Source organism: Lynx rufus, unplaced genomic scaffold (genome assembly GCF_022079265.1).
Source record: "Lynx rufus isolate CCGP_SWC_20201006 ecotype Redwood Valley unplaced genomic scaffold, mLynRuf1.p SCAF_8, whole genome shotgun sequence".
Lineage (NCBI taxonomy): Eukaryota > Metazoa > Chordata > Mammalia > Carnivora > Felidae > Lynx > Lynx rufus.
In genome coordinates this window covers 28,093,716-28,164,436 of record NW_025814896.1, presented here as the reverse complement: position 1 = coordinate 28,164,436, position 70,721 = coordinate 28,093,716, and the positions used below count along the sequence as shown (strand labels likewise).

Sequence of the window (70,721 nt, the reverse complement as noted above, 5' to 3'; positions counted from 1 at the left end):
GTTTGGTTTTTGCTCAGGGTGTGATAGGAGACCATCAGGAGACTTCAGGTGGGGAAATGAGGAGATCCCTTAGCTGTCAGGGGTGATGGGGCAAGAGGAGGCCCGAGGGCAGCTGCTGGAGACATCCAGACAAGAGACACCGAACGCTTGTCCCTTTTCCCCATGCCTGATTCTTTAACCTTCTGTTTGCACGCACCTTGTCACGAAGACTCAATACCTCGACATATAATCTCCTCCACTGTTGGGTAATTCCAACTGAAGGAACGTGGTCCCACTGAGGAGTGATTCTCAAGCATTTTGGTCTCAGGACCCCTCTACCCTTAAAAACTATTGAGGACCCTATACAGCTTCTATTCATGTAGATTACCTCCAGAGCCAGGGTAAGGGAGAACTAAATGAGCATAAAATTCGAGGGGTGCCCCAAAATCTCAGTAATCAAGATGACTATTTTAAAACAGTATTTCGAAAAATCTATATTGGAGCCTGAGGCAAAAGGAAAAAATAATAATATTGATCTTGTCTTTATTTAAAATTTTGACATTTTGTTCATCATGAATTTTCTTTTGCATTAATTTTTTTTCATTGTTTTCAGAGCGAAGGTGCTATCACAGGTCATAGCTTCAGAAAATTACATTGAGAGTGAAAAGGGTAAATGATGTCTTAGTATTATTAAGAAATATGATATATCACCTGTAGCCCCCCTGGGGTGGGCATGGGACCCCAGGGATTCCAGACGATACTTTGAGAACCACTGCTTTTGACGGAAACCAAATCTTCTCCAGCAGTTTCCGCCCTTCGGTCTTAAGCATGCCCATAAAGCTTCTTCTGGGCTTTCCTCTGCCTTCAAGGGGGTAGCATCCAGGAGGCTAAGTTTCCTGCTTCTTGCCCATCGGCTCCAGACTAAAGACCTCCAAGTGCATGGGCTTCCCACCGACCTCTCCCCAGCCCTTCTCTGCACAAATCCCCTTTGGCTGATGTCTCTGAGAGATCGAGGACCCCCAGTTAGGACGTACATTTCCAGGTGTGGCCTGAGAACCGTGGAGCCCCGGACCTGTCACCTCCTGCCTCGGGACACTCCATTTCTATCCCTGCTCCTGGGCCTATCCAAGCTCCCAGGCACCGGCCCCGGTGATTCCTGTCCCTCCACCCTCCTGGGCTGCTGATGTGAGTGTGCAAAACCTCTATGTGCTTCCTCTGCGCCCCTGGAGAGCAGGCATCTCACCAAGAAACAGCACGCAAGCAAAGGAAACCTCCAATGTGTTAAGCTGGCTTCTAGGAAGCCAACTTCTGAAAATTCAGTTTGTCAGAAGTATAAACAGGATGCAGAGCCTGGCGAGGGCAGGCTCCGAGGACAGCATCGGAGGGCAAGAGTGGAAGTAACAACCAGCAGGGCAGCAAAATGCGAGCAAATTCCTCCTCACAAACAGATCCCTGCCTGCCTCGGGTCTGTCTTTGTTCCTTCAAGTTTCTCTCTCCAAACATCGACGCCCACTCCGCCAGGCTCTGCCTCTCCTGGATACCTCCCTTCCTCTCTGCGGGCCTCAGTTTCCCTGGCTGCCATATGGGAGGATGGACCTTGGGTTGCCAACCTTTCTGTCCAGTCCAATATCCCAGAATCCACACTTCTCTGACTTGAAGCCCCCCCAGGCGTTTAAAATTCCACGATTCTAAGCTGCCCGGATTTTACGACTGCAGAATTTGACAAGTCAATGACGGTGGGTTCCGAAGTGCTCTGACGTTAAGATTCGGTGGCTCTAATATCCTGCCCACGTAACATTCTATGATTCTAAAACGCTGAGCCTCAATGCTATTCGGCATCTGAAGCAGCACAGCGTCCTCTAGGGCCAGATGGCCTGGGTTTATCTACGGGCAACTCTACCCCTCCTAAAACTGGGCCAATTACGTGAACTTCTGGTGCCTCAGTTTCCACATCTGCAAAGTAAGGAGCATGATGGTTACGGCCTCGTGGCGCAGTCGCGATAAATGTTTCACTCCTGCTATTGTTCCAGGTTGGAAAGTCTCTGTCCTCTCAAGAGTCGCAGGTGGGTGCTTCCGGGCCTCCAACGCTCCAGGGTTAAATGTTTCAAAGAATCTATCGTTCAATGGATTCAATGACGCGCTGGCTCTGGAGGCTGGACTTAGGTGTTGCGGTGTTCCTGCCCGATCATGAGATCATGAGGATGTGTAGGGCAAGCTGAGGAGCCTGGCTGACCGGCCCAATCCTGGCACTCTCAGCCACCAACCCCAAAAGCATGACAAGCTTGGGATCCGCAAACCCTAAGAAGTCCCCATCTCTGCCCTCAGTACACACATACCCCTGGAGATAACCTGACTTCCTGTACAAAGTTTCATTGACCCTGAAACCCAGCTGCCTGACATGTTGGGCACACTCAGCCAGGGCTCAGCCTATAGGAAGGCCATCTTCTCACTTCCCTCCAACGTTCTCAGAGCTCAGGCCAACCAATCCTGCTGCCTGTATCAGCTCCCACAAGCGCACAACCTGGCCACACCCTCTCCCCTCTGGGTCCCAGAGTCCTGACGTAAGACCCGAGGAAACTCAGCTCTAAGACCTCGGCTGAATCAGTTGGGCATGATACGAAAGGCAATGGGGAGCCCAGCCTAGCTCTGGAGAGAGAGGGTCTCCAGATGAAGGGCGTTCACTGTCTTCCAGTGGCTCCTATACCCTTTGCGTCTTGTCCTCACAGCTGCCAGGGGCTCCCGCCAACCACTGGCCCTGAGTCCCTGCTGTGTTTCGGGGTTAGGTTATTTTTTCATTAAGTTTGCAATTATTAAAAAAATGCAAGTCAAATTGTGACATGCTGAGCTGGGCAGGCTGGAGGTTAAAGCTTTTTCCCTGCCTGCGGCCCACTGGGCCCCCACCCTGTTCTGGGGAAAGGGGAACATTTTCGGGAAAATAAACAAGGAGGCCTTGATGCTTTGGGGACTTTATGAACTTGACCCTACCCCCACTCCATACCCGACTCCATTAGCAGGGCTTGGTCGCTCTCCCTGTTAATTAAAGGGAAGACTGGTTTCCAGGGCAATTTCAGCTCTGGCCAGGCCTATGCCCACATCCTTGAGAGGGAGGCCATGGTGATAGGCTGGCTGGGTGGCTGGTGGCCTCAGAGGTAACAATTTGTCTCAGGATGGAATCCATTCCCCCGAATAAAGGGACTTTGTGTTCTCTCCCTTTCTCATAGCCCCCTGACCTCCAAGGAGAGAATTCTTAGAGGAGAAGCAGCTGTGATTCCCCAAGAGAGGGGGGCCGCCATGGTAGGCAACTCAAGACCACTGCCTGGGCCAGCCAAGACCCTCTCATCCCCCCTCAGCCTCCACCCGGCCTCGGAACTCCTGCTTTCTTGTAGAAACCTGTGCACTCACACAGTCCTTCCTTCATCCATTCGTTCATGTACCGGCTCTTTATTGAGCCTCTACTAATCCACCAGGCACGGTGCTAGGCACTGGCCATATGGAAGTGAAAAAGAAAAACTCCCTCCCGCCATGGAGCTCACATTCCAGAAACACACGAAAGATGAGTAAGTCGATGTAAAATCATCACCAGGCAGTCAGACGAGGACAACTAAAACAGAGATCGTAGGTAACAAGTAACAGGTGGGCACGAGTCTCTCTGAGGAGGTGATGTCTGAGCAGACACCTGCAGGCAGGGAGGGGCGAGCTGTGGGGACAGTGGGCACTTCTGCCATAGCAGAGACAGCCTGGCCTTGTGCCTCCACCCCTGTTTTCCATCTCTGGTCTTTTGCCAGGACTTCCTGGACTGCCTTTCTCTCTGCCTGTGTTTTCTTTAATATGTGATTTGCTATTTTATTAAGTGAGTCAAATACATTTGTAAAAGCAGAACACAGAGCTGTCTGGGTTATAGCACAAGCTGTCCAGTGAGAATCGGGAAACCCACATTCTTGACACGCTTCTGCTCAATATAATGGTGCCCTTACCATTTAAAACTCTCGAGAAATGGTATTTTTTTTTAAGATGGCAGACAAGGGGCGCCTGGGTGGCGCAGTCGGTTAAGCGTCCGACTTCAGCCAGGTCACGATCTCGCGGTCCGTGAGTTCGAGCCCCGCGTCGGGCTCTGGGCTGATGGCTCAGAGCCTGGAGCCTGTTTCCCATTCTGTGTCTCCCTCTCTCTCTGCCCCTCCCCCGTTCATGCTCTGTCTCTCTCTGTCCCAAAAATAAATAAAAAAAAAAAACGTTGGAAAAAAAAATAAGATGGCAGACAAAAGGCATTTCTACTCCCCTTCTCTTGTTAAAAAAATTTTCCCTAAAACAGGAAACAGAAACAAAAACTCGGTCTTTGAGAAACCTGGGAGATAGTATAACCCTGAACCACAGTTTACAGAGAAGGGAAGTGGATAAGGAAATGGCCAGTGGCTTAGCAGAGAGGAAGAGAGTCAGATCTAAGTGCCTGGGTAGATGGTTGCTATGGGGATGGATAGCTGCAAAAAGGAACGAGTCGATTTGCCTGAAAGCCTCAAAAATTGCAGATACCAGCTATCACAGAAGGTGCTAGTGAGTGGGGATTGAAGTGGGGGCGGGAGGGGCTTGGGCTGGAAGTCCATACTGGGAGCAATGAACCCTCAGGTCCCTGACTCCTATTCAGCCCGGTCTGCAAATAGCCCCTGTCATATCCAGGGTGGGCCACTTCCGAGACAAAGACCTACAGATGATTTGAGAGAAGGGAGAATGCTCCGCAGAGTGAGCCCAATAGCCTCTTGCTCACCCACTCCAGATGGACGCCCACCAGTCCACCACCCCCACCCACAGCTTTCCAATCAGAGTGTTAATATGAGTGAGCAGCCAGGGATCACTCCACATGTAAAGAAATTTCCAACATGAAAGAGACCAAAGCAAACCATGGGGGCAGTGGGGGGGGGAGGGACTTAGAGACAACGAAGGGAACAGAAGAAAACTGAAAAATAAGTCCTACGATTAATGTCCTTTGGGAGATGAAGATACTGCATCCATAAAACATGAACAGGACGTTACTAAAAAGGAACAGAGTAAGGAAAATTAAAAGTATATGTAGTAGATTGCACAAATAGCCATAAGTTCCTCCCATCCCCCAATGCCCACCCTTTTGCCCTTCCGGAGATAGAGGCTCTTCTAGTTATCCACTGCTACATGAACAAACTACCCCCAAAATTAGTGGGTGTCCTCATATGACAATACCCAAAAAGAGAAAGAAAGTGGTGGGGGGGAGGGGGATAAGTGTAGGTAGAGGGAAGAAACCCTTTCCCAGAAGCGTCTAGCATACTTCCCCTCTTGTTTCATTGGCCAGAACTGGGTCGCATGACCACTCCTTGCCACAAGGGAGTCCAGGAAAGTATCTGGAGTAGAGAATTCATTCCAGGCATGAGCACTGTCCAGTCTCTGGTCTTCCTTTAAAGATTTTGGGCAGCTCAGGGCAGCTGGGTGGCTGAGTCGGTTGAGCATTCAACTCCTGGTTTCAGCTCAGGTCATGATCTCACAGTTTGTGAGTTCGAGCCCCGCATCGGGCTCCACACTGACGGCACGGAGCTTGCTTGGGATTCTCTCTCTCTCTCTCTCTCGCTCTGCCCCTCCCCTGCTCACTCTCTCTGTCTCTCTCTCAAAATAAATAAATAAAAGTAAAAAAAAAATTTTTAAAGATTCTGGGCAGCTCAATCTTATATAGTTTATTTTTCCTTTAGTAAGATTTTATATCCCCCTTCATAAGAATGGCCACCCTGCGTGTGCAGGGCTCCCTGCCAAGGCCTTCTGCACCCACTTCTCTTCAAATCGTATTATGTGGGTGCAGGGCTTTAAGGATGATTATCCTCATTTTATTGAAGAGGAAACAGAGGCCCAGCCAGAGAGGAGTCCCGCTTGCCCAAAGTCAGATGACTAGTAGGTACCAGAGGGGGCATTTCAGCTCAGTTCCATTCCCCTCCAGCCTCCTGTGTTTGGCCAGGGCCAAGGTTGCTCTCGTGCTCTAGCAGAGAGGTCAGGTTTCCTTGTGGCAGATCCCTCCCAGACCTCTGCAGTGTCCCCAGACAGTACTACTGTTAGAAGTGACGAAGGTAGTCGTCCAGATATGGACCCCGGATCTTCCCAGTAAATACTACCCGGCCACAGGGAAGGCCTGCCTCTGTCCCCACCCCTGGAGCCCAGTATAGCCTCCTTGGAAACAGGGAGGGTGTCTCCTCCCCCTTTCAGATATGGCCAAGTTTGGGGGTCCAGGAGAGAGGCCAGTGGAATCCCATGGGGTCGGGGAGAGTCACCTTCATGAAGCGACCCGTCACTTCGTCAGACTGCATGAAGATAGACGCCCCCCACCCCCACTCTCGCTGTGGTGTCTCCATGCTGTCCACCGTCTCGTGGGAGTGGCTCCTAGCACCAGCATGGTCTGCCACATGGAGACAGAGGCCAGCCCCCCAACCCAGAATTCAAACACTGGAAGCCCTCTGCAATCACCTTGCACATGGGGCACCATCACCCCGAGTCTCCTTGTATGGATTCATCACCTTGTATGGATTCACTCATCCATTCCTTCCTTCATTCATCTCTCCAACAACTATTTTTTGAGTGCCTCACCTCAAAGAGCCTCTTAATTTTAGTGTAGCCCAATGTACCATTTTTGTTCTTCTAAAACAGTCCTTCTCTCCCAGGCTATGCCCTGTTCCTGGCCCCAGGACGACCATGGTGGTCTAGACCGCCTCGCAGAGCTGATGGTCAAGGGGAAGGAAGACTTTAAACAATTAGTCCCATCAATAATACGCAGTTTGAGTGTGGTGACACTAAAGGGAACAGGGCGTAGGGACAAAACCAGGTGATCCTGGTTAATTTGGGGAGGTGTGGGAGGGTGACTCCCTATGAGCCCCTGGCATTCTTATTTTTGAAATCAAATTGTATCAGATATTTTTAAATGTACCCACACTAAAGATATTTTTAGCCGTAAAATTACTTGAAAGGGTTTTTCTAATTTTACCTTTTGTAAGTATTAGCTGTGAACAATGTATTTAATTAACAATTGTTCAGACTTAACGACAATTGGTCCACACCTCTAGGAGTTCTAGCACAGTGGAAAAAATAGGGTCCACAAGGGTTTTCAACTCCACCTTGAGCAGGATTTTATTCAAGCAGAGATCTGTGACTAAAACACTTTGGAAACTCTCCTCCTCCGGGGCCCCACGCACCGGGATTGGAGGGTTGGGGCCGGATGGGAAAGGTGTTATAGGACAGTCTGGAGTGGTGGGGGTGGCACAGGGAGCCTGAAGACAGCATGACTTGGGGGGGGTGGGAGGCAGGTTCAACATCTGGGGGATGTAAGGGGGCCTCTACTGGGTTGGGGATGGGGGATGGTTAGGGGCAGTAACTGTACAACTAGGGCTCGCTCTCAGGACAGGCTGCGATCTTGGCCTGGGCCACCTCTACCTATAGCCACTGACGGCTAGAGCCTCCAGGGAGTAGAAGGAGGCATTCCTCTACCCTCCCCCGAAGCAAAGAATATGGTGGGGGGAAGACTCTGGCTGCTATCAGGGAAGGCAGGCCAAGCCCATCCCTGGGCCTGAGACCCAGATGAACTTGAGAAAGGAACCTTCCTTGGAGATGCACGAGAAAGGGAGATTTATTAAAAAAAAAAAAAAAAGGTCATTATTATCATCATGGATCAAGAGCTATAGGGCTAAGCTTCAACCATTCAGTTAAAAAAAATTAATTCCCAAATGTAAGAAAAGAAAATCGTTAAAATTCAATAAGAAGAAAAGCCAGTGGCTCTCAAACACAGGAGCAAATGCTTCCCGTCACTCCCAATTCAGAAACTCAGATTTTAAATGTATGAGACGGGTTTGACAAGGACAGGTGTTTAATGAGGACGGTAAAGTATATCCCTAAAAGTCAAAAATTAATTACAAAAGGAAAAGTAATAACTTCACAGTGGACACCACCTTAACCAAGTGGTCAACGTGAACACGAAGGGACAAGTTGACATCCTGTGCCTCTGCTGCCATGCACTAAGAAGGACACGGCACCACTTCTGGGGTATTCCCGACAAAAAAGGCATAACCAGAGTCTAATTAGGAAGAAACATTTCACAAACCCAAATCAAGGGATATGACATTCTGTAAAACAATGTATCTATGTTCTTCAAAAATGTCAATGTCACGAATGACAAAGAAAGGTCCGGAACTGTTCGGGATTAAAGGAGAATAAAGAGACACAACAACTAATGCAATATGTGATCCTGGGCTCCATCCTGCAGTGGGGAAAAAAAAATCTATAAAGGATATTATTGGGACAGCTGACAAAATTGGAATATAGACTGCGGCTCAGATGAAAAGTATGAGCTGGTGGGCCAGTGGGGAGCAGGCATTTCGCTACACCGGCTGGAATGTCAGGCCATTTGGCAATATCTACCCAGTTACAAACACACATCCCCTCTGCGCAATTCCTCTCCTAGGAATTTATTCTGCACATACACGTATTTGCAAATGACATCGGCATAAGGACAGGCTTCGCAGCCTTCTGATAATAGCGAACGGCAGGAAACAACCTGAAAGGGAGCTGTATAATCTGTCTCCCACTGACCCCAGGTGGAGACTTTGACCCCCTCACCCCAGAGGAGGACTCAGGGGCCCAGGAGGTCTAGGACGAACCCCCAGGCCTCCTAACCCCCAGGTGCCCCGCCTCCTTCACGCAGACCTTTTGTATTTTGCCCCAGCCTCCCTGACCTGCCACTACCCCATTCTCTCCCCACTCACGCCTCCTTGGTGTGGATTTCTGGGCAGCCACACGCGTCTTGGTTTGCACGCTTTCATCTTTTTTTTTGGCTGCCCCTTTCACCGCCAAATCGTAACGTACTGGCTCAGAATCTGAAACTAACACAGACCTGAGTTCAGCCCCCACTGCCCAAGTCACGACTCCTAAGCCGGTGCCTGCAAACACTTGGCAAGGTGGGGCTCACCACGTGGAAGCTGCTGGTATCGTGGAAAATGAGCACCATCTGCCAAACCTCCAGCTCCCGTGAAAGCCTCGGCCAAAGCCCAAAGAAACCCCACAAAACAGGCCCCAGGCCTCCAGCCGCCTGCTCTGGGGTGAAGGGTCTGGAAAAGCAGCCTGCAACGTGGTCATCAATCCTGTGCTCCGGTCTTACCTGCGAAACTGCCTCTTGTACTTGGTGAGCACACACTCTCTGTGTTTACTCATTTTAATTAATAAATTGTAATTATCCAACTCACCTATGTAGAATGTAAGTGATACATTCTCTTTGCAAATAGTTGAAATGTACGGAAATCTATCAATGAAACACCTGAACAGCACGTTGCGTGAAGCCAGCCAAACACAAAATTGTATCCACCTTATGATCCCGTTTACATAAAGTTCGAAACCAGGCAAAACTCACTTAAGATGATAAAGGGGAGGGAACAGCGATAACTACCTTTGAGGGGATAGCCATCAGGGCTCCTGGGACGCTGGCCATATTCTCGTCCTTCATCTGAGTGTTGATGACAGGGATGGGTACAGTTTGTGGAAACTTTTACCGACTGCCACGCTTATCCATGTGCATTTTAAATGTATCTTAAACCAGATCCAGGCACATAGACACCCCACGCACAAATAAAATCTCTAAGTAAGAATAACTCTTTGCACGCCATGCCATTTTATTCTCTCCTTCAGATCACCACTGTTAAGTTTGTTGCTTCCTTCTGAAATATTTTTCTGTTTGTTTATATTGATAGATTGATAGATGATAAATGGATGGGGGGTTAGATGGATGGATGGATGGATGGAAGGAAGGAAGGATAGATACATAGATGATAGCAAGTTAATGTTTTTCCCATGGACACTATACACTGTTTTTCTGTGACTGGCTGTTTCCTTTCTGTCCTATGTCTTAGAGATTGGACCATATGATTATCAGAGATCTGATCTTCTTCTTTTTAAGAAGTACAGAGTATTCCATAGCTAGGACAGACCACAGCTTACTTAATCAGCGCTGTTGGGCATTTAGGGTTTTTTTTTTTTTTTCAACGTTTGCGGTTTAAACAATGCTGTAAGGAACACTCTTCTACCCAGTCCTTTGGGAATTTGTATATTTCTATTGCGCGGACTCTAAAGGAGGAATTTCTGAGTCAGCGAATGCGCACTTAAAATTCTAATGAATGTTGCCAAATCACCTACCAAAAACTGCTACACCAATTTACATGCTGTCCATTCATTTGTTTCACTCACTCTTATGCCTGATAAATATTTATGAGACACCTTCTCTGTGCTGGGCATGCGGTTCTAGGTTCTGGGGCTTCAGCAGGAAACAGGAGATAGTTCTTACCCTCATGGAACCAGCAGTCTGGTCAGGCAACAGCCCCAAACAAATAAACACATAAATATATAATACGTCAGGTGATGAGATTCCCCTTTGCCCATTTTATGATGGAGTGCTTTGCCTTTTTCTTGTTGGTTTATAGGAGCTCTCAATATTATGTATTTTAATCTTCTGACCTATATACGTGCAACTATTTTCTCCAGCTGGTCGCTAGTCTTTTATCTTTGCTCCTGATGTTTCAAAAAGTCCTAATTAATGATGGAGAGCCACAGAAATTTTATTTCAGGGTTCTGTTCTAGGAAAAGTGGTTTGGGTCCTCCCCCCACCCCACCCCATGAATCTATGTATCTTTGTATCTTTTTTTTCTTGCTTTGACTACAAGGAAGCTCAGAACAAACTTTTCTATTGGCTTCTAGCAACTGCCCAGAACCTCACAGCAGGATCCTGTAATCTGATCTCGACCCTGGGTTCCTGTTCTTTCCTTTCACACAGGTTTGTTATCTATTTCTTTTTCTATCTTCTAGTTTGTAACACCTGTAAGCTGCCTAAAACCATTTTTTGCTTCTGGGTAGGGCTTAAATAAATGACTTCATTGCCTGCTCATAGCAGCCCATTTCACAGATGACAAAACTGAGGCCCAGAGGAGGGCAGCGACTTGAGCCAAAGCTGCATTGAGACGGCAGAGAAAGCCACTCGGCTTCTCCATGTCTGCGCTCCTTCCCTGCTGTTTGTTTCTAAAGAAGAGCCTTGTTTGATTTGCCGCCTGTGTTAATCAGAAGTCTCTCAGTTGCCTGTGACAGAAATCCTGTGAAACGAGCAAAGGGGATGCGTTGATTCACGTGGAGGATGAATCCAGTGGGCTGCAGGTACGGCTGGATTCAGGCACGTAGACAGTATAGGAAAGCCTCCCTCTACACTCAGCTTCACTTCTCTCTCTCTACTCGGTAGCATCATCCTTTCCTGCTCCACTCCATGTGGCATAAATGCAACACCAGCAGCTCCAAGATCACATTCAGAGCCCAAAGAGGGAGACCCTCCCTGGAGCCTCAACAGAGAGAAAAGATTCCAACTGGCCTCACCTGGAAAGCCCTTCTCCGGTAGCCAGGGTGACAGGCATCTTGACTGACAGCTCTATGAGGCTCCTGGAAGTGGAGAGGAGTGCCCCAGAGACAGAGGAAAGGGGGAAAGAAAATGTGGTGGGCAAACAGAGTCTGCACCGACCAATGCCTATTGTCCCGGGGAAACCGATCTCCCGATGGGGGAGGAAAGCGATGCTCGCCCCGAGAACAAATTAGCCCTTTAACAGAAACTCATTTTTTTTTCCCTCCCGCTCTTGAGCGCTCAGTGGCTTTGGGGGCTAACTTACCATCGTCGTTGCCAACTACAGCCTCTTTCATGCCAGTCCTGACTGCATCCACTGGCTTTTGCCGTTTCCACCTCCTGAATGCCCGCTTCTTAGCTCCTAACCAAATCCTAGCACCTCTTCCTTGGAGCCCCCAAGCCCAGGAGGTGCCTCCCTCTTCCGAACTTTCCACACCAACTTAAGACATTTTTACAGTAATGATTGTGGGCTTAGCTCCACGGGGAGAGACAAAGATCCACCCGGGGACGAAGGTGCACCAGATTTGCCCCAAAATGCCATTTCAGACAGGCGGCTGGATGGTTTTTCTCGAAGGCTATAGTTCATGCTGGAGAAAGCAAACAGCACTCCTACTGTGCCCCCCAAGGTCGTTTGGGAGATGAAGTGAGAAGAGACATAGGAAGGGAAAGCAGTGAATATGTGAGGCTCTTTTTGTGTGTTCAGATCTCCCCAGATCTCTTCCAGGTGCATATTAATTTACAGACAAGGAAACTGGTGCTCAGAGAGGTAAGGTGGCTTCCCAAGGTCACACAGCCAGTGAGAGATCTGCGGAACCCAGAGTTGAATTGTCCCACTGTCCTGTCTTCTTTCTGCCCGTTCCTTAACAGGCACCCCCCATTATTAAGTGACGACTCACACTACAGAAACGTCTCCTAATTAAATCTGAAAATAGGAAAAGCATTTGGAATCTACTCTGAGGAGGCTAGCCTTAGCAGAATTACTTCCATACCAAAAATTTGTTCTCCAGCTATGTAGCAGCTGGATTTTTTTTCTTTCATTTCTTGATGCTCTCCATGGGTGGAAAATGTAAGATACAGAAGATGACCAGTTTCTACCCTTCCCTTCCTTCCGCAGATGTCTCAAATCCTTTGTATAATAGGGACGTAGAAATGATTGATCAATCAATTAAGAAGCCTGTTGACGAATTTAATAAATCCCCCCCCCTTTTTTTTTTTTTTACCAGATATGCTTGTTTGGGGGCAGTTATTGACCCAGAGTGGACACAGCAAAGTCCTGGACTCCATCCCACAAAACGCAATGACAACCAGTGGGGTAGTTTGCTTTGTTTTACAGCCAACAGTCTGAGAACACATCTGTTGTCAGGCTCCAAGTCAGGCCACTAAAAAGTGTGGAGAAAAATATGGGCTCTTTCCCTTTCCTGCCACGTAGAGTTGTGATAAACTAAGCCGAGTCTGAATATTCCAGCTTTGTCTCCTTTAAGCTGTGGGCTCTAAAGGACGAGCCTTCCTAGAGCCTCTGTGGCCCCCATCCCTGGCACCCCCATCCATCCCTGGCCACCCTGTGGCCCCTTCCCCCGGAAGAGGAGAAATCACCCTATTATCGGGGAGATTCTGTTGGTCGACTCGCTTGAAATAAAACCGGTTAAGGGGTAAGGTGACCACAGGGCCTTATGCCATCTCGCTCTAACTGGCCTCTTCAACTTCCCTCACCCTAATTCAGCTCCACCAGCATCCTTGCTGCTCCTCAGGGCTTTTGCACCACTGTTCCCTCTGCCTGGAATGCTCTTCTCCCAAGTTGTCCCAGGGCCTCCTCCTTCACTTCCCTTCAGGGTTCTGCTTCAATGCCACCTTGTCAAAGAGGACTTCCTTGATGACCATCTTGCCTGGGTTACTCCCAACATTGCTTCTTTGCCTGATTTTTCTTTGTAGCACTTACATCTCAGGTACGGTATGTATTTATTTGTTTGTTATCTGCCTCCCGCAGCCAGAACGTGAGCTCCATGAGGGTAGGGCTTGATCTGGCTCAAAGTTGTATCTCAGTCCCTGGAATAGTGATTGATGGATGGCAGGGTCTTAGTAACAATTGAATAAATGGGTAGGTGGCAGGTGGATGGTGGATGGGAGGATATATGGATGGGAAGATGGTGGGTGGGTAGATGGGAAAATGGGTGGATGGGATAATAAACCGATGGGTTAACGGATGGATGGGAGAATCGGTCTATGGGTCAAAGGGTCAATGGGCCAATGGGTTGATGGGTTGATGGGTTGATGGGTCGATGGGTAGATGGTAGGTGAGAGGAAGGATAGACGGGAAAATGATGGGCTGGAGGATGGGAAGATGGGAAGATGAGAGGATGGAAGGATGGGTTGATGAGTCAGTGGACGGATGGAAGAATAGGTCCATGATTTGATGGGTCAGTGGGTTGCAGGGTCAATGGATAGAGTGAAGAGAGCACTGGATTTGGAATCAGACAGACCTGGGTTTTTGTTCCGATCCTCTCCCCACTCCCCATGTGACCTCAGTTGACTTACTCATGCTCTCTGATCCTCTATTCCTGCATCTGCAAAATACACAAACTATTTCTCTGCATCAAGCGTCTAGCAATGACTATGTACCAAGTGCCATGCCGAATGCCTTACAACACAATGTCCTTTAACCCTCTCAGCAATCCTGCAACGAGGAGGCTGAGGCCAAAGGAAAAGACATGACCTGACCATGGACACGTGCCAGCAACATCCAAGCAGAAACTCAAGCAGTTCACCTGATACCAAGATCCAGGTATTTGTGAATATGGAGGGCTGAACAAAGGAGATTATTATTATTGTTGTTGTTAATCTTATTGATTGTTAGGGCTAGGACTTGACCAGGAAGTATCACCGTGGTACTTTGGAATACACTTGGGGGCCTTCCTACGGCTCTGGGGTCATCCTTTACACCTTGATCTTCCAAGAGGATCGCTGAGGGTGCACCGACCGGGTAAAATCAAGGGACATCAGCAGAAAGCATTGCTTCCTCTGACTTTGTCTTCAAGAGGGAGACCAGATAGTCAAGATAAGACTGAAACAGTGGACCTAGAAAAGAGGAGAGGTGGATGGCGAAAACATTGGGAAGGGAGGCTGGATCGGACCAGTGACTCACTTGACAGAGAATCTCGGAGACGGTGGAATCTACACGTGGATCTGGTAACTGGAGGGAGGATGGGGCCACATCCCCAGCAAGGGAAGGTCTAAATCAAGCCAAAATGATCCTGGATCTCCAGCCACAGATCATTCCCTGGAACTGTGTGACGATTCGGAGAGACACCCCAATAGTTGGGAACAGGGCTTTGGAACCAGAGGGACCCGTGGTCCAGTCCTGGCTCTGTCTCTGACTCGGGCAAGTTGCGTCCTCTCCCTGAACTCTGATTTCCTCAGCTGAGAAATGTAGATAGTAGTCATTTCTGTCCCTCGAGGATGTTGTGAGAATCCAATGGGGCTCTGTGTAAAGAAGATAGATAGCACGGGGAACCAGCTGCCATGTTGTGAGGGGACTCAGGCAACCCTGTGGAGAGGAACTGAGATCCCAGCCAACAGCCAGCTCCAACTCTTGGCCATGTCGGTGAGCCACCTTGGAGGCAGGTCCTCCGGTTCCAGACAGACCCTAGGGTTAGTGTGCGGTCCCAGCCAACATTTGCACTGCAACGTCCTGAGACATCCTGAGCCACTAAGGATTATTGGTGTCGTAAACCAAGGGTCAGTGAACTTTTTCTGTAAAAGTTCAGATAGTGAGTAGTTTCATCTTTGAGGGCCATGTGGTCTCTGTTGAAACTGGCTTGTCATTATAGTGCAAAGTCAGCCACGGGGAGTACGTAAATAAATGTGACCGTGTTCCAATAAAACTTTATTTATAAGAACAAATGACGGCCCTCATTTGGTCCATAGTTTGCCAATCCCTGTTTTAAGCCACTAAAATAAATGAGTCATGTATTTCTCATGGTGCATAAAAATAGTTGCTTTCTTTGTGGGGTTGATGGTCTTGCCTGGAATGCCGACCCCATCTCCTGTACGTCTTCTCCATTGGATTGTTCAGACCTCGGGGCAAGGTGTATATTGACTGACTTCCACATCTCCACCTCTCCCAGCTCTTAGAGCCATGCACAAAGAAAATGCAAACCTGTTTTCTGGAGGAACAAACCAAGTAAAACTCAGGACAGTATTTATGCCACAAGCAGGGAGCAGACTCTTGAGGCTGCGGAAACATTCCGAGGATTAATGTAATCTGGAAGGCTTCCTGAAGGAGGTGGACTTGAGCGTAACCTTGAAAGGGAGGTATACCTCAGATGAACATTAAGCAAAAGGACAATCATTTCAGAGCAGAGGGAACAGTGTGAGCAAAGAATGGAAGGGCAGGCACATGGTGAAGTGGTCGGTGCGGGCCTTGAATGCCGAGCGAGGGGCTCGGCCGTCATCTGGGAGACCAGGGCCTCTCAAACGGAGCCAGATGGGCTTTAACGATGGGCTCTGGGGAGAGAAGCTGTGACTTTCATAAAATTCTGTGACCCAGAGACAATGAAGACATTGGAGTAAGCTGAAGATTTATGTTTTATTTTAAACAGAAGGGGACATCTTGGTTTGCGTTCCCCCAAAAGTAGACACTGAGATGAGGAATCAAGCAAGTGCTTGATTTGGGAGGTAATTCAGGGAAACACAGTACAACACAGGGAAAGATGGGGAAGTGAGGCCTGGAAGGAGAGGAGGCCAAAATAATGTGTAATCAAGCAGGCTGCTGATGGGGGCTATGGGATCCAGTCCCAACGGGATCTCAACTGGCCACCTCTGGGAGACAGTGAAAAGCACCTGAGAGCAGGAAGCTGGCACTTATCCACCAGCTCTCACGGGTCACTGGCTGAGGGGTGCTTGGCCCCTTTGATTCCCCAGCACCTCTAGCCTCGGTGGAGAGCTCAGGTGTCTGCGGGAGGCTCCTTGGGCATGGAAAGGTGAGTACTGAGGGAACAATGACAGCGAGTGACATAGGTGGGGTGTCACCTACAAAGTAACGGGTTAGAAAGAGTAATTGAGCGCCCCGGGCAGGGCGGGCACAGACTCTGACCTGAGACCCAAGGAAGTGGCTGCAGCAGACCCTGAGGCCCTAGTGTTGAGGCCGGGCTGGAGAAGGGGGACTGAGGGCCAGCTTGGCTCCACAGACCCAGGGAGCGGGTGGATGGGCCCCTCCCAGAGCGGGAAGCCAGGAGAGGAAGGGGCTGAGTCGGGCTGCAGACACCCTGGGCTTGAGAGGCCCACAGGACCTCCAGTGGGGCCGTCAGAGCTGGTAAAGGACTTGCCAGACAGCGGAGATGGAGGGAGGAGAACAGAGCCCAAAGGGACACAGACATGCAGCAAGGAGTGCAACAAGGAGTGGGAAGGGCGAGAGGAGTTTGCAAAGGAAGGGGGCGGGAGGGGGGGACGGGGGGGGAAGAGCGCAAACGGATTTGGGAGGGCAGCATTCGGAACTGATGCCTGTCGAGGGTTTAGCACCGGACCCTCAAGCTCTTGGGGGTGGACTTATTGCCTCTCAGGTGCCTTTATATGGATTTATGTAAATGCCTGGGACGGTGTGGCAGAGAGGTAAAAATTTGCCTAAGTAGCCAGCGTTTTACAGATGGAATAGTGGTGGCCCGGAGAGGTGAAGTCACCTTGCTCCTCCTGTTCTGCCTGAACGCAGAGCCCACGTTCTGGGCTTCCAGGGGGTGTGAAGTGAAGAGACCATCCAGTTGGAGAGAAGAAGGGGCTGGCCCCACTGGGTGAGCCTGACGATGCCTGAGGCAACGACCGCCAGGCATCCCCCACAGCCAGTCTCCCTTTCTCTTGGATGCTCACATTTCCCCTGCGTTTCAGCTGAGCGTGTGACATTTCCCAGCCTCCCTTGGGACTGGGTGTGGCCGTGTCCCAGTGCTACCGGCTGGACTATGGATGTGCTGGGCGCTATCTCAGGCAGCCCCCCAGCAGCCGTGGAGCTACCAGGTGAAATGAGTCCGTACAGTGGAGACTTTGTACCAGCAACACTGCTCACGTCTGGGCTGCCGAGGAAGAGAGCTATACGTCTCCCGGCTCTCTGTTCTTCTACGGAATCCAGCCACCCAAGTGAGCATGGCTTCCCACCCCTTGCTGCGTGGGGGTCACTCTCTTCCAGTTCTTTCCACCCCGCCCCCCACCCGCCGCTAGCATGTCCCCTAACTGGCCCTCATCACCAAACTCACAGCTAAACGCTGAGGCCAGCACAGGGCCCCGGGGCAGGAGGCCCAGCCGGTGCATACCAGGTCCCTGCTTTCAGGGGCACAGTCAGCAAGACCACAAATCACTCAGGCCAGTCCAGATCCTGGGAAACGGCATAAAGGGAATGAAGCGAGGGAAGGGGATGGATGAAGGCGGGGGCGGGGGGGGGGGGGAGGGTTGACGGAGGGGTCAGGGGAGGCCTCTCTGAGGAGGTGACCTTGGAGAAGACAAGGATGAGCTCACCGCGGGAGATCTGGGGAGCGCTCCAGGCCGAGGGAACAGCAAATGCAAAGGCCCTGAGGTAGTAATGAGTGGGGAGTTGTGTTTGAAGAACAGGAAGGTGACCGGTGTGGAGTGTGGAGAAGAGACAGAGACAAGGGGCGGGGCCAAATCCTATGGGCCTTGAAGGCCGTGATAAGGGGAAAACAGGGGTGGGGGGTGGGCAGTCATGGCAGGTTTCAAGGTGGGGAAGGAGACGGCCTGATGCTCTTTATGTCAAGATCCCTTTGGCTTCTTGGGGTTGCGGGCAGACTGCAGGACAAAACCGGAGGACAATTTGGGAGGAGGCCTTTATATGCACGCAGGCACGAGATCCGGGGGCTTGGATGAACAGGCAGTCACGGGGGTGTTAGAGACGAGGGGCTGGCTTTGAGAGCTATTTTGCGGGTGAAACGGACTGGGTGTGGTGATCGCCTTAGCAGACCTAGAAATACGAAGTCAAGGGCAAATTGGTTACTTGGGAGCTGATCCCAGAAAGCAGCAGCAAGGAAGTGAAGGAAGACAGGGAAGAAAAAGAAGCAAATATAAGGGGTGGTGAGAATCAGGTTGGACAACAGGGTTTCCATGCCACTGGGAACCTGGAGAGTCCCACCCAAGGGCCCCGAGCTGGGGGCTTATCCACCAACTCCCAACATCCCTGGTTGAGAGTTGTTCCGGGGAGCATTAACTACCCTGAGGACAGCTGGCCCCTGGGTCTGGGCCAGAAAGTGCCTGAAGGGTGAATGCCAAGTCGGTGTGGGCAGGGCACCCACTGAAGGAGCTAGGGAAGTGGGAAGGAGGAGACTTGGAAGTGAATACCTTGGCCAAGACCTCTCGGGAGCTGACCTGACAAGTCGAGAGGGATTGGAGTGGGCAATGGGGGCCATTGGAGTGGGCAATGGGGGCCATACGGTAATGGGGGCCTGGTCCTAGGATTAAGGGACTGAGGGAGACCAGAGACTTAGTGCTTCTCACTTCCTCCTTGGTCCAGTTTTGGCTGAGCAGCTGGGAATAAGGTGGGTGAGGACTTGGTGGGCGGGGGGAGGTCATGGGTCCTGAGGGTCCTTGGGCTGGGAGGCAGAGGCCAGAGAAGACAGGCGAACTGGAGGCAGTCAGATCTGTGTCCCCTCAGAGTGCCTTCCTGGGACCTCCTTTACCCCATCTGTGAAATGGGGCTGTTGGTAGGATTAAGGGAGAGAGTGTGGAAGGACCCAGAACTCTAGGCTTTCTAATGCCAGGGTCCCATCTTGTCTCTCCCCTGTCCAATGCCCCTCAGTGGCTGCTGATGGCTTTCAGAGAGGGTGGAAACTCCCCCACCTTTCCCTGAACGCACAGGACTCCTCCCCATGTGTCCCGGCCCAGCTCTCTGGCATCTGTCCTTTCCTACCCACCGCCTCCCATCCCCATGGGAAGACACATCCCTCACCCCCTCTGCTCCAGCCACTCTGCCTCCCTTCACTGCCTTGGCCCCACGTTCATTCCTGCCTCTGGGCCTTTGCATCTGCTGTTCCCGCAGCCGCCTGGAATGCTTTACCCAGATCTCCATACAACCCACTCCCTCACCTCCTTCAGGTCTTTGTTCAGTGTCTCCTCTCAGAGCAGCCCGTCCCCGCCCACCCTGGTCCAACCCCAGCTTTCTTCACTGCACTCACCGTCACCGACATCACGTTCCACTCACTCCTTGTCTCTCCCCTGGACCGTAAGCTCCAGGGGGGTCGGATCTGGACCTGGCGTACCATTGGTTGAGCCCAGGACATGGGGACCAGCGCTCAGTAAATATGTGTTGAACGAGTGAATATTTAACCGCCACAAGCAGTTAAACAGGACTCAGCTCAGACGTCAGCTCTTACAGGCATCTTTCCAGCCCCTCGCCTGAGCTGCACAACCCCTCCTACTTGCCTGGATTTGAGAATTTCTCCGACTTTGTTATGGTTTCTGCTTTTTCTCTGTCTCCCCACCAGGCCATGAGGGCCTTGTGCCTTTAACGCTCAACTCAATTCATCAATTATCAACTGCTAATGGTCAGAACCAAGATGGGGGACACAGGGCAGCGGGCCACCAAACTCTACCGCCTTTCAGGGGACAAACAATTGCATATAAATAATAACAACATCTATTCCGCGCACCTGCTCAGTGTCAGATTTGTGCCGGAGGCTCTGCGATCGCCTGGTCTTTTGATCTCCGCCGTCCTCCTTGGGCAAGTGGTATTGCCTCCATTTCATAGGTGAGAAAAGAGAGGCTCGGGGTTAAGGACGCACAGCAAGGAAGAGGCTCCAGGTCTTGGCGACTTCCAAAGTGGGAACGTGTGGAGGCCTGAACCTTGGCTCTTCTCCCCCACCCTTCTGCACTCAGTTCCCTTTCGCCCCGCCCTCATTGCTCCCTTTGTGTTGACCCAGAGCCAAGGCTGGCCCCAGGCCCCACGCCCCTGCCCCGGGGCCCACCAGCGACCTGCCTGCTGGCCCTTCCTTATGAAAAACTTCTCTTTGTCCTTCCCTTCTCTCCCCCAGCCAATTACTGTGCGATCAACTTGGTTGTGGATGTATTTTGGAAATATTTTCACTGTTTTAAAAGTTTTTTCCTTTGAAAGAGGGCTCCAACTCCAACCGTGCAGGGGGAAGAAAAAAACCCTACCCCAGAGGACCAGGGATGCAAATGTAAAAACCAGAATCGACTGTATTAAAGAATCAGAACTGAAAACCTCCCAAATAATAGAACTCCTCAGAATTCTGGCCTCAGGAGGACATGGGTCTTTGAGGCTGCCCCAGGGTGGGGTTGGGGGCTTTGCAAACATAGAAAATGGGTATCTTCCTTCTGTGATGGGATATAAACCCTGCTCTAAGGGTGCCGAGAGAGTTCTCTTCTCCGTCATTTCCTGGGCAACGGACTGAAGTCTGGGTACGACGGGCAGTTGGGTTCACACAGCAGATCCAGGATGGGCTACAAGTAGAATTCCAGGTTCGAAGCCCCACTGTGGGCTCCACGTGGGGCCAGAGCTAGCGCTCAGTATGACGCCAGGATCATGAGTCAGTATGGAGGCAGGAGTATGACTCAGTCTACAACAAGGATCAGAGCTCAGTCTATCACAAGGTCCAGGGTTCAATCTAAGATCGGGATCAGGGCTTAGTCTGAAGCTAGAGTCTAGGCCTAGTATGAAACAACACTCATGGCCTGACTGAAACCCAGGTGTGGTTAGTGTGGGGCTCAGTCCACCAACAAGACGGGGATCAGAACCCTACTCAGGTCCAGGATTATATCTGGTCTAGGATCAGGGTCAAGTTTCAGTGTGTGACGAAGGACCAGGACTTAGCCTACAGTGAGAGTCAGGGTTCAATGTGCTACTGGGACCAGGATTCATCTCGGGTCTCGAAACCACCAAAAAAAAGAAAGTCTACCGCCTCCTGAGACCACGGGTGAGCCACTGCACCTTCTAGGCCTCAGTTTCCTCTTCTGTGAGCTGGGGATAATCATAACCCCCATCCTGAAAACTTCCATAGTTAAATGTCAGGCCAAATGAAATAGAGGATGTTAGCAAGCTTTGCAAGCGGTAGGGTGTTGGGCAGATGTTTATATAAACACCGCAGGGGAAACCCCAAAGAAGGCTGATCGTGGAAAAGCCCAAATGTCACTAAGCCTCCCACTCCACCTTCTACCCAAGTTTCTCTTCTGCCTGTAAAACTAATAATAGCTAACAGTTACACAGCAGGGCCTTGTGCTAGGCACTGTTGCAAGAACTTCACATATATTTAATTTAATCTTCAAACAACTCTACGAGGTAGGTACTGTATTATCCCTATTTTCAGAGGGGGAAACTGAGGCAGAGATAGGTTAAATACTTTGCTTTGTCACCCTTCATATGTAGAAAGTCTCTGATTCGAACCTAGGCACTTTGGCTCCCAAGTCTATGCTGAGTATAGGCACTGGGGGTGGGTGGGGGGGAACGGGAGACGGGTCTGGAAGATTCCTCATGGAGCAGACAGGGGTGAGAGATGCAAGTCAGCACCAGGCTGAGGGATGACCCATGGCCTTTCCCCAGGAGGTTGTCTCTCAGCAGACCCCACTCCCACAAGAGGACATAACAGGCTGGGGTTGGGGGGGAGGAGTTGGCGGGTGGCATTAAAGGCATTTCTTTAAACTTGTTTGTTTATGGAAAGAAATTTCAGGCCAGCTGCTGAAAACCTGTATTTTATGGGTAATTTTTCAATTTATTTCACACTGGTATTAAAAACAACAACCCAACCCACCACGGAGGCTGTGATTCCCCTGGGGTTGGCGAAGGAGGGGCGGCTGGCTTAAAGCAGCTCCTTTGTTTGCCTGAACAACCCAGGGACAAGGCTGCCTGCCTTCCCTTGGGAAAAACCAGACGACGTGAAGAATGAAGACAGGGCATGATGCAGAGAGTGTGGTTTAACAGGAGAACAAGGTGAAGTTCAGTGGAGGAAGGTGGGGGGGGTGGTGTTCAATGCCTGTCTTTTATAGATGATGAGCTTGAGACCCAGATAATGAAAATTGTTAGTAAGAACTTATTCTGGAGGAGACATTGCTTTCGCCGCCACTGCCTCATGGGTGGTCATGACAGTTAAGATACTGCCTTGGTTTGGGATTGCTGTGATGCAGACACTGAGACAAAGATCGGAGCTCAAGAAGTTTATTTGGGAATTGATCCTAGGAAGTGTGGGGCGGAGAATAAGCTGTGAAACAGGATGGGAGGACGGCCCAGGAAGGGCGGGTCATCAAGACAGGTACCGATGGGGACCACTGGAGCTCACCCCTGCTGGGCAGTTCTGGGAAACAGCATAGAACACGCCTCGGGCTATCCCATCTGTTAAAAGAGGGCTTTGGAGTAACTGTCCATCATCGGATATCTCCACTCTACTAATGAGTCTACCAGCAAGACTTTTTTTTTTTTTTTTCCAGTCATTGTACTGTTCAGTTTTATACTTTCTCTTTGGCTCTTTTTAAAATAACTTCTATTTCTTTGTTGAGATTTTCTATGTTTTCCTTCATTTCCAAAGAATTTATAATTTCTTGGCAAGGCGCTTCTTGGATGGTGGCTTTAAAGTCCTTGACTGATGAGCCCAATATCTGAATCATCCCAGTTTTGGTATTAGTTGATTGTCTTTTCTCATTCAAACTGTGGTTTTCTGGTTCTCAGTATGACAGGCAATTTTGTATATATCCTGGACCTTTGGGCTATTATATTAGGAAACTTTGGGTCCTGTTTAAGTCTTTTATTTTAGCAGGCAGTTTCACTTTTTAGGTGTAGCACGTAGATTCTCACCTACTTTTGGAGGCTGTAGTGGCAATGACCATTTTGTTTCCAGAGCTCTTGCATTTCTATTCTGGTCTGCTTTGTTCTTCTGGTGCTATTGGGGCTAGTATTAGCCTGATACCAAAATCAGACAAAAGACAGCGCAAGAATTATATATAGGTCAATGTCTTTCATTGATGGATGCAAAAATGCTTAAGAAAATATTATCAAGTAGAATTCAGCAACATACAAGAAGAATTATGCGCCATGGCCAAATGGGGTTTATTCCAGGGACAGAAGGTTAGTTCAGTATTCAAAAATCAAGGTACTACATCAACAAGCTAAAGAAGAAAAATCACATGATTGTATCAATAGATGCCCCCCCCCAAAAAAAAAGAAAAGAAAAAAGCATTTGACAAAATCCAACACCCATTCCTGATTGAAAACTCTCAGGAAAATAGCAATAGAGAGGAACTTCCTCAACTTGATAAAGAGTATCTACAAAAAACCTACAGCCAACATCACACCTAATGATGGAACACTGAATGAATGCTTTCGCATTAAGACTGGGAACAAGGCAAGCATGTCTGCTCCCATCACTCTTATTCAGCATAGTGCTAGAAGTTCTAGCCGATGCAATAAAGCAGGAAAAAGAAATAAAAGGAACATAAATCAGAAAGAAAGAAAGAATACTGTCCGTACTTACCGGAGACATGTTATCTTTGTTGGAAAACCCTAGAAATCTACAAAAATACTCCTAAAACTAATGATCAAGCTAGGAGGATACAAGATCAATCCATAAAAATCAGTTGTATTTTTATGCACTAGGAATGAACACACGGGGTAACAAAATTGAAAACACAATACAATGTACAATTCTTTTTAAAAAAGAAAGAAAAATTCTTAGGTGTAAATCAAATAGAACATATGTAGGACTTGAAAATGGCAAAACACTAATTCCATAAAGAATCAAAGAATATCTGAATAAATGGAGACGTATACCATGTTCATGGATTGGAAGACTCAACAAGGTCAAGATGCTAATTCTCCCCAAATTGATATACATGTTTAGTGCAATTCTGATCAAATTCCCAGCAAGATTTTTTGGTAGGTATAGACAAAATTATTATAAAATTCATATTGAAAGGCAAAGGAACTAGAATAGCTAAAACAATTTTGAGAAAGAATAAGATGGATGAGATCAGTCTTCCCAGCCTCAAAATTTCAGTAATCAGAACAGTAAGGTATTGGCAGACAGAACAACACATAGTCTGCAGAACAGATAAGTCAGAAATAGATTCCCACAAATATGCCCAATTAATTTTTGACAAACAAGCAAAAGCAATTCAGTACAGGTAGGACAGCCTTTTCAACAAATCACACTGGAGCATTTGAACATCCATAGGCAAAAAAATGAACCTTGATGTAAATCTTATTCTTTATGCAAAAATTAATTTAAAATGGATCATGAACTTAAATGTAAAATGATATAACTTCTAGAAAAAAATAGGAGAAAATCTTTGAGACTTGGGACTAGGCAGAACAAGAGGGCACAAGACTAGGCAAATGTCCTTAGACTTGGAAAGACTCTGGAAAGAAGATGAAGGGACAAATCATAAGCTGGGAGAAAATACTAGCAAACCACATATCCACCAAAGGACTTCCGCATGGAATTAAAAAACCCTTAAAATGCAACAGTAAAACAAACAAACAAAAATCCCAATCAAAAATGTGCAAAAGACATGCACAGACATTTTGCCAAAGAGGATATACAGAAACTTGTACACAAACATCCATAGTAGCTTTGGACTTAATAACCAAAATCTGGAAGTTATCCAAATGTTTTTCAAAGAGTGAACGGCTAAAGAAACTATAGTACATTCATCCCATGGAGTATTACTCGGCAGTAAAAAGCAACTGTTAACCATGTAACAAGTTGGGCAAATCTCAAGAAATTATGCTGAATAAAGAAAGCCAATCTCAAAAGGACACATACTACATGACTCCATTATATAATATCCGTGTTACAATGTAATTATAGGAATGAGGAACAGATTGGTGGTGGTTAGGGGTTAAGGTGGAGGGGAGGAAGTGGTCCAGTGTGGCAGAAGGGCCAGACGTTCACCAAACTCTTATGTTTTTCCTCCTGAGCACACAGCTAGACTACATTTCCTAGCCACCCTTGCAAGCAGGTGTGGCTACATGACCGAATTCTGGCCAGTGGGAGGTGGGGGGACATACTCTGTACCTCTTCTAGGTGACCTTCCATGCCTTGCCCCTTCTACAGGGAACTTTAAGCTGCATACCGAAAGCGCAGAGCAGAAGCTGGAATTAACCTGAGCCCTGGCTGTGCAAGGAGGAGAAGGATTTGCTCATCTGGAACACCCGATTATGCCTGTAATGTGTTGCAGCCATTATACTCGTCTTCATTTATTTGTGACGGTGTCCTGTCGTTCCTGAACCGATGCCCCTGCTGTTCCTTAACTGATATACACCTCCTGGAATGTCATCAGCACCACCAGCCTCGATGTCCTCCCTGGGTGCTTGTGTTGGGGGAGAGCGACCAGATGGCAGGCCAGGATTCCCAGACAGCCCCCTACAGCTACAGAGACCCCAAGACCCTCTGAGCATCTCAGAGCAGGGTAGAGACCTGAATTCTGGCTCACAGAATCCTAGAAACATGGGATTGTCAAAGGATTGTAAAACTCTCAGGGAACACAAAATCCTGTCCTTACCACTGAACAGATGGGGAAACTGAGCCCGTGAGAGCAGGAATGAATGAATCAGGGCACGAGTGAGCACTCGTTCGTCCATTCTTTTATCCACTGCACAAATACTTAGTAAGCACTTTATGCGTTAGGCACACAGGTAAAATAGAAGATTCCTGCCCTCATGGAACTTACAAACAAGCCAACGGCAAACATGAACAGGACTATGTACTCGGTACGGTGGAAGATAAGGCGAGATAAGGGGATAAAGGAAATGGGTGTTCTGCTTTATCTGGAGTGGTCGGAGAGGGCCTCTCTGAGGAGGTAGCCTTGGGCCGAGACAGGCCTGGAAGATATCTCAGGAAGGATTTTCCAGACTGAAGGAACAGCAAAAAGTTCTGCTGAGGACACATGGCAGAGTCTGAGAAACACGGGGAGGCTGAGTAGCTGGAGCAGAGGGGATGGGAGGAGAAGGGGGGGAGGCTACAGCCTGCAGAGCGGTGCGGCTGTCTTGTAGCTGGTGCCTCCGCATGACCAATGCGCACCGCTCTTCCCCAGCGCGGCTCACGTGGGGGCTGTCCTGCTCTGGACTTTGGAGACTTCAGGACCAGGGGTGGTTGGGTAGGGGCTGACTTTCCAACTTCCTGACGTTTGATCTTCTAGGGTCACCTCATTTCTCCAAATACCTAATTCCACGTATAAACCGGGAGACTCCTGCATTGGGAGAACTCATTCATTCATTCGTTCTTCACGAACATGCTGACTCCTGCTCTGTGTCTACTGTGTGCTAGCATTCCAGGGCTCTGGGTATGACCTCATCTCTGGCCTCAAAGACTTGATGATTTAGAGAGAGAGACAGAGACATCAATAGTCACCACCTGGTGTGATCCAGGCTGTGATAAAGAGACGGTGGGAGCCTGGAGGAGGCACTGAACCTGGCCTGAGAGGCAGGGATGAGGGGCATATCCAGGGCGGGGTCCTGAATGAGTCAGTGAGGAAGGGGGATGGGAAGCTGGCCGACATTCCATGGAGAGGCCACCTATGAAAGGCTCAGAGGTGTGGGAGGCCTAGAGGTGTTGGTCAAATACCGCAAGGAGTTGAGATCTCTGGGATCAAAGACGTGAGGGGTGGGGGGATGGGGGACACTGAGATCAGAGAGATCAGAACAAGAGGGATTTGTAGGGTGAGGCCGAGGGGATCCATGCTGGAACGCCTGGACGCGCATCCCACCTCTGTCCTAGACTTGCCGGGCTGCCGGAGCTAAGCACCCCCAATCCCGAGGCCTCAGTGACCCCATCTGCGAAATAGAGCCATTTAGGTGGAACCACTCCAACATTCGGCCAAGATCCCAGGATGCCGTCTGCCCGTGTCTGTGGAGCCCCACAGAAGCATGGCCAGTGCTGCCTCCCTCTGTAGATTTCCTTCCCCTTGACATGCCTTCAAACGTCCTCATTGCACTGGAGACTCACTAGGATGGAGAGAAGGGGCTGGAGGCCACAAGCCACACACATAGGAAAAAGGAGGGACAGCTGTTCAGCAAGAGGCTGTCCAAGGGTGAGTTCCTCTGTGTCCTGAGCAGTGGCTAAGAGGGCAGGCGAGGGACCCAGACAAGGCACTGACCTGCCTCCTGCGGCCTTAGGCAAATCGGTCAGCCTCTCTGACTTCTTTCCTCCCCTGTAAAGTGGGGCTAATCAGAACAGAACCTCACTGAGTTGCTTTGAAGATTATATTACGTGTCAGGGGCTAAGCACAACCCCAAGCACACAGGCCCCGAAACTGATAGCTACCATTAATAGCACGGGGGTTGTTTTCAGTGGGCGGGGCCACGGGAGGCAGGAGTGAGTGCGCTGTCTGTTGGGTAGGCGGAGGGGTCTGGCTCTGCAAGGGTTAAAACAGATCCCGCTGCTCCCAGTCCCGCAGATAAAGTTGGAGGAAACACAGTCCAGGTCCCCCAGACCCTTCACAAGTGAATTTATGAGGTGCTGGTCACTTCCAGGCAAAGATTAGGGGCTCCCCGCAGGCCGCGCAGGAAACATTCAGGGTCAGTGGCCAGAAGGGACGCAGGACTCTTGAAAGAGCAGAAAGGGCGCAGACCAGATGGCCCAGGGACGAGGCCACAGAGTTTGGGGGGCGGGGGGGGGGACGTGAGACAAAGACAGAAGAAGAGAGGAAGTGCAGGAGTGGCCCTGAAGGGCCAGGCGCAGGAGACAGGAGCCACCGAGAAGGAGAAGAGAGAAAATCGGCGGCAGGCGGGGAGTGGGAGGATCGCGACGTGCCGAGAGCACAAGGATGGGGGTCACTTGGCGGCCGCGCGTCTGTACCTGTGTCTGCCCGGCCGGCGGCGGCGGCGGGGCTGGGGAGAGGGGCAGTGCAGGGGGCGGAACGACGCCAGACCGCGGGCTGCGGGACCCGCCGACCTCCGGACCCCCGCCGGGCGACCCCCGCCCCCCGCCGCGCGCTCCTCCCGAGCGGGTTAACGCGCCGCCCCGCGCGCCGGCTCCTCCCCGCCGGGGCAGTGTCCGCGCTCCGCCGACGCCCTCACTCGACCTGGCGGCCGGCCCCTGGGCGGACGGCGCGTCCCTGGCGGCGGCACCGAACCCGCGCCCCGTGGATGCGCCCGCGCGCCCGGAGCAGCCGTCGGGCCTCCCGGGGAGCCCCCCGCGCGCCCGCCCCGACCAGGCTGCCCAGATGCGGGCGCCACTCTGCCTGTTGCTGCTCGTCGCCCACGCCGCGAACATGATCCCCCCGAACCGAAGGAAGAAGCAAGGTACCAGGGGCAGCGGGCAGGGTGGCAGGTCGCCCACAGCGGGGCCCACAGGGAGACGGCCCTTGGGACAGCTGCATGGTGCCCGGCGCCCTGGGCCACTAACTCCTCCGCGTAGCCGTCAGGCCCGCTTTACAGATGGGGAGACTGAGGCTCCAGGGTACCTGTTGAGCCAGCTGGCCCAAGGAGGCTGTCCAAGGAAGGAAGGGGCTGGTAGGGCTCTCTCACTGACCCGCTCCCCATAGTTGCAACATTGCTGAAAAGAAGGAGGGTGGCTCTGTGCAGAGATAGGAAGCCCAGGATACCGGGACTATGGGACAGAATTTTGGGCTTAGAAGCCATGCCTGGTATCCGTGCTGAGCCAGGAGAAGACATACAGCCCTGGGCCAGGAGTCCAGATGCCCCGGACTCAGCCCCAGCGTTGACCCTGACTCTCGCATCACCTCCCGGAAGGCAGTGATTCTCAGTGGGCTCTCTCCTTTCTGGTAAGGACATGAGCTTTGTGAATTCCAGATCTGAGACCTGAGTTCAAGTCCATTGGTTCTGGGATGACCTGGAAGAAGTCCCAGAGCCTCCCCCCCCCCCAGGTTTTTCCATCTTGACCTCCTAGGAGCACTAGGAAGATAACCCAAGGTTCAGACTCTAAGTGTACCTGGGGCACAGAGGGGACCCTTGCATCCTCACTGCGAGAGTCAGAATGTCCTCAGGAGGTGGGTTTGAGGCCGTCCCTGCAGAGTGGGGGTCAGCAGAGCCGGTGGGGCTGAGGAAGGCAAGCAGGCGAGCCTCCTCCTGAGCTGGTGCCGGTCCGAACCAACCTTGGAATGCCCGCCATGGCACCAAGGCTGTCCTTCATTAAGGGAATCCCCACTGCCTCCTCATGAGAACACCCATGCCATTTTATAAAGCCGAGGCCAAGGCTCAGACAGGTTAGGTAACCTTGCTAAGTTGTCCAGCAGGTGAGTGGAAGATCCAGTGTCTTTCTTCCCAGCTGTGGTGTTAGGTCTCAGGAAGGCTACATGGGAGTAAGAAAGAGAGTCTGCCCTCTAGGGGTTTCTCATCTACTTGGGGAAAAAGCCCTGCCTGGACCCAGTGACTGCTGGAGCGGAGCAGGAAGCAGACGGGCTACGGGAGAACTGGGAGCTGGGATTGGGGGGAGCAGGGAGACTGGCCCAAAGGGCTCCAATCTCGGGTGTGACTGAATGGAGGGACCCAGGGGGAGGAGAAGTGGGTGGGCTTCAGGGTAAGCCGGGGGAAGTTTGGGACCTCGTGGTCCTGTGTAGATGGCCCTTGTATAGTGGTTGATCCCATGGGTTCTGGAGTCAGCCTGCCCAGGTCCAAATCCCAGCTTCCCCAGTGACCAGCTGAAGACCTCGGGAGAGTCACTTTGCCTCTCTGAGCCTGGGTTTACCCACCTGAGGTTCTTTTAGAAAATCTCTAAGATTTTTCTCAGTGTTAAAGCAGACCAAAGACATGAAAAAGAAAAACTTTCTCCTCATTGACTCCTCTTTAAAATAGGCATAGTAGGGGCGCCTGGGTGGCTCGGTCGGTTGAGTGTCCGGCTACAGCTCAGGTCACGATCTCACGGTCCGTGAGTTCGAGCCCCGCGTCGGGCTCTGGGCTGATGATGGCCCAGAGCCTGGAGCCTGCTTCCGATTCTGTGTCTCCCTCTCTCTCTGCCCCTCCCCCGTTCATGCTCTGCCTCTCTCTGTCTCAAAAATAAATAAACGTTAAAAAAAAATGAAATAGGCATAGTAATCTGAAGTATCTAACTCACCAGGCAGCTATGGGTAAGACTGAGTGAATTGGGGAGTATTCACTAGGAGTACACAGGCTCCTAGTGGGCATTTGCAACACATCTTCATTTCCTGCCCATGATGTCCCTGGCTATGGGAGGTGCTTTTTATCTGGATGAAGATTCAGAGAGGGAAACTGACTCATCCAAGGTTGCACAGCAGGTAAGCAGCAAAGCAGGCTCGAATCCCGATCCATCTGACAGGGTGTCGCCTGAGCTGTGTTGGTCTTCCCTCTCAGAGCCTCAGTTTCCCCATCTGAAGAAGAGCTGGTTTAGATCTTTGAGATGTTTCACAGTCCGAAAAAGACAGAGACAGACAGACAGGCACAACACACACACACACACACACACACACAGAATAAAGAAAAAGAAAACTTCCAATCCCTTTCCCCGTCACCAGTCGCTTGGTGAGAACGTTGGGCATGGCAGCCCCTGACGTTGCCCCAGTTTGTCAAGGGGGCTCTCGGCGCCCCTCCCGGAAGCGGTTGATGTCTTGCGTAGGGGCCACAAACATGCCCCATCCAGCATCAGCAGAGAGAGGCTTGTGGCTCCACTTGTCAGTCGGGTGCCACGGATTTCAGTCCCACTCTGGACCCCTTTGTACTGTGTGACCTTGGGCGCGTGGACTCCCCCACTCCTGCCTACAGCCTCAGTTTCCCCACTGGCCCTGGGGTGGGGGGTGGGGGGTAGGAAAACCTTTCCCGTAGCATATTACGCAAGGGGGTCATAGGAATCCTGGCCAAATAGGTTTGGGAAACGCTTAGTTTTGCAGATTTCTTGACTGCAGGACTTACCAGAGCATTCATGGTGAAGCAGTGGGACGAGGCCTCAGGATCCCAAACTAATTATGCAGCAGAGGCCATTTTTCGTCAGATAGCTGCTCGGAAGATTCCACGGGACACCCCTGAGAGTCTTACCCGCTTTGACATTTTCCTCTAACTTTAGCAGGAGAGTGCGTCCCGAAGGCACCTGGGTGTTGGTTGTGCTTCTTTCATCGGTTCCTTCACTTGTTCATTCAACAAGTGCCACAGGCTCTGTGTTGGGAACCTTGGAGATGCCAAGGTGTAGAGACCCTGGGCTGCCCTTGAGCAGCTGCCGGGGTGGAGGGATGTCCCTCCCCTGACTTCCCCAGCCTCCCCTCCGTGCCAGAGTCCTTAGCCTCTGCCTCCGGCCTGCTCTGCAAGGCCCAGCAGCAGCCCCCCTCGGGGCCTGACACCCCACACCCCTGCTTCCTCCAGCTCTGGCGTCACTGGTTTTTTTTTTTTTTTTTTTTTTTTGATGAAACCCAATTTTTCTGTTTCTAAGACAAGCAAGAATGAAAGGCAAGGCTTGAGAAAGGTTCTTGGATCTCGAGTGTCTCTTACAAAACAACATGTTGATGAATTAAGTGTAAATGAATCAGAACCAGATGGAAACATTTCTCTGGAAACATGCTGGGGTGTCCTGGCAATGGGACAGTCAGGGAGTGTGAGGGGGCTCTGGTCTGCACCCCCCCAACCGCGATATGGAGCTTCATTTAGGCAATGAGGAGAAGACAGGCTGTGACTGACTTCCCTGATGTCCAAGGCTTGCTGGGGAGGGGGCCTGGTGGAGGTGAGAGTTTCCCCCACGTTTGCAGGGTGATTTTAAGATCTTTCTAGACCCGGGGCAGCCAGGGGCAGAGGGAATTCAGGGAATTCAGCTCTGGAATTCAGATAGCCCTGGGTTCAAATCCTGAGCCCTCTCCTACCCTACCATGCCTTCTCCAATCTATGATTCCACATCTGTGAAATGGGAACAGTTATACCTACCTCTTCGGCAGTTGGAAAGATTCACCGCAGTCCCAGAGGGAAGGTGTCCTGAAGCATACTGTAGGCGCCTCATAAAGATTCTCCTCCTTCCCCCCTCCCATTCTACAGCAGGGTGGGATGCTCTCTGGACTTGGGGTAAGGGCATCTCACGTGGGTTGAACCTCACGTCTGCCCTTGTCCTTGCTGTGAGCCTTTTTCTTCATCTGTCAAAATACTGTGACAGCGCTGACATCGGGGGGTGGGGGGTGATCGTACTCGTTCTCTGTAAATTGCAGAGCCCTGCGTGGACAGCCAGGCAGACACACTATCCCCTGTGCATAGCAGAGATGCTGAGACCCGGCAAGCAGGTGCCTGGGGCAGTGGCAGAGACGGGGAAGGACCCAGGTTTCTTGTCTCCAGGGCTGGGCCAGGGCTGGACCCAGAACAAGGTGCATCCCCCCCCCAAATGCTGGCATCCGGGTGATGCCAGGTAAAGATGCATGTCAGGGGCGACCCTGGAAGGGGAACGAGTTGCTAAAGGACGGGGAGAGGGCTGCTAACCGCACCTGGAGGGGTCGGGAAGGCGCTGCGTATTGGCAGAGTCCTGCTTAAGACAAGTCATTTTGGGCCCTTTGGGTCTGGGTGTCTTCATAAAAATATGGCTGGTTGGTTGAGGCCAGGAAATCAGGATGCTTGGCACATAGTAAGTACTCAATAAGTTTGGCTCCGCTCACATGCCGTCTCCCTCCGCAGCCAGTTCTGGAGCCCACACTGGGCTCATAGGAGATGCTGCTTTCACCTCGCGGTCTCCCCCACGCTTGGGGGGGATCCACCTCCCTCTCCAGGGATGGAAACCGCCTAGCTACCACCCAGTCACCAAAGGAGAGCCCTGAGGCCACTTAGCGAGGGCTGGCCATGCGCCAGGAGCTCCACACACGGGGAATCCTCACCATGGCACTGCCTGGTGTTCTACCCATTTCCCAGACAAAGGAACTGAGGCTCACAAAGGGGCAGTGACCTGCCCAGGAACTCCCAACATGTGGGATGCGGACCCAGGGTTTGGGGGCTCCAAAGCTTGTGCCCAGAAGTACAAATGGGGTCTGTTGATGGCTCGCAAGGTGGAGGTCTCCGAGAGGAGCCTTGTCACGGGTGGGACTTAACCGTTTATCCATCCATTTTTCCATCTAGTGGAAAACGGATGCTTGCTTTAATCCAAAGTTTTCAAACTGAGATTTACAAGCCGGCAGCGGATCAGGGAGATCCATTTATTAAGTACAGCCGTCATTTTTGAACGGTACACCGAGGGACCAGAACAGAACGGTATAGAATGTAGAGGGCCGGAGAGTAAATATTTTAGGCTTTGCTGGCCACATTTGACCTGTCACCTACTGTCCTTTGTTGTTGTTGTTGTAGTAAACCATTCTTAGCTCACAGGCCGTGCAAAAACAGGCTGAGGGCCAGCTTTGGCCCACAGGCTATAGTTCGCTAACCTTAGAAAATACCAGAATGTGTTGCGAGGGTTAAAATTAAATATTATTTTGGGAAGTGCGTTTCAGGCTACATGTACACGCGAACGTGTGTCTGAGTAGGTGAGTGCACTTGCTCGTGTGCCCATAGGTGTGGGTTACGTGCGAGAGTGTGTGTGTTTGTACTAGCGTGTGTATTCTGCGTGCTGTGCATGAACGGATATACAGCTGTCATGTTTACCATTGTCGAGGAAGTGTGGAGGCTGCTGGGTCAGCTGAGCCCAGTGTGGTCCCCATCAGTCTCTCCGAGATGGGTTCTAGGAGGATCCCTACGGCACAGATGGGGACACTAAGGCCCGGGGGGGGGGGGTCACATAGCAGGTGCACCCAGGGAGTCTGGCCGCGGAGCTACAAATGCGACACCAAATCGCCTCAATGAGCAGCAACCGCTCCTGACACATTTTGCAGGTCGTGTGGCCCTGAATCCGGTGGCTGCGTCCTTCCCAAGGCCTGTGGCTTTTAGTCTCAGAAGGTGGAATGATCGGTCAGAGCCCTGAATTTCCTCCTGCGTCAGACACCCCTGAGCAGCCATTGGGTGCCAGATACTGCGTGGGCCTTTCTCGCTGACCCTGCCGGGTGGATGTGGTTGCACCCTCTGCCCTTACAGAAGAGGAAGGCTGCTTCAGGGAGGGAGCCTGGTTTGTCCAAGGTCACAGAGGATATGGATGCGTGGCCTGGGTCTTCCAGACTCCAGACCCACCGGAGCAAATCCGGGCTACGACGGACTTCTCTGGAAAACCCATCCAATGCCAGTAACCATCCTCTTGTTCACACGGCACTTTACAGTTTGCAGAGAATTCCGCTTGCCTTCTCTCTCGGGAGTTCTGGAGAAGGGTGATAGAATGATGGCGTGCTGGGGCCGAAAAGGCCGACTGAGACCTCTGAGACCGATACCTGGGCAAATACGGAGGCTCAATCAGGGCAGCACGTCACCCATGGTCACCCAGCTGGGGGTGGAAGTGAGGGTACAGTCGAGACTGGGGAGGAGGGGAGGGCGGCTGTGGAGAGGCAGAGGAAGGCAGCCTGTTCTGGAGCCTGAAGGTCCTGGTGTAGGGCTTCTGAGAGCCTCGGTTTCCCTGGATGGCTTGGCTGGGCTGGGTCTTCTGTGCCTTTCTCCCAGGTCTCGGATAAACGTCAGATGAGGAGTGGAGTCAAGCGCGCCAAGGCTGTTGGCGGAGGCTTCTTAATAACGAGGGGCCAGCCCAGGACCGGGGGAGCCTCATATGGGCCCCTGGAGTTACCTGTGTGCCACATAGGTCCGTGGCTTGGCTGTGTCGTTCCATCCGAGGGAGCCGGCCGAGACCTGGGCGGGACTGAGAGCCATCCCTGCTTCAAGGCCAGACCTTCCCTTAGAACCTCAGGCCATGGACGCTGTCAGTACACAGAGCGGCCCCAGGCTCAGTAAACAGCCAGGATCACGCTTCTCACCTATATTTCCACACACATACAGGTTCCTAAAAACATATATATGTATTTTTTTCTTTAAAAATACTTAACTCTCAGGGCGCCTGGGTGGCTAAGTCGGTGAAGTGTCTGATGCTTGGTTTCTGCTCAGGTGCATGAGTTCGAGCCCCGCGTCGGGCTCTGTGTTGATTGACCGCATGGAGCCTGCTTTGGATTCTCTCTCTCTCTCTCTCTCTCTCTCTCTCTCTCTCTTTCTCTGTCTCTGCCCCACCCCCCACCTCTCAAAATAAATAAATAAGGGGCGCCTGGGTGGCTCAGTCGGTTGAGCGTCTGACTTCGGCTCAGGTCACGATCTCGCAGTTCGTGAGTTCAAACTCCGCGTCCGGCTCTGTGCTGACAGCTCAGAGCCTGGAACCTGCTTCGGATTCTGTGTCCCCCTCCTTCTGCCCCTTGCCTGCTCATGCTCTGTTTCTCTCTGTCTCTCAAAACTGAATAAACGTTTAAAAAAAAAAATTAAAATAAATAAATAAATATAAAATTTAAGAATAAATAAATAAATAAATAAATAAATAAATAAACTAAAAAGAAAAATACTTAACTTCTGCTGACATCAAAGGTTTCAAAAAGTCTGTTTTTGATCTGGTTTTACATTCAAGCCTTAACTCAACGCAAGGTGCCGTTACCTGTATTATTTTATTTGATTGAACAAGACCAGGCCCTGTTCTAAGTACTTTATATGTATGAACTGATTAAGTTTTCTTAATAAACCTATATGAGGTGGGCCCCGTTATGATCCCTGTTCTACAGATGAGAAAACTGAGGCACAGAGAGGTCAAGTAACTTACCCAAGGCCACACAGCCGAGGCTCAAATCCTGCCCGGTCCCAGAGCCCGAGCTCAGTCATTTCTCAGCCTCCCAGGTTTGCTCTGAGGACTCTTGTCCATATTTGGCAAAGGAGGAAACTGAAGAGAGAGGGGCATTACATAGAGTGTATGCAATTGCCATTTTTATAGGTCAAAACCGGCCCCACGTTAGCAATTTCATATGCTTCAGTCCAGTAGCTTGGCAAAGTAAGTTTGGCAAAACCAGGATTGAAACCCAGACAATTAATTCCAAAGCTTGGGTGCATAACCAGCCCGCCAGGCCTTCTCCCAGTTCAGCCACACAATAGCCCGTGAGGCGGTTTGATCCTATTATTCTACAGAGGAGGCCCTCCAAGCTCAGAGAGGGCAGTTGACTTGCCAAGGGCACAGAGCCAGGACGGGGAGAAGCTGGGATGTGTCTCCAGGTCCCCAGGGGCCAGAACCTCCTATGCAGCAGGCGGTGCTATTCAGACACACGCCCTCGGCCCCAACCTCGGGGATCCCCCCCGCCGGGTCCCACAGGGAATGGTCCGGTTCCCACCGCTGACAAACTCGTCTTGGGCACAGCGGCTTCGGGCCAGGCCACCCCCTCCTGCCCCGGGATGATTTCTTGGAGTCATGCCGTGTGATTCATAGAGCCCCCGCTCTGCCATCCATGGTGGAGGCTCCAGTGCGCCACCGTGGTGGGGGTTCTGTCTCACCAGCTCAAAAGAAAGGCATTCCCAAGCCGGGGGGACCCAGACCGCATGGGGAAAACCACTCCCTTTCGCCAGAAGCCTCCACTTTCCCTGAAGTCCAACAGCGGTGCCCACATCCGCCGGGGCTGAGACACGCAGAGAAGGAAGGTCACGACTGCCCTACAGGAGCGTGCTCTGGTGTTGGCAGGCAGGCACAGCTGTCCCTAGCAAGTCCCAGATGAGCAGCGGGTGGCCAACAGGCTGTCACGAAGGCCATGGGCTCTGCCACTCACTGGCTAAGTGACCTTGGGCAGTTCACCTCTCCCTTCTGCGCGTCTGTTGGCTAACTTGCAAAGTAGGGCATTCCTAGAAAATAGGGGGTGCTCTTAAGAGTTCCAGCACCAGGCAGGGAGGATGGGATTGGGGCTGGACGTTCATGGGCTCAGGTCCCACCTCTGCTACTGCCTTGCTTGGGTGAAAATATTCCACTCCTGGGTCTCAGTGTCGTGTATCAGTACAATGGGGACACTGATAGCATCTACATCATATGGTTGTCTTAAGGATTAACATTATGCATGCAACCCACCTGGGAGATAGTAGGTGCTCAATAAATGGTGACACCCGTCATGCACCATGAGGGGTTGGCTCTTTCCAGATCAAGTAACTCTGGACTTTCCAGAGTCCAGAGCTGTCCAGCCTGGTGTCAGACACGCCCCGGCTTGCATTTGAAAGTCCTTAGGAGACCTGACTTGTCAAAAGAAGGTCACTTGGAGGAGCCCAGATTCAAAGGAGATGGTGGTCCTAAGTGCTGTGTGACTGTCGCACAGTGACTACCGTCTCTGAGCCTCTGTTTACTCCTCAATGAAATCCGACTCCAGAGGATGGCAGTGAGGCTGGAAGGATGTGGGCGTGTGTGTGCGTGGTGCTGGCACATTATAAATGTATAAATGATGTGATGGCTATTTGTGGATGAGGCCGTCGCGGGGCCCGACGTCCTACCCTGTACCCAACGCAGGCTGGAAAAACCCAGTCAGATGCTGTCTTTTGGACATGCTTTTCCTTCCTCCTGCCCCCGTCCCTCCCTCCTGGCAGCTCCCTAATTCATAGCACATTATCCGCACCAGCCGTGCAAAATCCTGCCCTTGTTTTCCATTTTATTTTTCTTGCTTTTCTTTTTTAAATTGTTACAAATTGCTGGTTTTTTATTTCACTCTTACATTTGTTTCACTTCTTTAAGCTTTGTTCTCTTTTATCCCACGTAGACAGTTTAATTTTATTTTTAAATTTTTCACTAATTACTCCAGGGAAGAGAAAAAATAAATAAAGTTTTCACCATTATGAATTGCAGTGTTTCCTTTTAATTAACAGAATTTTGATGTATTTACGCTTACGTTAAAAGTGCATTTTAAATTTTGCTTTTACATTTTGTTTTTCTTAGTTATTTTTATCTTACTGTTTTAGTTTAAAAATGTGACTTATTTTATATTTCTGTCAATTTTAAGTATTTGTATTTGATTTTCATTCCTCTTATTTCCTCTTATTTCATTCCTCTTGGCTTTTTATTTTACTTTGTTTTGTTTTTCAATTTTTATTTTATTTTTATTTATTTATTTATTTTAACATTTTTATTTATTTTTGAGACAGAGAGAGACAGAGCATGAACGGGGGAGGGGCAGAGAGAGAGGGAGACACAGAATCGGAAACAGGCTCCAGGCTCTGAGCCATCAGCCCAGAGCCCGACGCGGGGCTCGAACTCACGGACGGTGAGATCGTGACCTGAGCTGAAGTCGGACGCTTAACCGACTGAGCCACCCAGGCGCCCCAATTTTTATTTTATTTTTATTTGGTCCACTTTTTTATTGCGTTTCCTGAATATTTGTGATCAATTTGTAGGACTCACGGTGTTACCTGTATATTGACCCCATGTTGGTTCTGACATTGAAAATATCTTTCATTGGTCCGACACCCATCTGCTAACTTTGTATGTCCTTTGGAGTTTAGAAATCATTACCCATGATACTGTTCATGTGGTCAAAGCCCACGAGCTTTTTGGGGAAGGGGGTTGTCTTCTGCCTTCTGGTCTGGGCTTTTTAATCTTAGAAAATATCCTTGTAAGGGGCACCTGGCTGGCTCAATGTGCGATTCTTGATCTCGGGGTTGTGAGTTTGAGCCCCACGTTGGGCGTAGGTTATTTAAAAAGAAAATCTAAAAAAAAGAGAGAGAGAGAGAGAGAGAGAGAGAAAGATAAAGAGAGAAAAGAAAAGAAAAAAAAGAAAAGAAAAGAAAAGAAAAGGTCCTTATAAGAAAGTCTCATTAGAAGGGTGTGAGCCCTCGGCTCTCCATCCCTCAAGCGGGCCACCCTTCCGTGACCCATGCCTTCCATGACAACATGCGGGCCTCGGCCCCTCCCCAGCTCACTATTGGAATTCTCAAATGCAGGGGATGCTTCTCGGCTCACCCTCGTCCCTGAATGTCCCCTCGGTCACTGCATTGCAGCTGGCACTTGCTGGTAGCCGGACCCTGTCCTTGGGGGCCCCAGACTGATGGAGGTGTCAGGCCCACCAGAGCGGGTCTTAGTGTGCGAGTAGGAGAGGTGACAGTGAAGTTGGCTTGAAGGGCATCCCGAGGGGTGTCAGAATCCTCCCCACGGGGCTGAGCAGCCCCAGCCCGAGGCAGGCATTTTCTCAGGGCTGTTTTGGCTAAAGGGCTAAACATCTTATTGTCTATGGATCATCTTATTGTCTAGCATCACACCCAAAACCACCACCAACAACAGGAAGAAAAAGAATACAAACACTCAGGACATTTGTATGCAAAGCTGACTTTAAGGCAGGTCCTCTCTTCTGCCTGGAATAAATCTCCTCCTGTCTGTCCTCACAAACAGCTCAGGGCCCCTCTTGGGCTGACCTTGGGCCCTGACAGACGTATGGCTTTCAAGGGCTGTCCTCTGCTTTTGGAGAGCCACGGGGCAGGAGTCACCAGGGAAGCATGCCCCCAGCAGTTAGGAGCTGAGACTCTGGGTTGCATCCTTGCCGTGAGTTCGTGGGGCAGCACTTCATCTCTCTGAGCCTCAGCGTTCTCCTCCATGAAAATGGGGAACGTGTAGCCCCAGCTTGTAGAGCCATAGTGGCCTTGAAGTCATCTGCCACAAGGACCAGGGTGGCACGGGTCCCTGCCTGCTGTAGAGACTCAGCCACCATGAGCCGGCTTCTGCCCGCTTGGTAGTCCCGGTCCCTTCGAGGGCCTGCCAGAGCTCACAGCGACCGCCGTCCCCTGGCTCCGCTGCCCTTCCTGGTTCCAGACCTTAGTTCTGGTTTTAACTGGGTAAGAAGGAGTATGGTTCCCGTTTTGCAGATGAGCAGACTGAGGCCCACTGACTGGGGATGTCAGATTTTCAGGCCTGTGCAAGCCCAGGTTCCTCAGACCGCCTGGGTTGCAGTTTAGTGGAGACAGTGCCTCGGGGCCACGAGAGAGTCCGAGCCGAGGCCGTCGATGGCCCCATTTCTGGGGACATTCTGCCACCCCCCACCACGTGCTGGGCCGGTTTGCCCTCTTCCGTTCAGTTCCTCCCCACTGGCATCGTACGGTTTATTGAGCACCTACTGCGTGCCGGGTGCTTTGTGTGCACCACTCACATCCTTAGGAGATGGGTACCCATTTTACAGAAGAGGAAAATAGGACCCAGATGGGGGAAGTCAGTTACCCAGATTCGCACAGCCCTCATAGAGCCTGGATTGGAACCCAGGCTGGGGCTCCAAAGAGCTCTTTTTCACTGTGCCCAGGATTGTCAGCTAAACCCAGGACAGAGCATAAGGATATGTTTGGCTCCCATTTAATGAGTGCTTGGCATGTAGGCGGGCACACAGCCAGGTGCTCTGCAGGCTATCACCTGCCTTTACCCTCCAGGCAACCCTTGGAGAGCATCATTCTGTATTGCAGATGAGACACTGAGGCCCCGAGGGTCAAAGGACCCCTTCCCCGGCCAAGGTGGCAAAGCTAGGATTCAGCCGGGAGCCTCGTATACCCTGGGGAAGGAGTGTCACCTACACCAGCAAGGCCCCAGCCATCCTCAGCCCCCGGGGCAGCAGTGAGTAGCCTGGGCCTAGCCTCCCAGGTCAGGTGCCGAGGACCAGACCATACACAAGGCCAGACGGAGTGGACCAGGTGGCCAGAGGCTCTGTGGCCGACTAGCCAAAGGCACCTGTCCCGTAATCAGGATTCCAGCCCTGCCCTCTGGTGACCAAGCGGGTGACTCTGAAGGTGCCTGCCTCTCTCCGGGCCTCAGGGTGCGATCTGTACAATGAGGTTACTGCCCTTGTGCTACACCCTTGAAACGTTAATAGACCCTGCCCAAACCCCCTCCTCGAAAGAGAGGTGTGGGTGACTTCAATCTTATACAGTTTCCGTATCCTGTAGGTCACAAATAATATTTCCTTCTTGTTTTAATCTTCATTTTGAAAAGTAGTTGGGGCCCCCGGGTGGCTCAGTCGGTTGAGCGTCCGGCTTCGGCTCAGGTCACGATCTCACGGTTTGTGGGTTCGAGCCCCGCGTCGGGCTCTGTGCCGACAGCTCAGAGCCTGGAGCCTACTTTGGATTCTGCGTCTCCCTCTCTCTCTCTGCTCCTCCCCCACTCATGCTCTGTCTCTCCCTCTCCTTCAAGAATAAATAAAAACATTAAAAAAAATTTTTTTTAAAGTATTAGTGAGGTAAGGTAGCTCTCCATGTGGTTTCTGGCTCATTTGTCTTTCTCCTTTGAGTTACTGGTAATATCTTTGCCCGTTTTCCCACTTTAGTTGTTCCTGTTTTTCTTATCAATTTCTAGGAGTTCTTTGTATATTAAGAATGATGATCCTTGGCCTCCTCTGTGTGTAAGTGGCTTAATGATCTGACTGAACATGTGACAGAGGGTTGCAAATATGGCATGTGCTTTCTCTCTCTCTAGTTCTCTGTTGTATCTCTAAAACCCAGTCCTGAATTATCTGGGCAGATCTCAAAGCTTTCTGGTATTAAAAAACCCAGCCCGGTGCTACATTTTAAAAACATAGGTCTAATTTTCTTCTTCCCCCTCCCTGACGTGGCTCCTGAGTCCATTGACCTGCCCTGTGGGGAGATGTGCCGTGCCCTCTCCCTCCCTCCCCCTCTGCACGTTGGGGGGCAGAATACAGGGAGTAGGGACAGGGACAGTGGTCTCTACGGTCTCTTCGGTCTCTGGTGCTGATGTCGCCTCATAACACTCAGCACTGAGTAAACTTGGGGCCTCATCACCAGCGAGCAGAGGGGCAGGGGGTCAGGTCTGAATGTTCCTATGCCCCGCTTCATGCCCCCGCCATGGGACAGATGTCATAACTGTGGCGGGGTGTGATTTATCAGGGGGGAGGAGCATGGGGTCTTCTTCTCCTGATTTTCCTACCTCCCTCACCACCCCGTGGCGTCCCCACAGCCTCTTGGCTCTTTGGGTTGGGAATCCAGAGCTTGGATCAAGCTCACCTGTCTCCGACGGTCGCTTAGGCAGACAACTGGCCCAACGGTGGCAGTGCGGTCTTCCCCGGGCCTGCGCTGGCCCCTTCGGCACTCCCCTCCTTCCCGGTAGAAATGAGGCTGGTCCGTAAGTGTGTGTTCCATCAGGGGATGAAACGCCATTTCCACGATCCTCAGGCGCCCTCCAAACTATGAGTGGTTCCCTTGCCACCCCAGCTGGGTCGAGGGAGGTGGGGAAGTGCGGGACAACCCTTCTTGGATTCTCTTCAGAAATCCGTTTATACAGGCTGGGGAGGTGGTGGCGGCAGAGAGGGTGGGGGGGAGGGGATGCCAAGATACCTGTCCCCCCTCTCACCAAGCCCTGGAGGGGGTGTCAGGTCCCAGTTGCATACCCACGAGGCAGCTCTCTTTAGAACACAGCGGCAGGGGAGGGGAGGACTCAGACGGTTTCCACCCTTTGTCACAAGTTTGGGAGCAGCAAGTCCCGTTCCTTCATTCATTCAACAAACGTTTACAGAGCACCCGGCATACCCAGCACTATGCGTAACACTGGGAGCGGGGATGAGTAAGACAGAGAGCCTGGGAAATCTACCTTCCAATCTAGAATCGTTGTGTGCATCGTTCTAAAATGTTTCCACAGGTCTGTGATTTGTCTCCTTTTTTTTTTTTTAGTGTTTTTACTTATTTTTAAAGGAGAGGGAGAGACAGAGCAGGAGCAGGGGAGGAGCAGAGAGAGAGGGAGCCACAGAATCCGAAGCGGGCTCCAGGCTCTGAGCAGTCAGCACCGAGCTGACGCGGGGCTCGAACTCAAGAACCGTGAGATCATGGGCTGAGCCGAAGTCAGAGGCTTAATGGACTGAGCCACCCAGGCGCCCCTCTGTGATTTGTCTTTTAACTTTAATAAGTCGAACAAAAGCAAACGAGATGGGGTTTTTTGTTTCCTGTTTTACCCCTATGCTCCTGGAGTCTAGGAAACGGTGTGGTACCTCATAGGTATTTAAGAAATGCCTGTCAGATGGACGGATGTGTAAATGCATACTGGACCCTTCCACACAATGGGTTTTGACAGATGGAGAAACCGAGGCTCAGAAACAGGGAGGGACTTGCCCTAGGACCCAAAGATCTGAGGCAGGAGGCTACGTTGGGGCTCTCTCCCTCCTGCTCAGATTCGAGAGGGGAAGGGAGCCTATGGGAAGAGACCAGACCCAGAATTGGGTGCGCGAAGATGCTTAGCGCTTGCCTGGAGGCCCAGACTGGATTCTCGACTCTGTCACCCCTCGGAACCTCCTGATCCCCAGGGGGGTGCTGGTTGAGAGGGGCTGGGGCTGTCGCTGGAACCCTGACAGCCCTGACTTTTAGGGCTGGTCCCCTTCCCTGGTGCTTACTGGCAGTGGGGCCCCAGGATTTCTCTGTGCTGGGCGCTGATCATCTACCCAAGGCTTCCTTGGGCTTAATTTTATGAGGTGAGGAGGGTGTCTATGTTGGGCCTGTTCTGAGGGCTAGATTCTCCCTAATACTCAATAACAGCCACCAGTTACTAAGACTGCCTGGCCTTAAATCGCAGCTTGCCGCTCATCAGCTGTGTGATTCTGGGCACCTCACTTACCTTCTCTGTGCCTTAACTTCTTTGTCTGTAAGGGAAGATACTAACACCTCACCGGGTTATGGCGACAGAGTCTGGCCACGTAGGGGCTCCACGCTGCTCACAGACGTCCCGCTGCCACACGTCTACCGTCTGCCCGACACGGGTTTACAGATGGGGAAACTGAGGCCCAGAGAGGTTGGTTTGAGGTTTGAACCCAGGCTGTCTGCTGGCTGCTGTGTCACCTCTCCTGCCGCCACTGGAACTGTGGGACTTTGGGGCTCGAAGGTCCTTAGAGATGGTCCAAGCCCTCAGGGGCTGCCTCCAGGAGGGGGTGAAGGGACCCAAAAGGACCGGGTTCAAGATCCTCACTCTCACACCCATCCAGATTTCAACTCAAGCAGCTCTATTCTTTCCTGCCCTGTTAACTGAATGCCCATATCTCATCTCCTTCTGGGGAAAAGAAGGCTTTCGTAGAGGAAAGTATTTTGAAAGCCCCTTATCAAGACCAATCCTTTCGTTTTCTGCTGGGGAAACTGAGGCGTGGGGCGAGGAGGAACTCTGCCAAGATCATACACGGAGTCTGAGTCCACGCTGAGACGGGTACCACGGTCCTGGTTCCTAGCCCTGTGCTCTGTGCCTCACAGGACTTCAACAGGACAAAGTAAAGGAGGTTGCTTATGTCAAACCTGGTACCTTTCTCCAGTGAATCTTAGGAATCCAGGCTTTCTAGTTCCTCTTAGAAAGTTTCCCCTACCTTCCATGGAATCCTGGCACTCACATCCTCCTCAGGGCTTGCAGGAGGCTCCTGGTTTAGCCCAGTGGGCATTGCCCCCTACCCACGGCATATGGCATCGGGGTGCCAATATTGGCTGGACATGTCCCACCAGAGTCCTAACTGCTGCAGACGTCCTCCTGCTCAGCCAGAGCTGAAGTTTTATAGCCTCTCAAAGAGCCAGGAGGGGCCTCCGCAAATAAAGAGCAACGGGGAATCATAAGCTCCCCAGGGGAGGGAAAGGGTTAGGGTTGATTGAACCCCAGTTCTGCCAGCTACTTTATACGCAGGTCTCAGGGTACTTTAGAGCAGCCAAGTAGGTTTAGAGAGGATCAGAGAGGCAAGAGACCTGCCCAAGGTCACACAGCAAACCATACAGAACCAGAACTGGAGGGAGCCAGGAGCTGTCTGAGTCCACTCCCCACCCTACAAGTACTGAGCACCTACTGCATACCAGGCATCTACTCTGCCAAGTACTAGGGCTATGGCCGTGAGCAAGCCAGAAACGCACCCACTTCAGGGAGACTCCGTTCATGGGAAGGGTCATGAGATTTCTTGAGGACCTACTCTGTGCCCTTTTGAGCAGAATGCATTTGACCCTCAAAATATCCCAATGAGCTAACTACAGAAGAAGAAACTGAGGCACGGAGAATTCCAGCAGCTTGTTCCAGGCCACCCACCACAACAAACCGCCAGTCCCTGTAGCTGGAAAAGAAAAGGAACCGTTTTCTCGATACTTTTTCCCAAAAGAATGGCAACCGCATCTACTTGACAATTTTGTGACAGTCTCACACATAGGACAATCGCGAGACAAGTTCTTACACAGTTTCACATACTTGACAACATTACGACACCTTCACACCCAAGACAGTTTTGTGACAGTTCCATAGGCAGATTGATTTGCTGACAGTTTTACAGTCAGAGCAACTCCATGATGATTCTATGCATGGATGGTGGGGTGCTGACCTCTGGGGAGATGTGGGTCCCAGGGAAGCCACCTGGAACATAGGACTGTCTCTGCCTGGTCCCGGCCTCAGCTGCTCCCACCCCCAGTGCTGCTTGCTGAGTGATGCAGGATCCAATAACAATCCTTTTTTTTTTTTTTGGCAAGTGATTGTAAAATGACGGTTTTTCTGAAGGTCGCTAGCGCTGCTTTGGGCTGCTCGGCTCCCACAGGGCTCCCCCAGGAACACAAGTGTGGCCGCCCTTAGCGAGTGGGTAATGGAGGGCAGAATACATCTGCTGGGTCCAGGGAGGGTCGTTGAGGGACAGGGAAGCAGAGATTTGGTTCGATGAGAGTTGGGAGGCCAGGCACGAGCAGACCGCTCTGGACTGTGTCCACCCCCCTCCCCCCTACCTGGCAGGAGGGCCAGGCAGGGCTGGCACAGGGTGAGGATTTCATGCTTCACCCCTGAGCACTGGAATCCTTTTGATGTGCATTTCACCTGCCAGCACACACCCCTCATTGTCCCAGCAGCGCGCACGCGCGCGCGCGCGCGCGCACACACACACACACACACACACACACACACACAGGCGCTCCGCACATACAACCCCAGTCCCTCCTCTTCCTGCCTGGCTGAGCTTTGTAGGGACTGTCCCCAACTCACGCCACTTGGGAAAGCCCTCCAATGAGTGCTAAGAGGAGCTGGGTTGCCCCTTCCAAATATTACCCCCACCCCTCAGCCACCATCAAGGCCGCTGGGGCAAGGTAGCACTGTCTGGGGACTCTGTTGAGCTCTACTGCTTACACTGGTTGGCCTAAGAGCCTCAGTGTCCTCACCTGTATAACGAGGGGTGAGAACAGCACCAACCCCCTTGGTTCTTAAGATGAGGTCAAGGACCAGCACCATCCACGCCCCTGGGGAGCTTTGCAGGAAAGCAGAATCTCAGACCCCACCCAGACCTTTGGCATCAAAATCTACACTTGAACCCAAGATCCCTGGGCACTTTTGTGTGCAGCATCAGTGTTTGGGAAGCCCTGGCTGACCTCGCAGTGTGGATTTTGAAGACCATCACAGTCTTTAAACCAACCCCCCTATATTGAGAGGTGGTGATGCCCTCTGCTTTTGATAAGCAGCCCCGGGTGATTCTATGTGGATTTAAATCTGAGGATCACCAGGGGCTGGGAAAGAACAGATGTGGGTGTGAATCCTGGCTCCCTTACCTTCCTCCGTCCTGTCTTCCCCCGCCCATGTAAGCCAACGGTGTGGGTAAAGAATTCCTTCTGGATTCTGACCTGGGGGGAGGGGAGCAGAGCACTTCCCTACCTCCCAAAGCCCTGGTGGGGACAGCAAGAGAAACTCCCAGAGAGAATTTGGAAGGGACGGGGAGACAGGCATTTGCTCCCTGGTTGACCACACACGTGCTAACCTGTTCTGTGTCACGGGGGTGAGCATGGCAAAGGGGGTGAATGAATGAGACGTGCAGAAGGGGCGGGCTCAGTCCCTGGACAGCCTGCACTTGTGTGGCCAGGGCCAACTTCCTGCCTCAGTCAAGGTCAAATGGACGTGGAAGGCGGCAGTGGCCTTAGCACAGCACTGGAAACTTAGCAAAGACCGTAGTAGGGGGACGTGTTATTCATTGTGGAGGATTAAAGGGGGGGGGGGCTGGGATAGCCTGGCACCCGGGAGGAGGTGTGGCCTTAAGATGAAGCCTTCGGGTTCTGCAGTCGCCCTGCTTGGGTCTGCTGTCCGCTCCACCTCTTACTAAGTGATCTCGGACAAGCAGCAGCGGTGCCCTGAACCTCAGTTTCCTCGTCTCTGAAGTGGGTATGATGATCGCGCTTAAATGCCTTTTGCAGCATCCCCACCTGGAACGGTGAGTAGCTATGAAAAAGAATAAGGCAGAGAGGTGCAACATTGCCCAGGATAACTCGGATGAGCAGAAGCAAGGTGCTGACTCGCCTGTGGGCAGCGCTGGGGTTTATCCCCACCCTCCTGGGGCTCACCCTTCAGTGGAGGAAAAGAGACCCCATCAGCTTCCTTTACGATGCATGAGCCTGGTCCTCCCACCCAGACTGCAGGCTCCCTGAGAACAGGTGCAAGGCAAGGGCGACTTGAAGAACACTCCAAACTAGGCGCCAGCCCTCAAGGGAGCACCTTGGGTGCCTCCCAGGCATCTCGCGTAAATCAAGTAACAAAATAGCGCTCATCCGTCTGCCCTGAGTTGTGCTGAGCACTTTGCGTGGATGAGCTCACGTCACGCCGACAAGTGCCTGGGAGCTGGTTGCCGCCGTTGTCCCCATTTTGCAGGAGACTGAGGTTCCGAGTAGTGAAGCCACTTGCCCAAGATCACCCAGCCAGGAAGCGGTGGTTGTCAGGCTCCAAAGCCAAGCCCACCTCAACATTCTGCTGAGGGTGTGGCCCTCTAGGTGCCCCCTGGTACTGAGAAGAGGCCAGTGGGCTGGAGACCTTTAGCCCTGCACCCCGTGGGCGACTACAAGCTGGGAGTCATCTCCAGGGTCCATCCCTTGCCGGGATGGTGCAATCTGCCCTCCAGGCAGGGATGTGCCGCGGGGCTCCTCTGAGCCAGCTTCCAGCAGCGGCGACTGCCTCCCATATGTGGTGGCCGGAGTGGACAGGCGGGAGCCCACATGTTGTTTATTTCCTTTGGTCATCGGTGACATGTGTCCCCCACTTGCCAGGCAGGGATCAGAGGACGCACTGCCCAGCGCTCTCTGCATGGGGCCCCCCTACAATGGTCTGGATCCTCCCCTGGGACAGAGCAGGACTGACCCAGGGTGGGGACTGGCCCTCCTCAGGTTGCACTGCCTCGGGGCAGGGGGTGGCATTCTCTTTCCACCCCCATCCTTCTCACCCCCAGGGAGAGCTTCAGGACAGCTGTGTTAAATCCTCTGTCGACCACGACACATGATGTTCTCACGCAAGACACAGTTCCCCGGGCACACCCCAGTTAGGAAGAAACTCTACCCCCAAAAATGTTGACATCAAAATAAAACGTTCTGCACTGATTGCCCAAGCAAGTCCCGAATCACAAACAGCCACGAACGCATGGTAGGCGGTGATAGTAATATTCCCGAGTCGCTCATCGGTGTCAGGGTTCCTCAGGTCCTCACGACATTCACTGTAAGCTCAGCCAGTCTGATGCCTGTTTTGCAGATGGGGAAACTGAAGCACAGAGAGGCTCAAGGACACCTGGGCAAGGATAAGGGGCAGAACTGGGATTTGAACCCACAGAGTCTGGCTCTTAACCCTACTCCAGTCTTCAAGCAGCGCCCGCATCCCCTGGGAACCTGTTAGCGATGCACGTTCTCAAGCCCTGCCCAGATCTGCTGTATCCACAACTCTGGGGGAGGCTCAGCCATCTGTGCTTTAATTTTTAAAATCTTTTAAAATGTTTTATTTATTTTTGAGAGAGAGAGAGAGAGAGAGAGAGAGACAGAATCCGAAGCAGGCTCCAGGCTCTGAGCTGTCAGCACAGAGCCCAACGCAGGGCTCGAACCCACGAACCGCGAGATCATGACCTGAGCTGAAGTTAGACGCTTAACTGACTGAGCCACCCAGGCACCCCAGCCACCTGTCCTTGCATAAGTCCAAGGTGAATCTGATGCATGCCCAGGTTTGGGAACCCCTGCTCTACATTGCCTTCTAGCATCAGTGAGTGAAGTGGGTATAACATAAACAGAAGCTCAAGGATGATAACCCAGAGCAGCTGACCTTTGCCCTCAGCGGCAGGGGTAAGTAAAGGAAATGGTGGGGCAGAGTGGCGAGCCTGTGTCCCATCTAGGTAACTTCAACCGAGTATTGCCTTGAGGGAATGCAGGCACAGTGTTGGCAGACGGGCTGGCTTTTTCCAGAGAAGTCCAAATTCCCGCTTTTTATGTGAAATCTGATTTTTTAAATGTTAGCAATCTATTCAAATTAGGGTGGGGTTTTTTTGGGGTTTTGTTTTGTTTTTTTTTTTGTTTTTTTTTTTTATTTTTTGGGGGACAGAGAGAGACAGAGCATGAACGGGGGAGGGGCAGAGAGAGAGGGAGACACAGAATCGGAAACAGGCTCCAGGCTCCGAGCCATCAGCCCAGAGCCTGACGCGGGGCTCGAACTCCCGGACCGCAAGATCGTGACCTGGCTGAAGTCGGACGCTTAACCGACTGCGCCACCCAGGCGCCCCTTGTTTTGTTTTTTAAGTGTGGGGCTGGAGTTCTTGACTTGGGTATTGAGGGTGTTTCAGACTCGCTGTGGGCTGCTGAGGACATAAGCCTGCCTGGGAGGGCACGTAACTTTCAGGGTCGTAGATGTCACCCTGTGCCTTTTGGCCCCTTCCAGGAAAGCTCTGCAGGCTGAAGGTGGGTGGGAGGCATAATATCGCAGAGGTGACCTTGACTCTACTTGAAATTCCCAAATGGAAAAAAAATATGGAGATCACTTGCAAATGTTGAGCCATTGACTCCTCTTGCAACAGGGCGCCTGGGGGTATTCTCAGGATACGGTCACCCTGAGATTGGGAACCCTTGTTGGAAGACACAGGTCACTGCCCGATCCCCACAGAAAGGATAAAATTGCCCTTCACCCAAGACCAAAGCTGCCTCCTCACGTCTGCCCTGAGCTCCTCACCTTCCAGACCATCTCCCTGGACCCTGCTGTTCACCAACCCCTCTGGTCTCCGTCTGCCCACCTGTGAGAGGGAGGCGGGTCCAAATGTGGACTGACATCCCACCCTGGGCCCATGACAGGGAGGGAACCGGAAAGGAACTTACACTTATAAAGAAGCACCTACTACGTGCCAGGCGCTTGCTGGTTTGTTTGCACACACCTCCTAGCAAGGCCCATGAGGGTAGGAATTGCCACCACAGATTTTCAGATGGAGAAACTGAGGCCCACAGATGATGGGGCGTCTGTGCCCAAGGTCACTCCATGAGTGGTGAAGCCAGGATTGGAACCTGGGCACCTGCACCGTAACACACGTCCTTAGCTTTTTGAGGGCACAAAACTGGTCATGGCTTCAATATAACAACAATGGCTACCGTTTATGGGGGCGGGGGCTGCTATGTGCTGAGCTCAAAGCCAAGTGGTTTTCATGGACCATCTCCCTCAATCACAAGAACCCTGCAAGATAAGCATCATCACCCCCTTTTACATGAGAATAACTGAGCTCAGAGTGAAAGCGCTTTGCCCCCAGTCACACAGCTGTCCCCCAAAGCTCATAACCATTGAGCCCCTAGCACTGGACCTGACAGAGTCACATTGGTTGGATGCACGGACGAATGAATGAATGGATCACCCAAGCCTGGGCTCACGCATGCGCTCAGAGTTGTTACTAGCCTGTGTCTCTCGGTAAACTGCCAAGCCCGATGTCATCCATTCTGTTGTCATTTTCTCGGGGAAAGACGACGGGACTCACATGTCATTCGAAACCCTTCCAACTGCTGGAGGAAAACAGGGCCATGCATTTTGGGCCTGGTGTTTTGACTGGGGGAGGATGGCTGTGATCATGGGAGACAGTTGATACAGGAACTCACTGGGGTGTCATCCTCTCTGAGGACCCCCCCCCAAAAAAACCCAGGGGGTGTTGCAAGTTGAGCTCAAATGCTTTCATTTAGAAATGTGCGTCTGAGCTGGGAGAGGCCAGTGATGAAGTCCAGGATCCAACTGAGGTGTGGAAGAATCCAGGGGCTTTCAAAGTGTGCTCCCTAGAACCCGAGGGCCCGTGGGGAGCCATGGCAGTCAGGCTGGGTGGCCGGCGGTCCAGGCCCCTTGGCCTTGCTGAAGCAGAGCAGCTGTGCCGTGGTCTGTTGAGCCCCACATACCTGGTGAGCTGCATCGTTCTGATTGTGAGTTGACAGGAGGAGAGCTAGCTCAGGTGAAAAGCTATGGAGCTTGGAGCTTGGAGCTATGGGCTGAGCCCAGCCTTGAGGGAGCCTTGAGGGGTCACCATCTTCCCAAATCCCAACAGAGCGGAAAAGAAAACCCATGCACATGCACACATACACACACCTGTTAACCACCACCACCACCACCCCCCCCCCAAAAAAATCTCAAGCCTAGCTCTTGTCGAGACACGTGCCTATGTCCGAACCAACCACTGTAGTCAAGGGCACCCAGTGTGGTGATTGCCCAAGTCTGGATTAAGTGCGTCTGGGTGGAGAGACTCTATGGGAGCCTCAAAGTCAGAGAGCGTGGAGGGATGGGGTCTCTATTAGCAAAGAGAGGGGCCACAGATGCTAGTGCCCCCCAAAGCTTCTCACACTTGGGCACTGCCTTGCCCTCCTGCGAATGTCCTCAGGTCAAGAGGCCAGCCCAGACCATTTTCTGGTGGCCCAACGTCAAAATTCTCAAGAGAGGTGGTCTAATGGGCCCAGCTAGGAAGAGCTGTCAGTCCCTAGTTCAGTCCGTCCACCACTGGCCAGGGGACAGGGTCATGCAATTCAAGCTTGGTTGCCAGGTCTGCTTCTCAGGGAAAGGCAACTGTGAGCAGAAAAGACACATGCAGAACGCCTATCACATTTATTTTGGACTTACTGTAATGCACATTCCTGGGCTCAGACCAAGCCTCCCTGGGGATTCTTACACACAGTCAAGTTTAAGAACTATCAAGTTTGGGTCTTTCTAAAGCAGCATGGTACAAATTCTAGTTGTCATCACTTATGATTCATAGCATTATCTTGTCTCTACAGCCATGACCTTGGGGAGGGGAGAAATAGCATTGCTCTTTCCAACACGTTCTAGAGATGTGATGAAAAGCCACAGACCATGAGCATTTAAAGTCATTACAACATAGAGGCACTAGAGGGCATCCTAGCCAACCAGCAGGACCAAGGATGCAGGAGGAGGCAGAATCACCTGGGGTTGAAAGATGCTAGTGACATCTGTCCCCTATGTGTGCACCCATGTGTGTGCGCGCGCACACACACACACACACACACACACACCCTCCGAGGTCAGGGGAGGGTCCTTATCAGGTTCTTTTGTCTTCGGCATGTCAAGATATCACTCTACAAATAGTGCTGTAGCTCTAATTGGGGCTTATTTGCTGCTGGGCTGCCTGACCTTGGGGAAGGCTCCACCCCTTCTGGCCTCAGGATCCCCAGTGAAACTGCAGGGGTCAGGCGAATGATCCCGAAGCTCTTCCCAGAGACTGGAAGAAGTTTTACTTTGCCCGTCTGCCGCTTCTGTGGGCTTCAGCCCTCCCACCAGGCTGTGAGGTCCCATAACGGCAGGGGGCATGTGTGGCTCGTCCCCGTGGCCCCGGGCTCTGCCTGACAGAGTGGATCCCTGAACAAAATGCTCCAAGAGGGCAGCGGGGGCTGACTGCCGTGGGTCCCTGCCTCCACTGATTCTGCAGGACCCTGAGAGTGTCTTTCGCCTCTTTGAGCCTGTTTCCTCCCCTGCATTGTGGACAAGGACCCCCAAGTTGGGGTGTGAGTATGTCCACACGCTCAGTGTGCAGGAAATACGATATTGTTTTTCTGTAACTGAACATAACTTCTAATTTGAACTCCTGTTCTGCCAAGCGGCAGAGATCGCCTCAAGCCGATTGAGGGTCCTTTTGCCCTTTGTTGGTGGGGCTGCATCTCAGGGCCAGCGGCATTTCATAGCATCAAAGCACTGGGGAGAGGTACCCTGGTCTCCACTGACGTCACTCTGTGACCACCTGCATGGTTGATGAAAAGCCCACATCATCAGGCGTTATCATGCGGTCCTCATGGCTTAACCAAGAGGATTGACACTTTCCTCCCTCTCCCAAACGAGAATGTGAGGTAGACTGCCCTGGGCTAGTATGGCCTCGCCGTGGTCTCTCTGCCAGGTCCCTCTGCCGCCTGCACCTGCCCTGGCTCCTGCCTCCAAGTCTGCAGTCCCCGCAGGCCCACAAAGAAGGGGAGGAAAATAGAGCAGCTCTTCTTTGCAGGTCAGTTGGCTGGTGGCACAGGACACTCCCACTGGAAGCCCATTGGTCAGAACTTAGATGTATCATCCCATACCACTGCAAAGGGGCCTGGGAAATGTAGTCTTTATTCTTGGAAGACATTAATTCGCTAAACAGGAGGGTTCCGTTACTGAGGAGGAGGGAGAATGAACATGGAGGGAGGGAGGACAACTCGCATAGCTCTCATGGCTGCAGGTCTCCATGGCTCTCAGAACTTCTGTCACCGTCCCCTGCCCAAGGCCTCAGCTTGAGGATGGGCCAGGGCTTGGGGAAGGAAGCTGGGAGGGGTAAGATTAGATATCCTCTCCCCCCTTTTCCCTCCCCAACCCACACACACAACAGAGGCTAAACATTTTTTAAAGTATATTTTTATTGTAAAGTAGCTCAACCCTACAGGCAAGAATAAAAAACCTAATGGACATCTGTACACCTGCCAGCCACTTGTAGCAAATATTGCCATTTTCGTATTTGTTTCAGATTTTCAGAAATTAAATACTACAGATTCAAGAGAAGTCTCCAGCCTTCTTCCCGAATCCCCTTTCCCACTTCTCACCTCACCTCGGAGGAGGAGCCACATTCTGAATTCAGTGTTTCATCAGTCCCCTGTGTCTTTTACTCTTAAAACTAATTTAAGTATCGTAAATGACCCTGAGTATTGCTTTGCAGAGTTTGGAACTTGCTAAGAATGGTCTCTTCCTGCGCGATTCATTATGTTCATTATGCCGTTTGCTTTCTTTGCTCTCAGCATCGTCTTTGAAATGTATCCATAATGATATGGATACAACTCAGCCTCAGGCATTTATCATGGGTCCTGGATGTGGAATGTGGCGAGCGTATATGGCTGCGTGCCAGCTGTGTTTCTCTCTTCTTTTGATACACGGGTTTTTGCAACTGTTTGCTATTCAGTGATGCTGCAGTGAACATCTCTGTTCATGTCTCTCTGGGCACAGACAGCGGAGTCTCTCTGTGTCAGTGGTTCTGAGAGCATAGTCAGGGACCAGCAGCAACAGAGTAGCATCACCTGGAACCAGTTAGAAATACAAATTCTCAGCATCCCCTCGCCCCCCCCCCCCCCAGATCTACTGAATCAGACACTCAGGGTGGAACCCAGCGCTGTGTGTTGTAACAAGCCCTCTCCAAGAGGCTGGTACAAGAATTTGAGAAGCTCTGCTCTAGGGTTTAGACCGCAAGTCAAGCGGCTGTGTTCGGCAAAGGCACATCCTCAAATGTTCTAGATGCTGCTGGATTTTTCTCCAGCATTTACACTATCAGAACGGAAAGTTTCCTTTCATCCTTGCCAGCCCTTTGTATTATCAGAATTTAACTTGTCTCCCCTTGGGCGGGAGGTGTGGGCTCTGTTCGTTTTTTCAGCTGAAGTTCTCTCTCTGGCCCCGGGGGTTCCCTCTTACGATATCACACCTTCTCTCCGCCCCCAGGTTCCTGCGGGTCTACAGCTTTGGAAACACGCAAACCTTGACTCTGCTCTTCCCAGGGACATTAGTGAGGGTTCTCAGTTGTAAGCAACAGCAAGGGGACTTAGCAGCAGGATGTGGGGGGCTCCCAGAATCCAGGCAGCTGGAGATCAGGCTGGGAGAAATGCAGGATCCACCCCACAGCGGGAAGGAGGGGAGGCAGAAAGGCCCCAGGCTGGTCTGGGCAGTCAGCTCGATTCTACCTGGACCCTTATCCCCACATATGCTCCTTACTCTCTTTGTTCGACTCCCAGGACTCCGGGTCATGGGAATGAGTATCTGATTGGTCAATGCCCAGTCACTGCCAACTTGAAGAAGGGCTTGGCCTCCTTGGTTTTTGTTCCAGGGGGACACCGGGATTGGCCCTTCTCCAGGTTCTCTCACACAATGGGGAATTCCTCTAAAAGGCAGGTCGGGCCCCAACAGAAAGGGGGGGCAGAGCTGGAAAGTCAAGAACATCCTGTGCTGAGTGGCCATGGGCTCAGTGAGCCAAGGTGTGTAACTGGTGTATTAAGCAGTCTGACCTTAAACGGGGTACAAACGTGGAACAGTGTAATGTGTCCCCAGGGCACCTGGGTGGCTCAGGCAGAAAAGCATCCAATTTCGGCTCAGGTCACGATCTCGCAGTTTGTGAGTTCGAGCCCCACGTCGGGCTCTGTGCTGACAGCTCGGAGCCTGGAGCCTGCTTCAGATTCTGTGTCTCCCTCTCTCGCTGCCCCTCCCCAGCTCACACTCTGTCTCTCTCTCCAAAATGAATAAACATTAAAATATATATATATTTTTAATGTGTTCCCAATCACCTCGAAGAAGCTGCTTGATCCTTCGCGACACCTGGTCACTTTCTGACTCTCCTCGGCTCCTGCCTTCCATGGTTTCCCTTGCTGCCTCTTACCGGGACACTTGCCATCAACCAGCCTGCCTGGGTAAGGCAACGGCAAGAGCACCGAAGCCTGGGTACTTCTAAGGGGCCCTTGCCGCCGAGAAGCCCCTCGTGCCTGCCATGAGGGATGTGCAGGCTCTTTCACTGCTGCCCACCCACTCAGCCCTGCCCTTCTCTCCCTTGGCCTCTTTTCTCTGCTCAGAGAGGCCTGGAAAGGGGCAGATCTGCAGGGCTCCAACACAAGTGAGTGTTCCCCCGGGGCATGAGAAGCTGGTCGCCTCTTTTTGCAGACACTCCGTCTCTGTGAGGAGCACGCTGCATCTCTCCTCATTTGGTTTTGGGGGTTGGGAACAGAAGGAAAGCCACAGCAATCCCCCCCCCCGCCAGGCTGACAATTCCAGTCTCCCATGAGCCCCTCTCTCTAAGTGGTCAGCTTAATCAGGTGATAGCCAGGATAGCAAGGACCCTCCCCCCCCCCCCACCATGAGCCTGGGAGAGGATCTCTTTCTAGAGTATTCTCCATCTCCTTTTTCCCAGCTTTGGGTCTGGTTGCTGATTCTGGGGCAACAAAAATTTTCTTTCCTCAACTTGCTATGCTTGATGATGTTGGGAGCCCTTGATGGTGGTGACAGGCAGGAACGGAGTATTGTTCAGACCCCCCGCAGGGGGCTGAGGGTCTCCCCCACCCCCACATGCACGTGCACCCCACCCCCCACACGCTCAAATATACACACCATTTCCCTGAAGGTTAAGTTTGTCTGTGAGTTACAGACAACTCCCGATAACAATGGTTTAAACAAAATAGACATTGATTTCTCTCTCTTGTAAGTCGGCACAGGCAGTCCAGGGCTCGCACAACAGTTCTACCTTCCTCGGGGACTCAGGCTCTTTTGCTTTTCTTGCTCTGCCATCCCCAACACGTGGTTCCTACTTCATGGTCCAGAATGGCTGCTTGAGTTCCGGCCATCACGTTCACGTTCCAACAACAGGAAGGACGAGGGGGTGACACGGGGCCCGCCCGTGCTTGTTAAGGCAGCTTTTGAGAGGTTGCGCACGTTGCTCTCCCTTATACCCCAGTGGCCAGATTGGGGTCACGTGATCATACCTGGCCGTGGGGGAAATGTCGTTCGTCTGGGTGGCCGTGTGTTCAGTTAATACCCTCCGCGAGGCGGTCTGAGCTGCTCACCTACGTGGTTTGACTCTCTCTCTCTCTCCCCCTCCCCCTCACCTCCCACCCCGGCCTGGCTGGCAGCGGGCACTGGTCCGGGGGGCAACTGCACGGGCTGCGTCATCTGCTCCGAGGAGAACGGCTGTTCCACGTGCCAGCAGAGGTTGTTCCTGTTCATCCGCCGGGAAGGTATCCGCCAGTACGGCAAGTGTGTGCATGACTGTCCCTCTGGCTACTTCGGCGTCCGCGGCCAGGAGTTCAACAGGTGCAAAAGTACGTGGTTCCTCCCTTGTCCTGTGCTCGTGCTGGGCCCCTGAGGCCTCCGGCCCATATCCGCCCCCCCACCCACCCCGACACGGCCCCACCCCCCCCAACCCTAACCCACCCCCCCACCCCGACACGGCCACAGGGCAAGTGATTTGTGCCTGAGCCCAGACTCTGGGATTTCAGGCGGGGTTTCGGGCTGACTCCGAAGCCGCAAGCAAGTCAGCGTCCTGTCTGGTCTCAGCGCTAAGGGGGCAGGGAACCTTCGCCTCCACTCTATGCGCTGTGTGGCCTTGGGCGTGTTAACTCGCGCCCTCTGGACCTAGCTCAAGCGAGAAAAGGAGTCCTAAGTCCTGACTCTGCTTTGCATGGCGACCCGGGACACACCATGGCCATCTTCGAGCTTTGATGGAAATGGGGCAGAAAGTCCGCACTCCCAGCCTAGATTTGCTATGTGACGACATCAGACGAGCCGCTTGCCCTCTCCGAGGGCAGCCGCCCTCACCGCGGGTGACCTTGGCTCTGTTGCAGAATGTGGGGCCACGTGTGAGAGCTGCTTCAGCCAGGACTTCTGCATCCGGTGCAAGCGGCGGTTTTACCTGTACAAGGGGAAGTGTCTGCCCACCTGCCCGCTGGGCACCGCGGCCCAGCCCAGCACTCGGGAGTGCCAGGGTGAGTGGGGGCCTCCTCGCCCCGCCTGCTTCCCTGCAGGGCCCGGTGCGGGGCGTCAGGACGTCAGGAGAGCCGGAAGAACCTTAAGAGAATGTCGCGTGGTGATTGGAGGCCCAACAGGTGACGTCAGGCACACAGAGGGAGCCTCCAGTACGCTCACTGTGATCGCCTGTTATTACCGACAGCGGCTTCGCTGTCCTTGCCAGGGGGAGGCAGCAGAGTTCACGAGAAGAATAAGACAGACCCGGGTTCACATCCTTTTCACTTCTCCCCTTCGCCCCTCCCTGAGCCTGGCTAACCTCCCCACCCCTACTTCAAGCTTCTGGTCAGGAGTCACCTCCTCCAGGAAGTCTTCCAGCTCCCCCCAGGCCCCTGGGGCCCATGCCTCCTCTGGGCTCCGGCACCTGCCTGTGCTTCCTCCCGTTACCGCAGGAGCACCCTGCCCTTCCCGCCTGACTTTTCTGGGCGGTGAACTCTGGGAGGCAGAGCCAGTCGGTCTGGTCACCGCTGCCACTCAGCGCCTAGCACAGCACGAGGCACACAGTAGGTGCTCAGTCCCTGCCTGTAAAATGAACACATCTAGCAAAAGGACCGTTGTTCTCAGGCCTGGAGACCTGGCTTCTGGGCCCGATCGGGTCTGAAACGCTTACAGTGTTCTGATGTTGAACCCCCTTCTCTGTTCCCTTAGCGGGCCCCTTACCTACTCAAGGCCTCAGTGGCCTCATCTGCAAAATGGGGGTATCCCATAGCTGCCCTGTTCTTTGCCTACTTCTCAGGGGCTCTTAAAAGAATCAGATGTGAACAAATATATAATATATATATTTATGATGTATATATATATATTTATAATGTATATATTTATATTTATAAGTAAATATATTTATATTTTTTTTATTTTTTTATATTTTTTTATATTTACTTATAAATATAAATATATACATTATAAATATATTTTATTTAATATATTTATTAATAAATATATATTAATATATTATGTTATAATATATATTATATATATAATATATATAATAAATATATATATATACATTTATAATATATATTTATAATATATTTCTATTATATGTTTTTATATTTATATATTTATATTTATTATAGAAATATATAAATATATATTATAAATATATAAATATAAAATATATATGTTCACATTTGATTCATATATATATGATATGATTTGATACATATGTACATATATATATATGGGTTTTTTTAAAGTTGTTTCCTACTGAGAACGTTCATGTCCCATGACCTCATTTTTCCTCACAACAGCACTGCACCACTTCCACCTTCCACAGCCCATCAAAGGCACATGATCAAGGTCAAAGCAGTGTCTCTGCCCTGAGGGCCTCCCAGCAGACCCTTCTGGCCTCTTCGCCTGGCCCTCCTCCTCCCAGCCTTCACCCTGCCCCTGCTCTAGCTGCCATCCCTCAGACACCGTCTGCCAGGCCCCCAGGGCTGTGCACGCCTACCCTCATGGTGCTTCCTTCCGGTTCCACTGGATCACCTCCTCTCCCTTTAGCCCCTCTGTCATCTCCTGGGGGAAGTCTTCCCCTCTAAAGCCAGTGGTCACCCCCCACCCCCTTCCCCCCCCCCCGCCGCATCTGGCCTGGGCATGCTTTAGTCTAGCGCCCATCCTGGGCTTTCATAAATAGATATTTAAGTGTCTCCCCTCTGCTCCTTGTGAGAGCTTGCAAACCCCTTGCATGTGGAGGCGGCGTTCGGGGAACGGGACCCCTCAGACCCTGCCCTTGGATCTGAAGGACACTCACTGCCAGCTGACCAGAACTGTCTATCTGTCTGTCTGTCTGTCTGTCTCCACCCAACAGAAGAATGTGAGCTGGGCCCCTGGGGCAGCTGGAGCCCCTGCATGCACAACGGGAAGACCTGTGGCTCGGCCTGGGGCCTGGAGACCCGGGTGCGGGAGGCCGGCCGGGCCGGGAGGGACGAGGCAGACACCTGCCAGGTGCTGTCCGAGTCACGGAAATGTCCCATCCAGAGGCCCTGCCCAGCAGGTGAGCACCAGGCCGGCATTCGGGGCTGCAGTGGGCATGGCCCGCGGGGGACTTTGAGCAGCTGGGGACATCGCCTGCCCAAATAGTGCCTGTAAGGCTGCCCAAACGTCCAAGAGTAGCCATTCCTTCCCATGGGCTAAGCATCACCCGCCCCGGTGTCTTTCCTGGCTGGGGTCAGTCCCAGCTATTAAAGCCACTGACTTAAAGAGAAGAGAGGCCGCGGAGGGTGGTAGGTACGATGTGAACAGTGAGTAGCAATAATGCGCAGGGGGCCAGCATTAACTGTGCATCTGCTATTGCCGTGGGCAGTGTGCTAATTCTCCACTTCCGGGTCATTTAATCTGCACCATGACTCGATGGTGTGGAATCGTTACCATCCCCCTTCAACAGATGAGGAGATCGGGGCCCAGAGAGATTGTCACTTGCCTCAGGGTCATGCAGCTAGGAAAGTGTGGACCTGGGATCCAAACATAGGTCTGTGTGCAAAGAGGAATCTAGAGTCACGCTTCAGTGTAAGGAACCCGGAGCCAGGTCACGGGGGGCCACACAGCTGGCATGTGGTGGGGCCAGGACTCGAGCCCAGGGACACGCCTGGTTTCAGGAGCACTTGTAGTCTGGGTTGGGAGTGCAGACAGCATAGCTGGCTGGCCGGGGACGGAGGGTGAGGTTGAGAGGGGACTGGGGAAACTAAGACCCCAGGCCCGCAAAAACACCCACGTGGACAGACGGACAGACGGAAAGTTCTCTACAGCACCTGTCACAGCACATGATTGCTGGTGGTGATTGGCAATGGAGGGACAGAGAGAGAGGAAATGTCTTCCCATAGGTGATGATGATGATGATGATGAATGAAGAATGAATGACAGCAGCAAACATTCATGCGCTGGGCCCTGTGGTCAGTGCTCTGTAAACCGATGCCTTTCGTCCTCACGACAACCCTACTGTGAGCTGTTTGCATCCTCCGGGGCTCAGCTCAAAGTCCCCTCCGCAGAGAGGCCCTCCACGACTGCCCCTGCCGAGAGACACCACCCGTGTCTGGGACCGCCATCCCGCGGTGTCACAGCTCTTACTTCCTCCCAAAATGATGGCACACACTCTCGTGCTGCCTTGTTTAGGGTCTGTCTTCCTTGCTAGAATGCGATCCCAGGTGAAAGCCGTGTCTTTGTCCGCCTTGTTCACGGCTGCCTCTCCAGGGCCTAGAACAGGGCCCGGCACACAGTAGGTGCTCAGTTAACATTTGTTGAGGAGTGGATGGGTGGGTGGATGGGAGGAAGGTGGGCCCATATCAGGCAGGCAGAGGGAAGGGCTGGGGACCCCACACCACTCACCCCACCCTCCTACCTTCAAAGCTGGCACAGCCACTCAGGCAGCGGCCACCCTTCATCCCCCAGATGCTTATGTCATTTCAGCTGACACAGCCAGCCCCGGAGTTTAGAGTGGGAGCCTGGCCTAAGCAACCCCTAAGGGTTCAGGAGTGGGTGAAGGGAGGCCCAGAGGTGGACAGCCTCATCTAAGAGGATGACCCAGGATCTGCCCTGAGGGGTGAGTGGAGGCAGGAAGGCTGGGGGGAGAAGGTGTGGTCTTTTCCTCCACGTGAGCCGGGAGCCACTTGAAAGTGACACCAGGAAGTCCAACCCAGACTATGTCACCAGCCAAGCAAGGTCCCTGTTGGGCCTCAGTCACTTTATCTGAGTAATGGGACGAATCAGATGTTTGTGCTAGAAACTCATCCCCGCCGCAGGGTTGGGGGACTGGGGGTACAGTGGGGTCAAGGTTCCCAGGTAGGTCTGGGGTTTGCAGGCCAGGCCACCCCTCCCCACAGCACGGACTGTCATATGAGGGCGGTGGGGCCGTGCCTGCTCCCACACCTGTGGGACGTGGCTGCATGCAGGGGTGCTGGCTGAATGCTACTGTCCTCGTCGTCTGAGGCCAGAGCTGGGGCCCGAAGGTGAGTGGAGGAGCTGGTGCCGGGTCCCGGGCAAAAGGTATGGAGTCTCCAGCTTGGAGCCTTGTAAACTGCGAAGTGAGTGCCCTCAGGAGGGTCACGGGCACCCCCCGCGAGGCCGCCCTAAGTCCTGACTGGCCCCCTCGCCCCATGCGAACCTCTGGGCCTGGCCAGGCCAGATGCCCAGCATGGTGGGGGCGGGGGTGCCCTCAGCCAGTCAGTGCCCCTCCTCACCCGCTAGGGAAGTGGGAGCAGTGGTCCATGTCGGGTAGGTTCCCCCGCAGTCCACGCTCCAAAGTGGAGTGATTGTAAGGTCAGCACCCAAAGGTGGTTCTGAGCCCCGCTCAGGGGGAGTGGGGGGCCCACCCTCATCCGGAAGGATGGAGGGGCCTCCCGGGGCCCCGAATGGCCTCAGAAACAACACCCTGTGCTCTCGGTGCAGAGAAAAGCCCCAGCCAGAAGAAGGGCCGGAGAGACGGGCGCCCGCGCAAGGACAGGAGGCTGGACCGCACGCTGGACGTGAGGCCCCGCCAGCCGGCCTCCTGAGGAGCCCCAGAGCTGCAGCCCCCAGCGCCCCGCACTTCCCGCTCCAGCCCTTTCCACCACGGTTGCTGCTGCTGCTTTGTCCTTGCCTCTCCCCACCCTCTGTCCCTGTGTCCTTCCACCTTTCCTGTTTCTCTTTCTGATACTCCTTCATCTCTCTTCCTCTCCTCCCTCCCTCTAATCCTCTCCCTTCTTACTCATTTCCCTTTTATCTACCTGCCTTTCTTTTCCTTTTCCGCTGCTTTCCTTCCTGTTCTTCACCGTGCCCTCTGTGTCTCTTCTCTCTCTCCCTCTCTCTCTCTCTCACACACACGCACACGCACACACACTTTGAGAGACCGACCGTCTGTGCCTTGCTCCCCAGATGCTCTATCTACTTCTTAAAGAAAGCAAACCACTTTTTCTAGGCCTTACCCTGACCTTGTCCTGACCCCAGCTTCGCAGAGAAGGGGTTTCCAAGGGCAGGGCCCAGGTCACAGTACAGGCAGGCTGCTTGCGTCCGGACAGCCCCGCTTCTGCTCCAGAGGAGACCCCAGAACCCAGGGCTGTGAGTGCCCCCTGCTCAGGCCAATCCCTGGAGGCCATTTCCACGGCCCTTGGTCACCAGCTCGCATAGGAAGCCCCAGAAGAGGCCATCAAAGCTGAAAGGAATTTTGAGATTATCCAGGCTGCTCTGTTCCCCACCCTGGAGCCCCCTGTTGTACTCATGGGGAAACTGAGGCCCAAGAAGGGACTTGCCCAAGGTCACCCAGGGAACCCAGGTGCTAGACTTTTTACTTACTGGCTGCCCTGCAGGGCACAACTCTGGGGGCCTTTGGAGAGGAGATGAAGGAAGGAGCAAGGGAAGGGGCAGGAGTGAGGGAAGATTCTCCCACTCCCCCACGCCACCACTGAACCCTGTGCACTCGTATTTCACTGTGACAACCTCACACACCCGGCAGGAAGAACATTGGCGGGGGGGGGGGGGGGGCGTCTCCAGTTAGACCTAGATGAGAAGTGGGTTTGTTCTCACTGCCTGTCATTCCACCATCATGGTACCAACCTCCTCCTCCTTGGCCTCCTGGATTCTCCAGAAGGGGGGCTCCCAGCTTGCCCTGGCATTACCTGCTGGCCTGAACTGAGAAGGTCCAGCAGCTGGGAGCTTTGAGGGTCTGGGGTGGCCTGGGGACGGGGTGTGTGCAGGCTGGAAGAGAGGCTGAAAGGGACAAAGTAGCACTCCCCCACCCCACAAGAGTGTCCACCCGCAGGCTTCCCTCTGCCTGGCACACCCTCTGAACCCCCCCCCCAAGGCCCGCCCTCACTCCTAGCTCCCCTCCTCCTCCCTGAGGACAGCCACAGCCCTTCCTTGCCTGGCCAGACTACCAGCTTCTCTTCTGCAAAGTTTGTGCCTCTGAAATGCTCTATTGTCGTTGTTTCAAGATCCCGACTTTTTTTTTTTTTTTTTTTTTTTAATAAAGAGAAAAGAAAAAAGAAATTTGCAAGTGCTTCTTGGGCATCAGGAGGGTGTTACAAAACCATGATGCTGATGAGTTTGGAGTAGCCGAATCTAAACCATGTGGGGCGGTCTTCCCTGGAATGCGCAGAGGGCCTGGGTGTGTGGGGGACGAAGGGGGTGCTGAAAGAAGAGAAGGGGCCCACAGTCCCCCAGGCTCCTCTCAAGAAGGAGGCTTAGCCACAGACAGAAGGTAGTAGCACTGTCGGCCCCCACCCCCAGCACCTCTCGGCCCCATGAATCACAGGAGGGGCCGGGGAGGCCCAGGAGGCACGACCATCCTAAGGAGCCATCTCAATCCCCTGGGCTGCTGGTGAGAGTGGCTTTAGCACTGGGGGGGGGGGGGGGGCAGGTTCAAGTCCCAGCCTGCCACCAGCCATCTGTGGGCTTTAGGCCAAGTCATTTTTCTTTCTGGGCCTCAGCCCCACCCCCACCCCCACCCAATCTGATGGATGCAGAGGGGGCCTGACCAGATAGAAGCCGTTGCCCGAATAGGAGTGGCCCAACAGCATCTTCTGGAGCGCTTTTTGTAAAAATTCAGATTCCAGGGCCCTACCCCAGGCCTACCAGTCTCCAACAAGTTCGGGGGCAGACAGTGGGAGCCAACGACCCATTCCAGGACAAGCTCAGCTGAAAGGGTGGCTCTAGGGTGACTTAGAATCCCAGCTGCCATTTTGATTCTGAAAGCGGGGCTCAGCAACGTGGTTCTTCGGAGTCTCACGTGTGTATCTCTCCTCTATACAGTTTTCTGGTGAGATTTGAATTCTAGGATGCCAGATGCTATTCCACAGAGAAAACAAGGCTTGGCCCGAGCGGAGGAGTTGCTGTTCAGCCCTCCCACCCAGCTCCGCCACGCTGCACCGGCCACCCCCAGAGCCCGCTCCGCAGGCGGACTCCCCACCCGGGAGCTCACGGTGTCCCGGTTCCCCCGGACCCGCACCATGGCCCTGCCTGTCATTCCCACCTCCTGTCCCTAGAGGGCGCCGCCCAACCAGGAACAGCGCTGCAGGCGCACTTGCAGCCAGGCACTTTTTAGAAACAGGGGGACGCAAGGCTTTTCTCTTCTATGGGGCCGGTGGGCAGGAGGGGGGAGTGGATGACGGGGGGAGGCCGCCTCCCGCCTCAGGCTGGACAACAGACAACAGTTGCAATGGTGAAACCATTCACAACAGTGAAGGCCCAGGGCTCAGACCCTCCCTCGCACAGAGGGGACAGGGATTCATCCTACAGCGGTAATGGAGACTGTAGCAGTTCCTGACCTCCCGGCCTCCAGCCCCCAGTGACTCGGGGAGTTCTATTTCTCCCACGTTCACGTATGGGAGGATTTCAGACCATCCTGTGCGGCCCATCAGACTCAGGAAATGTGCATGCTTCTGAGAACAAAAGCAGCAGTAGTGATACTGACGATTAATGATCGGAATGTCTTAAACGTAATTAACACGACCCAGGGCTTTGGGGGCAGTATCTTCTTTCCTTTGCTTTTCTCTCTTCGATGTAGATCACCTTTCCGACTTCCTCCTGTGTGCGTGCCTTTCTGCGTCATCTCCTGCCGCTTCACAGCAGCGCTGCAAGCTAACTTACAGAAGAGGAAACTGAGGCTCGAGTTAAAGTCGCTCAAAATTTACCAGTCTCACTTCGCCATCGGTTCAGTGAATATGCACCAAGGCGCTGCTGTGCGTCTGGGACTGTGCTGGGTGCTGGTGATAAAGACCCAAGACCTTGTCCCTGGAGCTTTCCAGTCTGTACTCAAGTCAGTTACAATGGCGTGACAGGGCTGCACATCGCGCCACTCCCTCCCCCCCCCAGGTGACAGGATCTGGGAGGAGGGACAGCAAATGCGTCTACACAGCCCAAGGGGGCTCAGGGAGCACCTCCTCCAGGGCCAGATGGACAGGCTGGGAACGGAAGCCGGACACGGGTCTGGAGGGGGCCCAGCTCCGGGAAACAGGCTGTGCAAATGCCTGGAGCAGAAGCTGTTCGTGGAGGTGCCGACCCCAGAATGTGCAAGCTTCCTAGGCCCCCAACCCTGGGATCCAGGGACTCAGCCCTGGGGTCTCTTGCTTCTCCACCTCGCCCTCCAACTGCCAGCCTTCCCCATAGTCTTCCATTCAACTGGATACTCACCACCCACAAGGCCGAATAGATCAGCCAGCCAGACCCGGGACTGAAGAAGCCAGCTCAGAAGTGACTCCTGCAGCCCTTAGCTGCGCAGTCTGCCTAGCTAAGGCCCCAGCGGAGAGAATCTGCCCTCTCTGAACTCCTGATCCTCAGGACTCACAAGCATAATAAAATGGTTGCTGCTTTCTGTGCCTGAGGTTTGGAAGCTTTGTTTGGCAGCAACAGACAACTGGAATGGGGGTGAAGAGGGGTGAGGCAGGGAAGAGCCTCGCAGGAAGGCCAGAAATTTCACCTGCGGGCCACTGACCAGCTCTGAGCCCTTAGGCAAGATCCTGTCCATCTCTCCGTGCCTCAGTTTCCTCCTCTGTAAAAGGGGACAAGAAGAGTATCTCTCATGGTGCCACTACAAGGTTTAAATAAGCTCCAATAATACATGGGAGTTTATACACGCAGTAAGTCCTCAATAAAGGTTTTTATTCCAATGCCTATTTCATTTATTCATTCAACAACCATCTCCCAAGCACTAAGCGCCAGGAGCTGTGTCAGGCATTTACCATTAAAAACTTAAATTCATCCTCCAGCTCACCCTCAGAAGTAGCTTTTATTATTTCTTTTAAATTTTTTTTTTCATGTTTATTTAATTTTGAGAGAGAGGGACGGAGCAGGAGTCGGGGAGGGGCAGAGAGAGAGGGAGACACAGAATCGGAAGCAGGCTCCAGGCTCCGAGCTGTCGGCACAGAGCCCGACGCGGGGCTCGAACTCACGAACCATGAGATGGTGACCTGAGCCGAAGTTGGCGCTTAACCGAATGAGCCACCCAGGCGCCCCAAGTAGATTTTATTATTATCCCTACTTTTTGTACGCGAGAAATCCAAGGCTCAGAAAGGAAGTAATGGAGTGGAACTCAAAACCTCGCCTTCCACCAGGTAGCCACTTCCTGCGGGGCGCCAATGGGATGCGCCCCACTCAGCCCAGGAAGACGAGTGTCACAAAAGAGATGCGTCCAGATCTCCACTGCTCTTCTGGGCAGTATTGCTCCTGTAACAGCAAAAAAGCCTCATCTGGAAAAGGGACTCCAAATGGCTCTTACACACGCGCCAGAAGAGATGGCCAGCTTCGTTCAAATGAAATGACAATAAAATCACCCAGAGCTATCATTTGGGACCTATCTGATTGGCAAAGGGCCGGAATGGGAAACCACAGGACTTGGCCAGGCTGTGGGTGAGCCCGCGCTCTCTCCTGCCTTCCTAGGGGGAGGAACATGGCCCAGCCACTATCGAAGATGAGTTGATGACATCTATCAGAATGACAACGCACTCGTCCCCTGACTCGGCGGCGACCCACTTCCAAGGATGTGTAAAAACACAAGCATATGTGCCTCACAGCTGTTCCCTGCAGCCTGCGTGTGATCACAAAAAACGGGACACATCCCAAACCTCTGTAGGAGACCCTCTTAAGGTATAATCGGCCAGCACTCAGTGGCACACCGGGCCACTGAGAAAGGATCCTGAGGAAGTGTTTGATGTACTGACACAGGGCAATTGCCCACATGCATTATTAACGGAGAAAAGCAAGTTGCAGAACTTGGGTGGGGGCCGGGATTGGAGCAGGTGGAAGGAGACTGGCTTTTCTCTTTTGCTCCTTTGGACTTGCAAGACACGGGAATATACTACCAAGTCCCCAAAATGAAAATGAAACTAAAATACTTTGGAGACAGTCACACTAGGCAAATGGGTCTTTAAATCCCCTGAATACACATTCACATGGCTTTGCATCAACTCCAAAATGAAGCTTTTTTTTTTTTTTTTTTCCCAACAGGATCTTGGAGACATGGCCTTGAGCTCAAGGAGGGAGGCCCAGTGGGGTGTCCTCGCTGCCTGCCAAAGAGCAGGGGTGCGGCTTCCGGGGTGAGCCACTGCGCGGGGTCCCACAGCGTTCTTCCGCCTGTTCACACAGGCACTACGTCTACTCCCTACGCAAACCTAGTGCGAAGTTTTGCTGAGACGCTGTGCAGTAGTCTCCTTGACTCCAAATCGTATCTGTTCTGCAGCATAGATGTTCCTCCTCCAGGAAGCCTTACCTGATGCACTCTGTTTTCCCAGTCGAGCTCCCTTCCTCGTGTGACTCAGTCCTCCTCCCTCCTTCCACGCCCTTTGTTCGATACCTTGGGGAGGGGCCTGGGTGCTATAACTCTCGTGGCCATGAGAGGGCAGCATTGCCCAGGGAGCCCGCAGCACCAGGCTGGAGACCACCCTGCTGGCCCAGGGCTCACTGCAAAGCCCTACTGGGTGCCAGATCCCACTCTGCGCACTCTGCTTACTTTAGCTCGTTGGAAGAAGGCACAACCGTGGCTGCCTTCTGTCATCCCCATTTTGTCTTCTTCCCCCCCTTTTTTTTAAGACTGTGGGTGTCAAGAGAGTTGAGTTCGTCATTCTCCATCCGGGCAAGCCCCTCTTTTGCTTTATTGAATTTCGCTCTTTTTTTGTTGAATGTTTTTGTTTATTTTTGAGACAAGCTGGGGGGACGGGCGCAGAGAGAGAGAGGGAGACAGGAACCGAAGCGGGCTCCATGCTGGCCGCAGAGGGCCCCGATGCGGGGCCCAAACTCACGAGTGGTGAGATCGTGACCTGAGCCGAAGTCAGATGCTTAGCCGACTGAGCCACCCAGGCGCCCCTATTTAATTTCTCTCTTGATGCCCCTACTCGTCTCTGCCCCCCACCCCACCCCCCACCCCCGCACACCCACCCTCACTAACTCTGTGTTCTTTAATGTTCTTTAAGGTTTGCATGTTTTTATGTCCAGAAATGATTCCGGGGGCAGGGGTGGCTCAGTGAGTTAAGCGTCCAACTCTTGGTTTCGGATCAGGTCATGACGTCACTGCTTTGTGGGTTCGAGCCCCACATCGGGCTCTTCGCTGGCAGTGGGGGGGCAAGACTTGGGATTCTCTCTCTCTCTCCTCTCTCTCTGCCCCGTCCCGCACTTGCGCTGTCTCTGTCTCTCTCAAAATAAATAAACTTATACTGTTTAAAAATTAAAAAAAAAAAACTTTTAATTAAAAAAAAACTGTGTGTGTGTGCTACCGATTTCCTCCCATCCCCTTCCCCCTCACCCACGCGGTGTTTCTTAGATCTAGCTCTCCTGCTCCTGCCCCCACCGAGGCTCGCTTACCCTGACCTTAGACGCGACTGTCCACTGCTCCCTTCCTCCAACTGTGTCACGGTAATCACTGCCTCTTAGGGCCGCCTTCCTGGGCCTGCGGTAGAATTTCTCTGGGCTACTGACGCAGGGAGAGGGTGGCGGGGTCACTGGCATGCCCCTGCTTTAGGTCCAGCAAAACACAGAATTCCCTCCTCCCACACCCTTTTGCTAACCCCGGGAAGCCCCTGGCTTTCTCGTGTTTTTGCCAGCTCCATGGGGGCAGGTAAAGGAGGAGTGCTTTCACTATTGAACTCTCATTTTCTCCGGTGACCACTGAAAGCGTAGGAGCCTCGACTCACCCTTTTGTTTGCGATGTTCTCCCCCATTTTACTGTGACACAACCGAGGCTGAGGCCGAGGTCCAGGTGGTAGGAGGTACAGCCCTCCCCTTGACCTGCCCCTCTGACGACAATGATGGGTTCGTTTTCTGCGGAGTTAATGACTTTGCCGGCTGGCTCTTTCGTGTTCTCAGGGCAGTGGCTTTGTTAACCGGACAACATGCAAGGGGTGGGGGGGGGGGGAGGTGTGAGGACCTGGGAGCCTTCGTAAAGGGGATTCAGGAAGGGTGAGCCTCATTGCTGGAGGCAATGGAGGAGCCTCAGGACGGCCAACCGGCCCAGTGACATTGGTGACCAGAGAAGAGGAAGCAGGAGGCCAGGAGACACCGGGAACAAGGTGAAATCTCTACCCCTCATGGCCACAAGACCCTACCAAGTCGGCCCCTGCTCTGTCTTCTGTCCTGTCCTCCTTGCCCCCTCCAGCCACGCTGGCCTCATCTGTTCCTGAAATCTCCTTCTGGCCCCAGGGCCTTGGCACTTGCTATCCCTAACCCTCTGCCCAGAGTGCTCTCCCTGTTGATCTAGATCGCCACTGGCTGCTTCCTTCTCTTTCTCTTAGTTCCACAGAGGCCTTCCCTGACAATCTTATCTAAACAGTACAGGCCGCCCCAAGGCACTCGCTGCTTAGTACCCGTTCAAATGTTTCTTCATAGCCCTTATGGTGATTTGAGATGATCTTGTGTGGAGATGAGGGTGATCCATCTGTGACGTCTGTCACCCCATCAGTCTCCAGGGTGGATTGGGCAGATGGGACTGGCTAGGCCAGCGTCCCCCTCCTCCCTCACTGCTCCGTGTGTGTCCCTCTTGAAGCTGCAAGCTGGGTCCAAGAGGACGACCTTCCCTGATGGAGGAGGACCGTTCTTCTGTCAAGGGTAGGCGAGGAGTTGTGCTCCCCCCGTAGAACCTCCAAACAAGCCCTCAAGGTTCCATTTGCAGGAGGACGTAGGGTGGTCAGGCTCCCAAGACTCCAGACGCATCCAAAGGAGGTGGTGCCTCATTTCTTTTTTTTTTTCTTAATTTTTTAAATGTTTATTTTACTTTTTTAAGGGAGAGAGAGAGAGAGAGACAGAATGAGAGCAGGGGAGGGGCAGAGAGAGAGGGACAGAGACACAGAATCCGAAGCAGGTTCCAGGCTCCGAGCTGTCAGCACAGAGCCCGACATGGGGCTCGAACCCACGGACTGAGAGATCGTGACCTGAGCCGAAGTCGGACGCTTAAC

At 52.4% G+C, this 70,721-nt stretch overlaps 1 protein-coding gene across 1 annotated transcript; it reads left to right on the top strand.

Annotated features, from left to right (window-relative positions):
* The first annotated feature begins 28,552 nt into the window (after nucleotides 1–28,552).
* Nucleotides 28,553–62,360, top strand: RSPO4 (R-spondin 4). The gene is made up of 5 exons (XM_047067917.1): nucleotides 28,553–28,631; nucleotides 56,985–57,173; nucleotides 57,696–57,836; nucleotides 59,684–59,869; nucleotides 62,257–62,360. The coding sequence occupies exons 1-5, from the start codon at nucleotides 28,553–28,555 to the stop codon at nucleotides 62,358–62,360; spliced, it is 699 nt and encodes a 232-aa protein (XP_046923873.1).
* Nucleotides 62,361–70,721: the final 8,361 nt, after the last annotated feature.

Bases quoted from the DNA above. Each gene is read 5' to 3' on its own strand.
- RSPO4 (XM_047067917.1), top strand. From the start codon at position 28,553: ATGCGGGCGCCACTCTGCCTGTTGCTGCTCGTCGCCCACGCCGCGAAC. The intron at 28,632-56,984 runs GTACCAGGGGCA...CCTGGCTGGCAG, and splicing joins GAACCGAAGGAAGAAGCAAG to CGGGCACTGGTCCGGGGGGC. The intron at 57,174-57,695 runs GTACGTGGTTCC...GCTCTGTTGCAG, and splicing joins GGAGTTCAACAGGTGCAAAA to AATGTGGGGCCACGTGTGAG.